The sequence below is a fragment of the Coregonus lavaretus genome (assembly GCF_964263955.1).
Source record: "Coregonus lavaretus genome assembly, chromosome: 31".
Taxonomy (NCBI): domain Eukaryota; kingdom Metazoa; phylum Chordata; class Actinopteri; order Salmoniformes; family Salmonidae; genus Coregonus; species Coregonus lavaretus.
The window spans coordinates 31,615,832-31,687,920 of record NC_140018.1 but is presented as its reverse complement, the minus strand read 5'-3'; positions in this window follow the sequence as shown (position 1 = coordinate 31,687,920).

Here is a 72,089-nt window from a genome sequence, read left to right as displayed (position 1 = left end):
CTGTACATTCAAATTGCCATAGATAAAATGCAGTTCTGTTCGTTGTCTGTAGCTTATGCCTGCCAATACCATAACGCATGTCAAAAATGTTATAAATTGATTTGCATTTTAATGAGGGAAATAAGTATTTGACCCCTCTGCAAAACATGACTTAGTACTTGGTGGCAAAACCCTTTTTGGCAATCACAGAGGTCAGACGTTTCTTGTAGTTGGCCACCAGGTTTGCACACATCTCAGGAGGGATTTTGTCCCACTCCTCTTTGCAGATCTTCTCCAAGTAATTAAGGATTCGAGGCTGACGTTTGGCAACTCAAACCTTCAGCTCCGTCCACAGATGTTCTATGGGATTAAGGTCTGGAGACTGGCTAGGCCACTCCAGACTTAATGTGCTCCACCTTAATGTGCTTCTTCTTGAGCCACTCCTTTGTTGCCTTGGCCGTGTGTTTTGGGTCATTGTCATGCTGGAATACCCATCCACGACCCATTTTCAATGCCCTGGCTGAGGGAAGGAGGTTCTCACCCAAGATTTGACGGTACATGGCACCGTCCATCGTGAAGTTGTCCTGTCCCCTTAGCAGAAAAACACCCCCAAAGCATAATGTTTCCACCTCCATGTTTGACGGTGGGGATGGTGTTCTTGAGGTCATAGGCAGCATTCTTCCGCCTCCAAACACGGCGAGTTGAGTTGATGCCAAAGAGCTCCATTTTGGTCTCATCTGACCACAACACTTTCACCCAGTTCTCCTCTGAATCATTCAGATGTTGATTGGCAAACTTCAGACGGGCATGTATATGTGCTTTCTTGAACAGGGGGACCTTGCGGGCGCTGCAGGATTTCAGTCCTTCACGGCGTAGTGTGTTACCAATTGTTTTCTTGGTGACTATGGTCCCAGCTGGCTTGAGATCATTGACAAGATCCTCCCGTGTAGTTCTGGGCCGATTCCTCACCGTTCTCATGATCATTGCAACTCCACGAGGTATGATCTTGCATGGAGCCCCAGGCAGAGGGAGACTGACAGTTCTTTTGTGTTTCTTCCATTTGCAAATAATAGCACCAACTGTTGTCACCTTCTCACCAAACTGCTTGGCAATGGTCTTGTAGCCCATTCCAGCCTTGTGTAGGTCTACAATCTTGTCCCTGACTTACTTGGAGAGCTCTTTGGTCTTGGCCATGTTGGAGAGTTTGGAATCTGATTGATTGATTGCTTCTGTGGACAGGTGTCTTTTATACAGGTAACAAGCTGAGATTAGAAGCACTCCCTTTAAGAGTGTGCTCCTAATCTCAGCTCGTTACCTGTATAAAAGACACCTGGGAGCCAGAAATCTGAGAGGGGGTCAAATACTTATTTCCCTCATTAAAATGCAAATAAATTCATAACATTTTTGACATGCGTTTTTCTGGATTTTTTTGTTGTTGTTATTCTGTCTCTTACTGTTCAAATAAAACCATTACAATTATAGACTGATCCTTTCTTTGTCAGTGGGCAAACGTACAAAATCAGCAGGGGATCAAATACTTTTTTCCCTCACTGTACATATCCCAAATGAAATAAATGATCTCACTCAAATAAATGTTAATAGGAAGTTAGCAAAAATAGATAAGGTCTTGCTACCATGGAAAGGTAAATACCTGTGGAAAAATCACCCTGATAAACTCTTCAGTATCATCCCAGTTTACCTATTTGCTTATGGTCTTGCTTACGCCTAGCGAACAGTTTTTTAAATTATATGAGAAAAAAATATTCCATTTTATTTGGAACGGCAAGCCAGACAAGATTGAATGGGCCTATTTATATAATGAATATGAATTTGGACGACAGAAATTATTAAATGTTAAAGCATTAGACCTATCACTAAAAGCTTCAGTCATACAAAAGTTATACTTAAATCCGAACTTGTTCTCTAGCAAATTAGTAAGATTGTCTCACCAAAAAGTGGCCTTTTTCCCTTTATTCAGATTACAATCTCTCACTTTCAGTTATTTGAAAAAGGAAATAATCTCCCAAATATCACTATTTCTAAAACAAGCCATAGAAAGTTGGTTGCAATTTCAATTTAATCCTCCAGAAACTACAGAACAAATAATGCGACAGAACAAATAATGCAGCAAATATGATGGGAAAACGATGAAATGTAGAGGCTTCCTGCTACAGGTCTCACTGTATCTGGCGCGTCAGCGTGGGGCATCTCCATCGGACCAAGCCAGGATAGCGCTGGTGATTTCGCTACTGAAGGGAAAGGCGCTGGATTGGGCCACGCAGTCTGGGAAGGAGGTGAGGCCGCGGTGAGGCCGCGGTGTTCGATCATCCCACAGAGGGAAAGGACAGGGGTGAGCGTCTCCTCCGGCTACAACAGGGAGAGAAGGCCACATTCGAGTATGCCCTGAGCTTTCGCACGGTGGCGACGTCTTCCGGCTGGAATGAGCGTGCTCTGCGAACGGCCTTCAGGAGAGACTTACGGGAGGACATCACGACGGAACTCGCATGTCGGGACGACGAGATGGACCTTGATACCCTCATCGCCACGTCCATTCGTCTTGACGACATGTTGAGAGACAGACGGCGTTCCCAACACCACCCAGAGCCTCGACGCTCACCCCATCTGAGCGATGGAAGCCGCCCTGCCTCAGAGTCCTCACTCGGGCAGCACCACCTACACCACCACGGACCACAGATCTCCTGGCAGCTCCCTATCTAGGCAGTATGACTCCCATTGCCGCTCCGTGAGTGTTCTGTCATCACCTGTCACCAAACCGTTGTTTTTAGTTCCCCTAACGGTGAATGGTTCTTCCTTCTCTTCGCTTTCCACGGCAATGATAGATTCCGGATCAGCAAGGAACCTTGTCAATAGTGAGCTGGTCTCTGAATGGGGGTTGCCCACCGTGCCACTGCCTTCTCCGCTCCATGTCACCTTGCTGGACAATAAACCACTTGGATCAGGCACCATTATGCACGTCACTCTCCCCATCACCATCACCATTCCCACACTACCGGAGCACCACGAGGAGCTGTCCTTCCACATCGTCACGTCACCCCTTCACCGGATCATCTTGGGATTGCCCTGGCTCAGACTACACAACCCCACCATCAAATGGATCACCAAGAGGATCACAGCCTGGTTCCCCTCATGCCGGAGGACCTGCCTGCTGGTGGTTTGTTGTTCTACGTCAGTGGAGAGTCCGGAGTCCGCCCTCCAGCCCAACATTCCACGTGAGTATGCAGATATCTCCGATGCCTTCTCTGCCTCCAAAGCTAAGTGTCTCCCTCCTCACAGGCCCTGGGACTGCACCATTGACCTGCTGGAGGGACCATGGAGAAGTATGTGGTGGAGACCCTGAAACAGGGGTTCATCAGACGCTCTACCTCTCCTCCCTCCGCCAGCTTCTTCTTCGTGGCCAAAAAAGACAGAGGACTGAGGCCGTGCATTGACTACCGGGGGCTGAACGCAGTCACCACCAAGTACCGGTACCCTCTCCCTCTGGTTCCGTTGGCCATCGAGCAGCTGCAAGGGGCCCGGTACTTTACTAAGTTGGACCTGAGGAATGCATACAACCTGATCCGAATCCAGGAAGGAGACGAGTGGAAGATGACATTCAGCACCACCTCAGGCCACTATGAATAATATGTCATGCCCTACGGCCTCGCCAACGCACCATCCGTGTTCCAGTCCTTCATCAATGACGTGTTCCGAGACATGCTGATTAGACAGGTGGTGGTGTACATCGACGATATCCTGATCTACTCGGCTACGTTCGAGGAGCACATCAGGGACGTCCGAGCAGTCCTACTCCGCCTCCTGGAACACAGCCTGTTGGTGAAGGGGGAGAAATGTGAATTCCACCAACAGGACATCTCCTTCCTGGGATACAGGATCAGTCCTCAGGGGGTGTTCATGGAAAGAGCGAAGACGGACGCCGTCATGGCCAGTCCCCACCACCATCAATGGCCTACAGAGCTTCCTGGGCTTCGCACATTTCTACTGGTGTTTCATCAGGTCCTTCAACTCCATAGCCACCCCGCTCACCTCTCTCCTTACGGGTGGCCCTCAGAAGCTGGCCTGGAACCCTGAGGCTGACGCTGCCTTCCAGAGGCTGAAGGAGAGGTTTACCACAGCGCCCTTCCTAAAACACCCAGATCCAGCTCGTCCTTTCATCCTGGATGTGGACGCATCTGAGGAGGGCATGGGTGGGGTCCTCTCCCAGCGGCAAGGTAAGCCAGTGAAAATGTATCCCTGTGCCTTTTTCTCTAAAAAGCTTACCCCCGCAAAGAGGAACTATGGAGTTGGAGACAGGGAGCTGTTGGCGGTGATCCTCACTCTGGAGGAATGGAGACACTGGCTGGAGGGCGCAGTCCATCCATTCCAGATTCTCACTGACCACCGGAATTTGGAGCACATACGGGCAGCGAAACGGATTGACTCTTGTCATGCCAGGTGGGCCCAATTTCTTACTCGCTTTCAGTTTATTCTGTCCTACCGCCCAGGATCCCAGAATGTGAAAGCCGACACGTTCTCCAGGATGCACCATACCGGAGAAAGGAAGGATCTGGGGGATTCTATCCTGCCCCCGTCTCTCATCGTGGCACCTGTCTTTTGGGATGTGGATGAAGACATCCGCCTGGCGGCTCAGGAGGACCCAGCGCCTTCCAAAGCCTCTCCGGGGCGCGTGTATGTACCCACCAGGGTCCGTGACCTCCTGCTGATCTGGGCGCACACCACCCTTACGGCAGGGCACTCCGGTATTACGCACATCCTACATTCTCTCTCACAAAAATACTGGTGGCCCACCTTGGCTACTGATGTCTCCCGCTATATCAACTACTGTTCCATATGCGCCCAAACAAAGACACCTCGGAACGCCCCAGCAGGCAGAATAGTTCCTCTCCCAGTGCCTCAGCGACCTTGGTCACACCTGTCCATAGACTTTGTCACTGACCTCCCACGTTCTGACGGCTTTACCACACTCTGGGTGATCGTAGATCGGTTCTCCAAATCATGCCGTTTTTTGCCACTAACTGGTCTTCCTTCTGTTCTCCAGGTCGCTGAGATCCTGTTCCAACAGGTCTTCCGGCATTATGGACTACCGGAGGACATCGTCTAGGACCGTGGCCCACAATTCACCTCCCGAGTGTGGAAGGCTTTCCTGAAAAAGATCGGGGCCACGGCCAGCCTCACTTCCGGGTATAGGCCTCAGTCGAATGGGCAGGTGGAGCGCATGAACCAGGAGCTGGGGAGGTTTCTTCGTTGCCACTGTCAGGACCGGCAGGGTGAGTGGGCGAGGTTTCATCCCTGGGCAGAATATGCCCACAACTCCCTTGTTCACTCCTCCACGGGGCTCACTCCCTTCCAGTGCGTCCTGGGGTACCAGCCGGCCCTGGCCCCTTGGACACCCAGCCAGACCGATGCGCCCGCTGTTGACGAGTGGTTCCGCAGGGCCGGAGAGGTCTGGGATGCCGCCCATGTCCATCTCCAGAGGGACATTCGTCAGCAGAAGGACCAAGCCGACCGCCACCGCAGTGAGGCCCTGTATTCCAGCCTGGGGATCATGTCTGGCTGTCCACTAAAAACCTCCCTCTCCTTCCCCCTCACTACCGTGTGTCACACACTTTTCATGTGTCTCTCCTCAGGCCGGTGGTTCCTGGTCCTCTGGCGGATGCCGTCCCCCGGGGTACGCCCTCCCCCCGGCAACACCGGAATGGAAACCCAACGCACCCTATTCACCTCTAGCGCACCTGCACCTCATCATCTCATCACCACCCCTATATAGCCCTGGACTGTTCAGTGTTGAGTTGTGTGTGATTGTTAGTGTCATGTCGTGTACTCGCTCTTTGTTGTTCTCTTGCCTCAGTGTTAAGTAAACATTTACATTGTTGATTCCTGCATCTGCATCCTGCCTCTTCATATCCTCAGTAATCGTCACATATACTAATTGATAAAAAAACATAGCTTTTTGAATAAAAAATAAATAAAAAGTATAATCTTCGTAAATGATATCATAGGTAGGACTGGTGGAGTTATGTCGCACATGCAGCTAACAGAAACATATGGAAACGTCTGCTCCACCCAAAATTACAACCAAATAATTGTGGCATTACCGCAAAAATGAAAGAGGAAAGTGGAAGGGGGGAAAAGTAAGGAACTTGTCTGTCGGCCCTGCATTAAAGAACATAATTGGTTAAAGAAAATTGTAATAAATAAAAAAGTATACCAGTTTCATTTAAGGACTAAGGGAATGACAGCCGTCCCAAATAGATTGGAAAATAGTTGGGAAGAGATTTTTGACGTACCGATTCCATGGCATAGTATTTATGAACTGATACGCAAAACGACGCCGGATTCAAAATTTTGAATTTTTCAATTTAAATTAATATACAAAATTCTTGCTACCAATAGAATGCTATTTATATGGGGGATACAATCTTCCCAGCTCTGCAGATTTTGCTGTGAAGAGACAGAATCATTAGATAATTTGTTTTGGTACTGTCCATTTGTAGCTTGTTTTTGGTATGGCTGAAGGATTGCAATATTTGCCTGGCGCTAACCCTGCAGATAGCACTACTCAGTTCCTATGATTCCTGGCTGATGTTTTGGTCACTTTTGAATGCTGCCGGTGCTTTCACTCTAGTGGTATAATGAGACGGAGTCTACAACCCACACAAGTGGCTCAGGTAGTGCAGCTCATCCAGGATGGCACATCAATGCGAGCTGTGGCAAGAAGGTTTGCTGTGTCTGTCAGCGTAGTGTCAAGAGCATGGAGGCGCTACCAAGAGACAGGCCAGTACATCAGGAGATGTGGAGGTGGCCGTAGCAGGGCAACAACCCAGCAGCAGGACTGCTACCTCCGCCTTTGTGCAAGGAGGAGCAGGAGGAGCACTGCCAGAGCCCTGCAAAATGACCTCCAGCAGGCCACAAATGTGCATGTGTCTGCTCAAACGGTCAGAAACAGACTCCATGAGGGTGGTATGAGGGCCCAACGTCCACAGGTGGGGGTTGTGCTTACAGCCCAACACCATGCAGGACGTTTGGCATTTGCCAGAGAACACCAAGATTGGCAAATTCGCCACTGGCGCCCTGTGCTCTTCACAGATGAAAGCAGGTTCACACTGAGCACATGTGACGTGACAGAGTCTGGAGACGCCGTGGAGAACGTTCTGCTGCCTGCAACATCCTCCAGCATGACCGGTTTGGCGGTGGGTCAGTTATGGTGTGGGGTGGCATTTCTTTGGGGGGCCGCACAGCCCTCCATGTGCTCGCCAGAGGAAGCCTGACTGCCATTAGGTACCGAGATGAGATCCTCAGACCCCTTGTGAGACCATATGCTGGTGCGGTTGGCCCTGGGTTCCTCCTAATGCAAGACAATGCTAGACCTCATGTGGCTGGAGTGTGTCAGCAGTACCTGCAAGAGGAAGGCATTGATGCTATGGACTGGCCCGCCCGTTACCCAGACCTGAATCCAATTGAGCACATCTGGGACATCATGTCTCGCTCCATCCACCAACGTCACGTTGCACCACAGACTGTGCAGGAGTTGGCGGATGCTTTAGTCCAGGTCTGGGAGGAGATCCCTCAGGAGACCATCTGCCACCTCATCAGGAGCATGCACAGGCGTTGTAGGGAGGTCATACAGGTACGTGGAAGCCACACACACTACTGAGCCTAATTTTGACTTGTTTTAAGGACATTACATCAAAGTTGGATCAGCCTGTAGTGTGGTTTTCCACTTTAATTTTGAGGGTGACTCCAAATCCAGACCTCCATGGGTTGATCAATTTGATTTCCATTGATAGTTTTGTGTGATTTTGTTGTCAGCACATTCAACTATGTAAAGAACAAGTATTTAATAAGATTATTTCATTCATTCAGATCTAGGATGTGTTATTTTAGTGTTCCCTTTATTTTTTTTGAGCAGTGTAGAAATCCAATATAGATGGTGTTAAGAGATAGATGGGAGGTGTTGAATGGAGTTGAAGGATGGGACTAGTAACAACTAACAACAACTAATGACAACAAGATAACTAATGTCAAGCATACTGTGTCCATAATAAGTATATACAGTGGGGAGAACAAGTATTTGATACACTGCCGATTTTGCAGATTTTCCTACTTACAAAGCATGTAGATGTCTGTAATTTTTATCATAGGTACACTTCAACTGTGCGAGACGGAATCTAAAACAAAAATCCAGAAAATCACATTGTATGATTTTTAAGTAATTAATTTGCATAACAATAACATAACAATTACAGACATCTACATGCTTTGTAAGTAGGAAAACCTGCAAAATTGGCAGTGTATCAAATACTTGTTCTCCCCACTGTAGGTTATAGGTTGAGAGCTTTTGTGAAAGAGCACAGTTAGAAAGATATGGCATATAGAAGCAAACCGGATGGACATCATTAAAATGATCGGAGAGGTTGAGGTTAGAGGAAGTTCAGGAGTAAAAACAAACAAAATATAATTATTGTAAAATTGACTGTATCCATAAAATGTATATAGTATGTATAAGCTGGAAGTAGAGGCCTAAGCGTTGTTGTTCACTAGTTTACTCCAATTATGGAAGGTGTCGTGGGGTTGGAAAGTAATAAAGGGAAAAACATTTTTTTTTAAAGGATATGTATATATATGTATTTATTTGTATGTATGTGTATACAGTGGGGAGAACAAGTATTTGATACACTGACGATTTTGCAGATTTTCCTACTTACAAAGCATGTAGAGGTCGGTAATTTTTTATCATAGGTACACCTCAACTGTGAGAGACGGAATCTAAAACAAAAATGCAGAAAATCACATTGTATGATTTTTAAGTAATTAATTTGCATTTTATTGCATGACATAAGTATTTGATCACCTACCAACCAGTAAGAATTCCGGCTCTCACAGACCTGTTAGTTTTCTTTAAGAATCCCTCCTGTTCTCCACTCATTACCTGTATTAACTGCACCTGTTTGAACTCGTTACCTGTATAAAAGACACCTGTCCACACACTCAATCAAACAGACTCCAACCTCTCCACAATGGCCAAGACCAGAGAGCTGTGTAAGGACATCAGGGATAAAATTGTAGACCTGCACAAGGCTGGGATGGGCTACAGGACAATAGGCAAGCAGCTTGGTGAGAAGGCAACAACTTTTGGCACAATTATTAGAAAATGGAAGAAGTTCAAGATGACTGTCAATCACCCTCGGTCTGGGGCTCCATGCAAGATCTCACCTCGTGGGGCATCAATGATCATGAGGAAGGTGAGGGATCAGCCCAGAACTACACGACAGGACTTGGTCAATGACCTGAAGAGAGCTGGGACCACAGTCTCAAAGAAAACCATTAGTAACACACTACGCCGTCATAGATTAAAATCCTGCAGCGCACACAAGGTCCCCCTGCTCAAGCCAGCGCATGTCCAGGCCCGTCTGAAGTTTGCCAATGACCATCTGGATGATCCAGAGGAGGAATGGAAGAAGGTCATGTGGTCTGATGAGACAAAAATAGAGCTTTTTGGTCTAAACTCCACTCGCCGTGTTTGGAGGAAGAAGAAGGATGAGTACAACCACAAGAACACCATCCAACCGTGAAGCATGGAGGTGGAAACATCATTCTTTGGGGATGCTTTTCCGCAACGGGGACAGTACGACTGCACCGTATTGAGGGAGGATGGATGGGGCCATGTATAGCGAGATCTTGGCCAACAACCTCCTTCCCTCAGTAAGAGCATTGAAGATGGGTCGTGGCTGGGTCTTCCAGCATGACAACGACCCGAAACACACAGCCAGGGCAACTAAGGAGTGGCTCCGTAAGAAGCATCTCAAGGTCCTGGAGTGGCCTAGCCAGTCTCCAGACCTGAACCCAATAGAACATCTTTGGAGGGAGCTGAAAGTCCGTATTGCCCAGTGACAGCCCCAAAACCTGAAGGATCTGGAGAAGGTCTGTATGGAGGAGTGGGCCAAAATCCCTGCTGCAGTGTGTGCAAACCTGGTCAAGACCTACAGGAAATGTATGGTCTCTGTAATTGCAAATAAAGGTTTCTGTACCAAATATTAAGTTCTGCTTTTCTGATGTATCAAATACTTATGTCATGCAATAAAATGCAAATTAATTACATAAAAATCATACAATGTGATTTTCTGGATTTTTGTTTTAGATTCCGTCTCTCACAGTTGAAGTGTACCTATGATAAAAATTACACCTCTACATGCTTTGTAAGTAGGATAATCTGCAAAATCGGCAGTGTATCAAATACTTGTTCTCCCCACTGTATGTGTGTGTGTATGTATGTATGTATGTATGTATGTATATATATATATATATATATATATATATATATATATATATATATATATATATATATATATATATATATATATATATATATACACAGCTGCGGAACAAATGAAGAGACCATTGCAAAATTATCAGTTTCTCTGGTTTTACTATTTATATGTATGTGTTTGGGTAAAAATAACATTTCTGTTTTATTCTATCAACTACTGACAACATTTCTCCCAAATTCCAAATAAAAATATTGTCATTTAGAGTATTTATTTGCAGAAAATGACAACTGGTCAAAATAACAAAAAAGATACAGCGTTGTCAGACCTCGAATAATGCAAAGAAAATAAGTGAATGTTCATTTTTAAACAACACAATAGTAATGTTTTAACTTAGTAAGAGTTCAGAAATCAATATTTGGTGGAATAACCCTGACTTTCAATCACAGCTTTCATGCGTCTTGGCATGCTCTCCACCAGTCTTTCACATTGATGTTGGGTGACTTTATGCCACTCCTGGCGCAAAAATACAAGCAGCTTGGCTTTGTTTGATGGCTCGTGACCATCCATCTTCCTCTTGATCACATTCCAGAAGTTTTCAATGGGGTTCAGGTCTGGAGATTGGGCTGGCCATGACAGGGTCTTGATCTGGTGGTCCTCCATCCACACCTTCAATGACCTGGCTGTGTGGCATGGCGCATTGTCCTGCTGGAAAAACCAATCCTCAGAGTTGGGGAACAATGTCAGAGCAAAAGGAAGCAAGTTTTCTTCCAGGACAACCTTGTACGTAGCTTGATTCATTCGTCCTTCACAAAGACAAATCTGCCCGATTCCAGCCTTGCTGAAGCACCCCAGATCATCACCGATCCTCCACCAAATTTCACAGTGGGTGCGAGACACTGTGGCTTGTAGGCCTCTCCAGGTCTCCGTCTAACCATTAGGTGACCAGGTGTTGGGCAAAGCTGAAAATTGGACTCATCAGAGAAGATGACCTTACTCCAGTCCTCTAAGGTCCAATCCTTATGGTATTTTGCAAACCTCAGCCTGGCTTTTCTTTGCTTCTCATTGATGAAGGGCTTTTTTCTAGCTTTGCACGACTTCAGCCCTGCCTCTAGGAACCTGTTTGGAACCGTCCTCGCCGTGCACTTCACCCCAGCTGCTGTTTGCCATTCTTTGTGTAGGTCACTTGATGTCATCCTAAGGTTGTTGAGTGACATTCGAATGAGATGGTGGTCATCCCGGTCAGTAGAGAGTCGTTTTCGCCCTCTGCCAGTCTGTAGCTTTGTTGTCCCCAATGTCTGCTGCTTGATCTTGTTCTTATGAACCGCCGTCTTTGAAATTTTAAAGATGGAAGCAACCTGACGCTCACTGTATCCCTCTGCCAGTAAAGCCTGAATTGAACCTTTCTTTTCCTCACTCAATACTTTCCTTTTCAACTCTTTTGGCATGGTCAATAGTTATTTTTTGATTAATATTACTTTTGAGGTACTATTAGCACTGTTTTTGCCATCCAGCTGGTCCTATTGCAAGAGGATAGTGATGACCACAGCAGTGGTTTTTATACTTTTCCTTGTTAAATAAGATTTGGTTCAGGTGATCACCTAATCAGTACCTAATTCAGTAGAAAGAGGTGTGCCTGTGTTGGAATTCAACAGACACTGGAATGGAATGGCTGTCATACATAATAAATAATAATATACATGTAGAGATGCTGATTTAAAAGAAATTTGCAGTGGTCTCTTAATTTTTTCCAGAGCTGTATATATATATTTGCGAGAAAGAATGGGGGATTGGAAGTGATGCAGACAATTACATTGATGGAAGTTACAATCTATCTGCAATATTAAAGCTGACCCACCCAAAAAAAATATATATAAATAAAAAAAATTAAAAAAAATTAAGACACAGGGAGAACACTTCTCGAGTACCTACATTTACATTTACATTTGAGTCATTTAGCAGACGCTCTTATCCAGAGCGACTTACAGGAGCAATTAGGGTTAAGTGCCTTGCTCAAGGGCACATCAACAGATTTTTCACCTAGTCGGCTTGGGGATCAGAACCAGCGACCTTTTGGTTACTGGCACAACGCTCTTAACCACTAAGCTACCTGTACTACCATCTCGTGATCAGACACTGATACGTACTGCTTGACATCAAGGAACTAGCAGAGAAAACTGAGCAAAGGTACACAGGGAAGTGAGGGCATAAATACACAGGTCAATCAGACAGACACAGGTGACACCAATAGGCAGATAATTAGTCCCGACTGTGAGTGAGGAGGTGCCTATGGTTGTCGGAGGATGACACCTAGTGGGTCACTCCGGAACTGTGACCCACTCCTGTAACAGTTGTGTTACCAGTTGGACGTACTGCCAAATTCTGTAAAACGACGTTGGAGGCGGCTTATGGTAGAGAACTTAACATGTAATTCTCTGGCAACAGCTCTGGTGGACATTCCTGCAGTCAGCATGCCAATTGCTCGCTTCATCAAAACTTGAGACGTCTGTGGCATTGTCTGGCAAAACTACTCATTTTAGAGTGGCCTTTTATTGTCCCCAACACAAGGTGCAAATGTGTAATTATCATTGTGTTTAATCAGCTTCTTGATATGCCACACCTGTCAGGTGGATGGATTATCTTGGCAAAGGAGAAGTTCTTTCTAACAGGGATGTAAACCAATTTGTGCACAACACTTCAGAGAAATAAGCTTTTTGTGCATAATTAAAAATTCTGGGATCTTTTAGTTCAGCTCATGAAACATGGGACCAACACTTTACATGTTGCATTTCTATTTTTGTTCAGTGCATTTAGCCTCACAAATGTCAATTTAAAAAAGAAGGACCGCCAAAGCAAAAATCTGATAAAAAATAATTTGAATGCTGTTATTACAGAAATTGTTTGCTCACTGGGAAATGAATATCCAACTAGTCAGTGGCAACTGTGTGGAGTTTGGAGTTTGTGACAGCAAGTATGTGAGCTTATTACAGTATTATAGACACTGTGTTTTGATTTCATATGACCTTCTATGTAGATAACCCCTTACCTTCTAATGACTCTTGTGTAGCTTGTAAGCGTCATAGAGCAAAACATTGCATGTGCGTGTTCGTTAGAGTCTCAGCTTTTCATAAATAGCGTTTAATAATTTGTAGCTCAAACCATTCGGACTCTACACACTGTACGTTTTTGTAAAAAGACCCGGCCCGGACCCCTTCAAGATCTGCCGTTGTCTCACAAACACCGCTCAGCCCCAATTAATCACACAGACTAATGATTCTACGGATGCAGAATCAAACACAAAGTGTTTAAAAGGGTTTAGAAGTCCAAAACGTGCGAACGTTACAGTGGGACTCATTTGGTTAACAGAAATCCCATGCAGCCTTGTTTACAAGTTCTAACACTGGAATGTGAGATGTAATCTACACCTCGATTAGGATGATAGAAATACTAATTATTTTATTTAATGATTTTTCAATTTCAGCTTAATTATTTATTTATAGCCTACACTTTCTCGTTCTGAACTTCTAATGCAAGTAGGGCGGGTGTGGCTTCGTGACAATGATGCAAGAGAAGCTCACTGATTTGAAGGCCCCAATGCATTTCCACCTCTGACACCGCCAAAAGAACCGCTATGCGGGTGTCTGCTAATGCTTGATCTGATTGAATCCAAGCCTTAATCTGTTTTTCATTATTTCCCTCAATAAACATGTAGCAGAACTGTGGATGACTGTTAGCTAGCGAAATAACATGATTATAGTGTTTGGAGAAAGTAAAAGTGAGAGAGGCAGTGATAACAAACAGCTGTTGCAACTGCCAATTTATAGATGTACTTTTAATTAATATATCCTGCTACATTTGTAACTTTTTGTTATTTTAATAAGTGAGAGAGACAGTGGAACATTCTTTGGGTATAGGTCCAACAGGAAACCCACACAGCTGCCTGACTCGGCCCTGACTACTATATCAGAGTAAATGAGTGAATGCTGAAGTGAACATGTATTTGTTTTGTTTGTTTCTCTCATGTTCTTTTTGTCTCGCCATTTGCCCTACACACACACGCATGCACGCAAGCACACCCTCACACACACATCAGCCCACATAAAACATTTATTCGAGATACATCCAGGACATAATTGGCATCTTTGAAAGGGGTTCTTTTGAGCCATTCATTCCACTCAAGACACGTTTTGAGATTTGATGCCTTCAGGGGGTGTAGCAGGCCACGGTGTCCTGAGTGAGGAGTTCCATGGGGTTGTGGTTGCTAGGCAACAGGCGTTGTGATTAAGAAATGGGTCTAGATGGCTATGTGGAGGGATACCTTCGCTAATTGACAGCACTCTGCCCTCAGGGTCTTGTTATACCCCTGAGACCCCTAGAATGGGAGGAGGAGGCCAGCACACTGCTGCTCTGCTCTGTCTTGGAGTGTGTGTGTGTGCGTGTGAGTGTGCGTGTGTTTCTATTCTCGTGAGTACAGGAAATCCCCACAAATCCCCACAAGAACAGTAAAACAAGGCAAATTCTCCCACGTGGGGACATTTCCCAGGTCCCCATGAGGACAACGGCTATTTGAGGCTCAGGGGTTAGGTTTAGATTTAGGGTTACAATTAGGGTTAGGGGTTAGCATTAGGTTTAGGGGTTAAGGTTAGGGTTAGGGTTAAGGAAAATAGGATTTTGAATGGAAATCTATTTTAGGTCCCCACAAGGATAGTGTGTCGTGTGTGCCTTGTGTGCCGTGTGCGAGCGTACAAATAAAATAAAATCTAATCAATTTTTATTGGCCACATGCGCCGAATACAACAGGTGCAGACATTACAGTGAAATGCTTACTTACAGCCCTTAACCAACAGTGCATTTATTTTTAATAAAAAAAGTTACACAAAACAACAACAAAAAAGTGTTGAGAAAAAAAGAGCAGAAGTAAAATATAATAACAGTAGGGAGGCTATATATACAGGGGGGTACCGGTGCTAGTGTGTGTGTGTGTGTGCTCAGGGTAGTGTGAGAGAACAATGGTAAAGGGTGGGGGTCTGGATGGCTGTGAGATACGGTGGCTGCCAGGCAGGTCAGCAAAGATAGAAGGGCTCTGGGGGTCCCGCTGTGTTCTCTGATGGGGTTGGAGGGTCTTGTTTCACTGCCTCGGCTCTCACTGCCTCGAATCTCACTGGCAGCTTCATTAAATAGTACCCGCAAAACACCAGTCTCAATGTCAACAGTGAAGAGGCGACTCCGGGATGCTGACCTTCTATGCAGAGTTGCAAAGAAAAACCCATATCTCAGACTGGCCAATAAAAAGAAAAGATGGGGCAGTCTGAGATATGTATTTTTCTTTGCAACTCTGTCTAGAAGGTCAGCATCCCGGAGTCACCTCTTCACTGTTGACGTTGAGACTGGTGCTTTGCGGGTAATATTTAATGAAGCTGCCAGTTGAGGACCTGTGAGGCGTCTGTTTCTCAAACTAGACACTCTAATGTATTTGTCCTCTTGCTCAGTTGTGCACCGGGGCCTCCCACTCCTCTTTCTATTCTGGTTAGAGCCAGTTTGCGCTGTTCTGTGAAGGGAGTAATACACAGCGTTGTACAAGATCTTCAGTTTCTTGGCAATTTCTCGCATGGAATAGCCTTCATTTCTCAGAATAAGAATAGACTGACGAGTTTCAGAAGAAAGTTATTTGTTTCTGGCCATTTTGAGCCTATAATCGAACCCACAATTGCTGATGCTCCAGATACTCAACTAGTCTCAAGAAAGCCAGTTTCATTGCTTCTTTAATCAGCACAACAGTTTTCAGCTGTGCTAACAAAATTGCAAAAGGGTTTTCTAATGATCAATTAGCCTTTTAAAATGATAAACTTGGATTAGCAAACACAACGTGCCATTGGAACACAGGACTGATTGTTGCTGATAATGGGCCTCTGTACGCCTATGTAGAATAGCCATTTACAATGTTAACAATGTCTACACCAGGGTTCTTCAATTCCGGTCCTGGAGGGCCGAAACACTTCTGTTTTTTATTTCTACCTGGTAGTTAATTGCACTCACCAGGTGTCCCAGGTCTGAATTAGCCCCTGATTAGAAGGAGAGGATGAAACACAGAGGTGTTTCAGCCCTCCAGGACCGGAATTGAAAAATGTCACTTACCACAAAAGATGGATTGTAATGATGTCATGTCATAGTATTGTGTGGACCAGGGAAGAGTTAGGGGATAATTGACTTGGTTCCACTGAGTCTGCATTCCTTATGTCAAAGGAGATTACTGATGTTTAGGATAGCATGATGGATGGACAGGATATATGACTTGGGGTAAAGAGTAATAACATCAAATAATTGAAGATTGCCAGACTGGGTTGAAGAAATGTGTAACCAAGAGTATAAAAGCTGTGAGATTTGTGTGTATGGGCAGTTCAACTGACAATGGGGCAAGGCTATGTCCGTTTGTTAGATGAACCCACGAGCTTGTGATCAAATAAATACTTGGTATAAAATCTCCACAGAATGTCTAAGTAAATTCTTGCATCTTGAACTTCTCAATACCAGTAACCTATCATAACAGATTGGCGTCTAAACGAACAGGATGCAGTTTACAGCCAAGCTAACCGGTAAGCAGACTTTCATTTTATTGATTATGTCAAATTCTGCTTATCTGTGGTAAGGCTTAGCTGTAACGGACTATTAAAATTCAATATTTTTAAGGGGAACGATGAGTGGTATTGAGTTATTTAGTGAGATGTAAGGAGAATTATCAAATTAGACAATAACATGGTGCTATGATTCAAAAACAGGGCGTGTTAACAGTAATTTAGTATAAAGACAAAAGAGAATATAGGAGTGGGTGTAGAACTTAGAGAGATGTGTTGTATCATCATGGAATAATTCATGAAATAAGTATTCTGATGTGATGTACCATCATGGAATAATTCATGAAATAAGTATTCTGATGTGTTGTATCATCATGGAATAATTCATGAAATAAGTATTCTGATGTGTTGTATCATCATGGAATAATTCATGAAATAGAGAGATGTGTTGTATCATTATGAAAAGGATAAAAGTATTTGGTAGACGAACGTAGAAAGATGCGAGGTTCAAGTCCTCAGCGATAACGTCTTAGTAGGCGAACGTAGAAAGGTGCGACGTTCAAGTCCTCAGCGAGGTTAGGGATAAAGGTTAAAATCCCTGGTAGAAGGTTACAATTAAAATAAACCGTAATTCTTTACGGGAGTAAGAGCCGTATAGAGGAGAAGTACAAATTAAGGAGGGTCAACCTTCTGAGAGGTAGAGTGCTGTAGTAACAAGAGAATAAGACGTGTGAAGTTGCTCCAAACAGGAAGGAGAGAGAGAAAGAACCAGAGCAGAGATACAGTGGGGAAAAAAAGTATTTAGTCAGCCACCAATTGTGCAAGTTCTCCCACTTAAAAAGATGAGAGAGGCCTGTAATTTTCATCATAGGTAAACGTTAAGTAGGGCCTGGCTACATTAAGTAGGGCCTGGCAATTTTTGTTTGTTGTTTTTCAATTGGGTTTTTCTAATACAACACAACACACCTAGTATGATGTTTATAAAGGGTTGTTATTTTGATTTTAGGGAGTTTTCAACAGGTCAAAGGTGATAAGTCTTAAAGGAGAACACACAGTGAAAGTTTTTTTTTTTTTGACTGAGTTTTGGGTATACATGATTTCTTACGAGAATAAATGTCATAAGGATTTAATGTACACTTGGGATAAGTAACATTTATGAAATATTTTGAATGTTGGTAATGTTTAGTATATTATAGGATGGAACATTTTGTTGAATGATTTAAATGACCTCTGAACTCTGTTTTGACTTTCTAGTGTGACTTGATCATCCACACTGGTAATTCTAAAGGCATGAGAGGAGGACTTTAAGATAGTTTATTTTACTGAGTTAAGGGTAATTTATAATACTGAAAATTGTGAAGAAGTTTATAATTTGGTAATAACATATATGATTCAAACCATAAAATAACAAAAAAGAGAGAGAGCTTTCCCTGAATGAGGGAGACCTGTTGCTAGTCAATTGTACTAATCTTGGATTACTTTACGGGATAGAAGTAAGTTAAGGTATTATCAAAGGTTGTGATTTTAATATAATTTTTATTATGGTTTAATAAACTGTGTTGTTGTTTTGTCATTGAACGCATGAATCACGTTGTGACTCATGTGTCCAATGGGGGAAAGTACTATTCGAATTAGAATTATTGATAAATATGCAAATTATATTAAGAATATGAGCAGTAGTAAGTAATGTGTTATGGGTTAGATTAAATGTTTTAGGGGAAAATGTATTTGTGATATAAGGCAGAATTTAGAGGAGGCCTTTCTATGACATGAGTGGAATGCAACAAGATGCAAGAATGTGCACTTCCTAATCTAAAAGGCTTATCAGGACTGATAAGAAGACAGGATGAAGTAGCATGCTGTGTCTCAACTAACAATGTAATGCAGACTTTCTTTCAAAAAGGTGAAGGCTTCTGTGCCAGGAGAATCTGGACATTTTCTGCGACTTGGAGACTATGTGGTGGTAATGGATTAAAGAGGTCAGAGATGGACAAAACCCAAGTGGGAAGGTTAGTAATAGGTGTTGATGGCTACCTTGATGGAGGGGCAAGTAGAAGAGAGAGATTCCTAGATCTATATGTACCATTGTAGGACTTTTCTGACGCAGAGGAGGTAGATGGTACCGCTTTGGCGGAGCATTGTTTTGTTTTGTATGTGTGTTTTTGCAGCAGGGACTATTGGTACGTTGATAGAAGGATACACTCCACAGATAGATGGTGATAAATGGAGAAGGACTCTGCATGATCATAGAACTAGTGAAGGAAGAAGGTTCATGCATCGTCACACAGTCTACACGTGGTCCTCTGTAGCTCAGCTGGTAGAGCACGGCGCTTGTAACGCCAAGGTAGTGGGTTCGATCCCCGGGACCACCCATACACAAAAATGTATGCACGCATGACTGTAAGTCGCTTTGGATAAAAGCGTCTGCTAAATGGCATATTATTATTATTATTACACCAACAGAGGTATGGATAGAGGGGAGATTGACCAGGTATCATGTCAACCACTGCAACAGATTGCTACGAGGAAACTGACGATCTAGAGATGAGGGAGATGAGGATGCTGTTGATGACAATTATCAGGTGATGGAAGACGATGTCAGAGGAATGATACTGATGAGCTGTGGGTTATGGCTGATTACCTCAGTGGAGGCACAGAGCCATAGACCTCAAATAATTTCAAGATCTTCCAGATTTTTCAGGAATCAACTGACTATCATTCCATTCGGCAATATGTATTTAAAGGGTATATCTAATAGACATTTGGAAGTATATTAGAAATTGGTATTAAGAATAATTGTAAAACATAATCATTTGTCATATGGTCAATGATTGTATGGATTTATTGGATTAGAAATGTAATCAATTAAACTGTCACTCACCACCTTCTGGAGACATTTGAAACCCCACCTCTTTAAGGAATACCTGGGATAGGATAAAGTAATCCCCCCCCCCAAAAAAAAAATGCTGTAAATGTAAATGTCTTCTAGTGAGATAAATACAGATGGTGTCTTGATGCATAGTAGGGATAATTTGGCCTAGCATGGTGTGAACCTAAATAAATCAAAGTAACAGACTATGAACCGGCTGAAGATGAATATCAGAGGCGTTGAAGGCGTTTTTGTAAAATACCACTTCTACATGCAACTGGTCTACAACAACCAATCGAAGATATCAAAGGATTTTCTCATGTTTTTATATCGAAGGAGTGGGAAAGGAGTCCACCATTGAGTGAGAATGGAGAAAAATATGTTCAAATGCAAAAAAATTGAATGATGTGGGCATAATGGTTGGCAAATTGAAAAGACAATGAGGTTGTGGAGTTGGTGGTGACTCGAATGAGTCATTGAAGTTGTTACATTGTCATGGGCAAGTCATTTTGAAATGAGATTATGTCTGAAGAACATAATGAAGAGACGCAAGAAGATTTAAGTGCCGGGGGAGAAATAAAGGGGTTGCTTAGCTGTGTTGATAATATCATTGGATTTATCTACATTTGATAATTTGGGTAGTAGGTATATACACTGCTAAATTAATAGTATTAAGAATGCATTGAGATAATGATCTGTATTTATTTTCAGGATGAGGAAAGTCATAATTGAATTATGGATGTTTATAATGTATGTTAATATAAGTGTACATTCTGAGAGTTGTAATGGGTGATAAAGTTGAGGGTTTACATTTTTATTGATAAGGATAAAGTGAATCAATAACAATTATCATTTTAAATTTGGTTGAGTTAAGTAATTTGGTTGGTTATAATTTATAACATGAATGTACAGTGGGGAAAAAAAGTATTTAGTCAGCCACCAATTGTGCAAGTTCTCCCACTTAAAAAGATGAGAGGCCTGTAGTTTTCATCATAGGTACACGTCAACTATGACAGACAAAATGAGATTTTTTTTTCTCCAGAAAATCACATTGTAGGATTTTTAATGAATTTATTTGCAAATTATGGTGGAAAATAAGTATTTGGTCAATAACAAAAGTTTCTCAATACTTTGTTATATACCCTTTGTTGGCAATGACACAGGACACATGTTTTCTGTAAGTCTTCACAAGGTTTTCACACACTGTTGCTGGTATTTTGGCCCATTCCTCCATGCAGATCTCCTCTAGAGCAGTGATGTTTTGGGGCTGTCGCTGGGCAACACGGACTTTCAACTCCCTCCAAAGATTTTCTATGGGGTTGAGATCTGGAGACTGGCTAGGCCACTCCAGGACCTTGAAATGCTTCTTACGAAGTCACTCCTTCGTTGCCCGGGCGGTGAGTTTGGGATCATTGTCATGCTGACAGACCCAGCCACGTTTCATCTTCAATGCCCTTGCTGATGGAAGGAGGTTTTCACTCAAAATCTCAAGATACATGGCCCCATTCATTCTTTCCTTTACACGGATCAGTCGTCCTGGTCCCTTTGCAGAAAAACAGCCCCAAAGCATGATGTTTCCACCCCCATGCTTCACAGTAGGTATGGTGTTCTTTGGATGCAACTCAGCATTCTTTGTCCTCCAAACACGACGAGTTGAGTTTTTACCAAAAATTTATATTTTGGTTTCATCTGACCATATGACATTCTCCCAATCCTCTTCTGGATCATCCAAATGCACTCTAGCAAACTTCAGACGGGCCTGGACATGTACTGGCTTAAGCAGGGGGACACGTCTGGCACTGCAGGATTTGAGTCCCTGGCGGCGTAGTGTGTTACTGATGGTAGGCTTTGTTACTTTGGTCCCAGCTCTCTGCAGGTCATTCACTAGGTCCCCCCGTGTGGTTCTGGGATTTTTGCTCACCGTTCTTGTGATCATTTTGACCCCTCGGGGTGAGATCTTGCGTGGAGCCCCAGATCGAGGGAGATTATCAGTGGTCTTGTATGTCTTCCATTTCCTAATAATTGCTCCCACAGTTGATTTCTTCAAACCAAGCTGCTAACCTATTGCAGATTCAGTCTTCCCAGCCTGGTGCAGGTCTACCATTTTGTTTCTGGTGTCCTTTGACAGCTCTTGCTTGTTTTATAGGTGACCAAATACTTATTTTCCACCATAATTTGCAAATAAATTCATAAAAAATCATAGTTGACGTGTACCTATGATGAAAATTACAGGCCTCTCTCATCTTTTTAAATGGGAGAACTTGCACAATTGGTGGCTGACTAAATACTTTTTTCCCCCACTGTAAGTGATAATCACATAGCATTGGATGCTATTATAGTAGATAAAGAGGGAATGTATGTGATTATATGGGGGATACATATTGGACATTAAGATTAGGAATGTATTGGGAATTTAAATAAAGCTATGGGAAATATTAGAGACACATAGGAGGTATTAGGAGTATGAATAGAGATGTATCAGTCAATATAAATGCAAGGAGAGAAAGGATAAATTATTAATCTATGTGTTATTACAGTTTAGAGGACATTTATATTGTTGATTGAGGAATAACGAATGTTAAGTTGGAAATTTATAAAGTGGATTGAGGTTTACAGGATTGTAGATGTGGAAAGATTAATATCTCGGTAGATCAGATAGCGCTCCAAGTGCCCAGTCACAAGCTTGGGGTTCATCTGTATGAAGATGGATGAAGAAGATTGAAGTTATTTTATGTTGATATATTCATTTAAATATATTGTAATATCTGTGTAACTTAGTAATGGTTATGGATCTTTGTATTTGTGGGGATGATGTCATGATGGTCACAATTTATTTTGATGGATGTTTTTATTGGTAGCATGTATAAGATGATGGGTCAGTTATCTAGCATAGTTTAGGCTCTAGTCAGAAATATATATGTCCTACTGACTGGAGAATATTGTATTTTATACGAAGTTATATGTGAAATGTTGGGGGTTAAGTCATGTCACTTACCACAAAAGATGGATTGTAATGATGTCATGTCATAGTATTGTGTGGACCAGGGAAGAGTTAGGGGATAATTGACTTGGTTCCACTGAGTCTGCATTCCTTATGTCAAAGGAGATTACTGATGTTTAGGATAGCATGATGGATGGACAGGATATATAATAATAATAATAATATGCCATTTAGCAGACGCTTTTATCCAAAGCGACTTACAGTCATGCGTGCATACATTTTTTGTGTATGGGTGGTCCCGGGGATCGAACCCACTACCTTGGCATTACAAGCGCCGTGCTCTACCAGCTGAGCTACAGAGGACCACTATATGACTTGGGGTAAAGAGTAATAACATCAAATAATGGGAGTGCTCATTGAAGATTGCCAGACTGGGTTGAAGAAATGTGTAACCAAGAGTATAAAAGCTGTGAGATTTGTGTGTATGGGCAGTTCAACTGACAATGGGGCAAGGCTATGTCCGTTTGTTAGATGAACCCACAAGCTCGTGATCAAATAAATACTTGGTATAAAATCTCCACAGAATGTCTAAGTAAATTCTTGCATCTTGAACTTCTCAATACCAGAAACTCATCATAACACTTTAGAAAACAAGGACATTTCTAAGTGACCCCAAACTTTTGAATGCTAGTGTATGTAAATGTGATATTTCAGTTTTTAATTTTGTATAAATTAGCAAACATTTCTAAAAACCTGTTTTTGCTTTGACATTATGGGGTATTGTGTGTAGACTGATACTTATTTCCCTCATTAAAATGCAAATCAATTTATAACATTTTTGACATGCGTTTTTCTGGATTATTTTGTTGTTATTCTGTCTCTCACTGTTCAAATAAACCTACCATTAAAATTATAGACTGATCATGTCTTTGTCAGTGGGCAAACGTACAAAATCAGCAGGGGATCAAATACTTTTTTCCCTCACTGTTTTTTTGTTCAGTGTAGCTGCTATTTAAAAACTTTTCATAAAAATTACACATCAAATAGCCTAACAATTCTCCCAAAGTATTCCTTGCTGCGTCTCTCTCTATGTCTGTGTCTGTGTCACTTTTTCTCTTTTGTTGTCCGCTAAAGATAATATCTGTTTGAGTCTGCCAATTTATTGGCTGTCCAGTATTCAAACCACCTGTCCCTAGAGCTTCCTATACAGCTAATCTCTTTCCGTAATGTGTTGAGGCCGGCAATTAAAGATGTTGCAGAACTGCTTATTTGAAGCTCCACTCCCTTCTGCCCAGTCTCCCTGATGTTGCTATGGCAATCAAGCTGTTTTTAACTATCTCTGTAACTGTCGCTTCTGCGGAGAGATTGTTTTCTAAACTAAAACTAATAAAGAACTACCTAAGAAGCATTAGGCTCTCGGGACTGATATGCGCTTTTGAACACATGAGTAAGCTCCACTCGTTGCACTGGCGGCGTCGTAGCCCTGACCATGCCATTTGTTCACCGGTATCCCCTTACTTTCAGTTAAATAATTTCTGGGCCCCGAGAGCTCGTGAGGGTGTAAAGTACGCCAATGAGGCCAACCCAAGCTGTATTGTGCAAGTAGGCTAATAGTAGGCCTACTAATGAAATAGATAAATGAGGCTGTCAACTGAGTCAGAAATTCACAGGTTTCTGATTGTTCCTTTAATTTTTTTCAGGTTTTCGTCCTCAAAGTCAGAAATTGTAATAGCAAAACAACAAAATTGGATGTTTAAAGTACACAATAATGCTTAAACCACATCAGGAGACCGCTTTTGAGGTCTGGGAAAAATCAAATACATTTTTGTTACCCTTTAATTCAACTGCGCAGGCACCTAGCACTGATGTTTGGTTAGCTGTGTTTCTGTAGAGCACATGAGGTTGAGTTTGCAAAACAAATGGCCACTGGATTGATGCAAATAATCATGACGTCATTCTGCCAAGTAGGCATAGGCTACTTTGTAGCTAGTTAACATTTAATTGAGAAGGCTTTTGGGAAAACCTTTCCATCTACCATAAGACAGTTAGGCCTATCATTAGCATAGTTATATTTTTCCTGCTCCTTAATTGTTTGAAACCTGGACGTTTTACTTCATATTATGTGGCATGTTTTTCTTTGCTTCAAAGTAGCCAAGGCAAAATCCAACCATAGAAATGTTGAGGGAACTATATTTTAGAAACACTTCCTCATATGCGCTCTGTTGTTATATTGGTTTTCAAATCAACTTTCTTTCATTGTCTAGCAGCCAAAGGCGTTATCCTAGTCATATTATCAACCAATGATAGTTGTTGCATTTTTTTAAAAATATCGTAAAAACCGCTTGCATGTGCATGTGCAGCATTTTAAAACAAAGTTTTCCTCAAATTGCATTTTGGAACATTTACGCGTAGGACAACCTCTGTGTGCACATTGTTTCGCTTAAAATGTGAAGAAATAATAGTTTATCAATATTTTAAGCTAAACATTGTGATCTGTTCCATCAGCCCTAGTAATTAATATGGTGTATACCTACACTACACTACTTTGATACACATCAGTGGGGATTAAGAAGTGAGTATATGAAATGCCCACTAGGAAAAAAAGTGGGTATACGGCGTATACCTCCACTACACCACTGCATGTTACCCATAGATAGACAGGCTAGACATTTTTAAACAATGTATTTATTTTTGTGAAGCTTGCATTCAATAGCCATCTTAAATCAGCCATTGCACACGACAAGCTTTCATTCCCCCTTCCATTCTTGGCTGATTTAGGATGAAATCGTCAACCCTGTTATGTTTAACCCTGTTACGGTCAACCATGTTACTTTATTTGGCACTTAATAGGCAGTTACATATTTTTATTTAACCTCTTGATATGGGAAAACATGTTTTCTATTAAGTTGACCATGTGCTCTTTATGACAAAATGTTAAAATTAGGTTAAATCAAACGTTTATACTACCCAAAAGGGACTCATTTTGTGGAATAACCCAGTAACGTTGAAGTATTGTTTTCCATTGATTTACCACTAATATAAACCTATTAAATCAACTTTGTATTTAGCAACAATTTATGGCATCTCGTTTTGGTTTTTAATCAATGTGTTTTGCATTAGTAAATGGTGTTTAGGGATATACTAAACCAATTATTGTTTAATCAGTATGAGCCATTTACGAAAGCAATATATTTTGATTGTCTATGTGTGTGTGTGTGTGTGTGTGTGTGTGTGTGTCTGTGTGTGTGTGTGTGTGTGTGTGTGATTGTATGTGAGGAGACATTTAGGCTCTCAGAATGAAGATGCCCTACTACAACACATTTCCCAAAATGCATTTGAAATGACTTGTGTAAATGACCCCATTTAAAACTGTTGTCACATATATAATCGGAGGGGGAAATTGCATTTCTCACAGTATGGCTGTTTCGTGATAAAACCATGACATTTCCACAGTAATTATCTCCATATTACTGTTGAATGTATGCTAAATGGATTATGTCTTCGTCTCTAAGCTGCTCCGAGCTACAGCCCATCTCTCTCTCTCTCTCCCCCTGCTCCATCCTCCCAGCTTATCATTTCATTGTGTTGACGTTGACATTGTCATGTACACAACACTTTCCCTGCATACCAATGCATCCTGTCCTCCTCTCAGACCCCACCTTCTTTCCCAATCTCACAGAGGAGAACTCACAACCTCATCCTGGGTCATTTAAAATGTTAATGACCGGTGCTTGTTCTACATTAAAGTGCAGATGAGAGGAGTGGAGTGGAGAGGAGAGGAAAGGAGAGGACTTTGTGGACAAGTCCATTCAGATGACTGACTTCTACCCTCACCTTCCTCCAGACCTCCACCTAGTTATAATTAGAATAGGAAGAACAGGCCTCGACTCCCCTTGAATACCTTATCAGTTTAATGATTTAAATCAAGGACATTGGGGAGTACAGACTGTATAAAGGACTCATTTCCTAACATTATTAATTGGCCAGGAGGACAATATTACAGATCTTCAACTCCTGCAAAATATTGTTGAGCTAGCTAACTTCTCAGCAGGTAAAAACTAGGGCCGGGAATTGCCAGGGACCTCACGATACGATATTATCACGACACTTAGGTGTTGATACGATATGTATTGTAATTCTCACGATTCTCACGATTCTATATGTATTGTGATTCGATACTGTGATTTTAATGCGAGTCGATGTTCAAAACGTATTGCTCACCATATATCTGCTGCAGAGGGACAAGAGAGAGCCATGATAAAACGAGATTTGATCAGTCATGGAAATAAAAGTGCTGAAAACAAATTGGCTCCCTATTTAATCCACTAATGTCGATGTCCGCGCCCCCCGCGGAAATGTAATTAGCATGAAAGAAACAACAACATAAAAATCCATCAGTTTAAGGTAGAGATATCTGTTTTTGCATTGGATGCGTCTCAATCCACCGCATCCACCCATATCGCACTTCCGCATCTGCGGTGAAAGTTGAGAGAGCTAGAGCGGTGTTTGTCAGACCATGAAACATCCCGAAAATCGGTCTACACACCAATATGACCCCTCTATGCAAAGGTGAGAATCTCACGAACACGTACATATTGGTTGTTTTGATCTAGGATGCCCACAGGCCTCACAAGACTCCTCTGAAAGTCCCACGGTACCGGTAGAAAAAATGAATGGAAGTATACTGTATATGGACACTGTTTAGTGCCCAAAAAAAGGGGTTAAATACATGTACAAAAAAAAAACATTTCTTATATTTCTCAGATATAGGACAGACACTTCAGAACAAACTTCCTTTAGATTTTTTTTGGGGGGGACTATCTGTTGTTACATGTAGATAATCTGTTATTTAATGCATTTGTATGGGCTAATAGCACTAAGGCCAAATAAAAATGTTCAGCAAATAAAACAATTATTTTTTTGGGGAATACTTCAAGGGGTCTTCAAATTCAAAATCAAATAGCAAAATGATTTGGTATGACCTTCTTAAAACAATTCCATATAGCAATTCCACATTTGTTTCATTGCAAAAACGGAGAGAAACATCTGTCCGGTGAAGTCCACAAAACATATTGCATGTAACAAACAATTACATGACCTACAGCATGGTCAAGCAAGGTAATGTTTCCGACATTTTCGGACTACTAAACAACTATTGATTTGGCGAGTTACTGCAAGTCGCAAAGAAAACAGGAGCTGCCTCAACTATTCCAGCACCATTTCAACATCATCTAATCACCTACGCTTAGTCTAATACAGTTACAACTAAAACATACCTAAACGATTTAGTCAAATCAACGTGAGCTAATATGATGTGGTTGTCCATGGTACTGATTTCTGTGTGTGTGTGTGTGTGTGTGTGTGTGTGTGTGTGTGTGTGTGTGTGTGTGTGTGTGCGTGCGTGCAAGTAGAAAAAACATGTTTACTCACCTAGGGATGTTACGGTGACCGCATTACCGCCACACCGGTCACGGGTAATGACGTTTAGTCACAGTAATTAGGCTTCTCCACGCTCTGATGCTGCTGATGGTCATTAGTAGCCTACCAAACTTGCTAGCTGCCTGAAACTCAGCAATCTATTGTCCCTCTAATCACTCTGACATCAATGCAAATGTAATTGAAAATCGAATCAAACACTTAATGAGCTCATGTTGCACAACATTTCTATAGGCTATGCAACTACTTGAGAAAACAGAAACATTTACATAGATGACATGTATTTTCTTCCCCTGCCCCTGTTTCGACACAGGTGCATGATAATGGTCCATTCTAAATCAAAACAAATTTCACACATATATTATTTAGTACACTGCTCAAAAAAATAAAGGGAACACTTAAACAACACAATGTAACTCCAAGTCAATCACACTTCTGTGAAATCAAACTGTCCACTTAGGAAGCAACACTGATTGACAATACATTTCACATGATGTTGTGCAAATGGAATAGACAACAGGTGGAAATTATAGGCAATTAGCAAGACACCCCCAATAAAGAAGTGGTTCTGCAGGTGGTGACCACAGACCACTTCTCAGTTCCTATGCTTCCTGGCTGATGTTTTGGTCACTTTTGAATGCTGGCGGTGCTTTCACTCTAGTGGTAGCATGAGACGGAGTCTACAACCCACACAAGTGGCTCAGGTAGTGCAGCTCATCCAGGATGGCACATCAATGCGAGCTGTGGCAAGAAGGTTTGCTGTGTCTGTCAGCGTAGTGTCCAGAGCATGGAGGCGCTACCAGGAGACAGGCCAGTACATCAGGAGACGTGGAGGAGGCCATAGGAGGGCAACAACCCAGCAGCAGGACCGCTACCTCCGCCTTTGTGCAAGGAGGAGCAGGAGGAGCACTGCCAGAGCCCTGCAAAATGACCTCCAGCAGGCCACAAATGTGCATGTGTCTGCTCAAACGGTCAGAAACAGACTCAATGAGGGTGGTATGAGGGCCCAACGTCCACAGGTGGGGGTTGTGCTTACAGCCCAACACCATGCAGGACGTTTGGCATTTGCCAGAGAACACCAAGATTGGCAAATTCGCCACTGGCGCCCTGTGCTCTTCACAGATGAAAGCAGGTTCACACTGAGCACATGTGACAAACGTGACAGAGTCTGGAGACGCCGTGGAGAACATTCTGCTGCCTGCAACATCTTCCAGCATGACCGGTTTGGCAGTGGGTCAGTCATGGTGTGGGGTGGCATTTCTTTGGGGGGCCGCACAGCCCTCCATGTGCTCGCCAGAGGTAGCCTGACTGCCATTAGGTACCGAGATGAGATCCTCAGACCCCTTGTGAGACCATATGCTGGTGCGGTTGGCCCTGGGTTCCTCCTAATGCAAGACAATGCTAGACCTCATGTGGCTGGCGTGTGTCAGCAGTTCCTGCAAGAGGAAGGCATTGATGCTATGGACTGGCCCGCCCGTTCCCCAGACCTGAATCCAATTGAGCACATCTGGGACATCATGTCTCGCTCCATCCACCAACGCCACGTTGCACCACAGACTGTCCAGGAGTTGGCGGATGCTTTAGTCCAGGTCTGGGAGGAGATCCCTCAGGAGACCATCCGCCACCTCATCAGGAGCATGCCCAGGCATTGTAGGGAGGTCATACAGGCACGTGGAGGCCACACACACTACTGAGCCTCATTTTGACTTGTTTTAAGGACATTACATCAAAGTTGGATCAGCCTGTAGTGTGGTTTTCCATTGGACATTGGCTAATAAGAATTGAGATATCTGAGGGAGGACCATGTGAGTGAGAGGTGCTTCGGAGCATGCAGCCGGGAGAAGGGAATTCATCATGAAGGGAATTCATCATGAATCAAGTCGACAATCTACTAAATCCTTTTTAATCCTTGTCATATGAAGAGAAATAATGAAGAGAAATTATAGATAAAACGTAACGGTGCTCATGGGCTATTGGACACAAACATTACACAACAAGTTGGAAATCGCAAATTCAACAATGAGTGGTTTGGAAGGAATCAGTGGGTAACTGCAAGCATTGTAAAGCAATCAATAGACTGCTATTCAGTGGAGTGGGTGTGGTCCCAAGTCTGTGTTTAAGGGTATTTTCCAAGCTTAAAAGGATAAACATTCACCATTGGCCTTGCTGTCAATCCAGCATGATTTATGCCGCGCTCAAAACAACTGGAAACTCGTAACAGGGAAATCTGACTTCAGTGAGTTCAAGACAACTGGGAACTCGGGAAAAAACGAGCTCCGACTGGGAAAATACTTTTTGAATGGTCATCCAACTCGGGAATTGTAAATCGGGAACACGGGCCTCTTTGTCAGTATGGTACCGATGTGGATGTGATGAGGAGTCAGGCGCAGGACACAGAGGTTTAGTCCAACAAACTTTACTATTAGTAAAGTGTACAATAATTCATACACAACCTCGAAAATACAGAGGCGAGAAACAGTACGCAACATGCGTAAAACAAATACCATGAAGAGCGCAAAACACGCAGCTCAAAAGACACGCGGACAACAACACACAATATAACTAACACAAAACAGGGAACTTATAGGACACGTAATTAGGACACAAACAGACACAGGTGTACCAGACAGACCAAAGCAATCAACACACGAAACATACAACGGTGGCAACTAGTATTCCGGGGACGGCGAACGCCGAAGCCTGCCCGAACCAGGAGGAGGAGCAGCCTCGGCCGAAACCGTGACAGTACCCCCCCCTTGACGCGCGGCTCCAGCCGTGCGCCGACCCCGGTCTCGGGGACGGCCAGGAGGACGCAGACCCGGGCGCGTGGGATGCCCACGGTGGAACTCTGTCAGGAGGGATGGGTCGAGGATGTCCCTCCTAGGCACCCAGCACCGTTCCTCCGGACCGTACCCCTCCCACTCCACGAGATACTGGAGACCACTCCTCCAGCGCCTCGAGTCCAATATAGTCCGGACCCTGTACGCCGGTGCCCCCTCGATGTCCAAAGGGGGTGGAGGGGTCTCTCCTATCTCCTCCTCTTGGAGTGGACCAGCTACCACCGGCCTGAGAAGAGACACATGGAACGAGGGGTTAATATTTTTGTACTCAATAGGCAGTTGTAATCTGTAACACACCTCGTTCAATCTTCTCAGGACTTTGAAGGGCCCCACAAACCGCCGACCCAGCTTCCGGCAGGGCAGGCGGAGGGGCAGGTTTCGAGTCGAGAGCCAGACTCGATCTCCCGGTGTGTACACCGGCCCCTCACTGCGGTGGCGATCGGCGCTCGCCTTCTGTTGACGGATGGCACGCTGCAGATGGACATGGGCAGCGTCCCACGTCTCTTCCGAGCGCCGAATCCACTCGTCCACCGCAGGGGCCTCGGTCTGGCTCTCGTGCCACGGTGCCAGGACCGGCTGATACCCTAAAATACACTGGAAAGGTGTTAATCCGGTGGAGGAGTGGCGGAGAGAGTTCTGGGCCATCTCTGCCCAGGGGATATACCTCGACCACTCCTCCGGCCGGTCCCGGCAATAGGACCTCAAAAACCTACCCACATCCTGGTTCACACGTTCAACCTGCCCATTGCTCTCTGGGTGGTACCCCGAGGTAAGGCTAACCGAGACCCCCAGGCGTTCCATGAAAGCCCCCCAGACTCTGGAGGTGAACTGGGGACCTCGGTCGGACACAATATCCACGGGGACCCCATAGTGCCGGAACACGTGGGTAAAGAGGGCCTCGGCGGTCTGTAGGGCAGTAGGGAGACCCGGCAGTGGGAGGAGACGACAGGCCTTAGAAAACCGATCCACAACGACCAAAATGGTGGTATTACCCTGGGAAGGGGGTAGATCGGTCACAAAATCTACCGAGAGGTGGGACCATGGTCGTTGTGGAACGGGCAGAGGATGTAACTTACCCCTGGGCAAATGTCTAGGTGCCTTACACTGGGCACACACCGAGCAGGAGGAGACATAAACCCTCACATCCCTGGCTAACGTTGGCCACCAGTATTTCACGCTAAGGCAGTGCACCGTCCGACCAATACCAGGATGTCCAGAGGAGGGTGATGTATGAGCCCAAGACATAAGCCGATCACGAACCTCGAGTGGAACGTACGTCCGCCCCACAGGACACTCGGGGGGAGTAGGGTCGGTACGCAGCGCCCGCTCGATTTCCGCATCGACCTCCCATACTACCGGAGCCACCAGACAAGACTCCGGCAGTATGGAAGTAGGCTCAATGGACCTCTCCTCCGTGTCATACTGCCGGGACAGTGCGTCTGCCTTACCGTTCTGGGACCCAGGGATGTATGTGATCTTAAAAACAAACCGGGTCAGGAACATGTTCCACCTAGCCTGACGAGGGTTCAATCTCCTAGCTGCCCGGATGTACTCCAGGTTACGGTGATCAGTCAGAATGAGAAAAGGGTGTTGAGCCCCCTCAAGCCAATGCCTCCACACCTTTAGGGCCTGGACTACAGCTAACAGCTCCCTGTCCCCAACGTCATAATTGCGCTCCGGCGAGCTGAGCTTCTTGGAGTAGAACGCACAGGGGCGGAGCTTAGGTGGCGTGCCGGACCGTTGTGACAGGACTGCCCCAATACCGGTCTCGGACGCGTCCACCTCTACTTGGAAAGGCAAAGAGGGATCCGGATGCGCCAGCACCGGGGCCGAGGCGAACAGGTTCTTCAGCTTGACAAATGCCCTGTCCGCCTCAGCTGACCACTGCAAGCGCACCGGACCCCCCTTTAGCAGGGACGTAATGGGAGCTGCAACCTGTCCAAAGCCCCGGATAAACCTCCGGTAGTAATTAGCAAAACCCAAGAACCGCTGCACCTCTTTTACGGTGGTTGGAGTTTGCCAATTACGCACAGCCGATACCCGATCTACCTCTATCTCCACGCCAGACGCGGACAACCGATAACCCAAAAAAGAGACGGACTCCTGGAAGAACAGGCATTTCTCTGCCTTGACATACAAGTCATGCTCCAACAGTCGTCTCAATACTCGGCGCACCTGGGCTACATGCTCGGCTCGTGTAGAAGAATACACTAGAATGTCGTCAATGTACACCACTACACCCTGCCCATGCATGTCCCGGAAAATCTCATCAACAAAGGATTGGAAGACTGAAGGAGCATTCATTAACCCGTACGGCATGACGAGATACTCGTAATGACCCGAGGTGGTGCTAAATGCTGTTTTCCATTCATCCCCCTCCCTAATGCGCACCAAATTGTACGCGCTCCTGAGATCCAACTTTGTGAAGAACCGCGCTCCGCGTAATGACTCCGTCATCGTCGCAATCAGTGGAAGTGGGTAACTGTATTTTACTGTGATCTGATTGAGACTACGGTAATCAATACACGGGCGCAATCCCCCGTCCTTCTTCTTCACAAAGAAGAAACTCGAGGAGACCGGAGAAGTAGAGGGCCGTATGTATCCCTGTGCCAAGGACTCGGCTATGTAAGTCTCCATAGCCGCAGTTTCCTCTTGAGACAGGGGATACACATGACTCCTGGGAAAAGCTGCTCCGGTCTGGAGATTTATCGCACAGTCCCCCTGTCTATGAGGAGGTAGCCGTGCTGCCCTCGATTTGCTAAACGCTAGTGCTAAATCCTCATACTCGGGGGGAATGCGCAGTGCGGGCACTTGGTTCGGACTCTCTACCGAGGTCGCCCCTAGGGAAACACCTAGACATCTCCCTACACACTGGGCAGACCACTCCATAAGAGCCCTCTGTTGCCACGCTATGGTAGGATCGTGGGTGCTTAACCAGGGAAGCCCCAACACCACTGGGTACGCAGGAGAGTCAATCAGATAGAACTGAATGATTTCCTCATGACCCCCCTGCGTAGTCATCGTCAGCGGTGCTGTGACATCCCTGATCAGACCCGACCCCAACGGCCGGCTGTCTAATGCATGGACAGGGAATGGAACTTCTACCGGCCGAAGGGGAATTCCTAACCTAGCACAAAATGCCCGATCAATAAAGTTCCCAGCTGCGCCTGAATCTACTAGCGCCTTATGCTGGGAATGAGGTGCCACCTGTGGAAAACGCACAGGAATACTCATGTGACCAACAGAGAGCTCTGGGTAAGTGGGGCGCCTACTCACCTGAAATGACTCCCCAGTGCGTGACCTGTTGTCCCCTCTCTCAGAAGACCCTCCCCAGCACCTGGCCACGGTGTGTCCTCCACGGCCACAGTTGGTGCAGGGGGTGGCCCTCCTCGGGTTCTCCCTCCTCCTCTCTCTAGCGCCAGCACCCCCGAGCTCCATAGGAATTGGCTCGGAGGTGCTGGAGGATGGAATGGATGACCCCCACTCGGGACGTCCGCGGGTGGCCAGCAGGGTGTCAAGCCGGATGGAGATGTCCACCAGCTGGTCGAAGCATAGGTTGGTGTCCCTGCAGGCCAGCTCACGACGAACGTCCTCTCGCAGGCTACACCGGTACTGGTCGATGAGGGCCCTCTCATTCCATCCCGCATCCGCAGCTAACGTCCGGAACTCCAGTGCGAACTCCTGTGCGCTCCTCTTCTCCTGTCGGAGGTAGAACAGACGCTCCCCCGCCGCCTTCCCTTCAGGTGGGTGATCGAAGACTGCCCGGAAGCGGCGGGAGAACTCAGCGTAGGTGATGGTAGCTGCGTCTATTCTCCTCCATTCGGCGTTGGCCCATTCCAACGCCTTACCGGATAGACAGGAGATGAGGGCGGAGACGCTCTCGTATCCCGAGGGCGCTGGGTGTATAGTAGCCAGGTATAGTTCTATCTGCAGGAGGAACCCCTGACACCCGGCTGCAGAACCGTCATATGCCCTCGGGAGCGAGAGCCGAATACCACTGGGTTCCGGCGCTGAGAGAGGAGGATTGACCGGTGGCGATGGGATGGTGTATGTGGACGTGGGCACCTCTCCACTAGCCAACCGGTGCAGAGTGTTGGACACCTCGCCTAGAACGGCCTCCAGTTGCCGGATCATGGAGTCCTGCTGACTGAGCCGTTCTTCTAGTGACCAGGCTGTCGTCGCTGATCCTGCTGACTCCATAAGTGGTGTGTTGTTCTGTCAGTATGGTACCGATGTGGATGTGATGAGGAGTCAGGCGCAGGACACAGAGGTTTAGTCCAACAAACTTTACTATTAGTAAAGTGTACAATAATTCATACACGACCTCGAAAATACAGAGGCGAGAAACAGTACGCAACATGCGTAAAACAAATACCATGAAGAGCGCAAAACACGCAGCTCAAAAGACACGCGGACAACAACACACAATATAACTAACACAAAACAAGGAACTTATAGGACACGTAATTAGGACACAAACAGACACAGGTGTACCAGACAGACCAAAGCAATCAACACACGAAACATACAACGGTGGCAGCTAGTATTCCGGGGACGGCGAACGCCGAAGCCTGCCCGAACCAGGAGGAGGAGCAGCCTCGGCCGAAACCGTGACACTCTTTCTAGAGCTCCGACCTGTTCCCAGTCCCAGTTGCCTTGAAAGCACCATAAATCAACAGAATGCCAGACTTTGATGACAAAGTTTGACCTTCCTGTTCAAGTGAGCACAGCACAACAAGGTGAGTCCAAAAATGTCTTGTACGCGGCTGCATAAAAATGTAATATGCCAGGGAGATATGTATACTGTAGCTAAGAATGTAATACTAAGTGTATGTTGTGTAGTAAACTGTTAGTAGCCCATGTGCCTCACCCTAATAATTTGGTCCCTTTTCCCCTCTTATTTTCGCCTACTGTTCTGACTTGGTGGTGCACATGTAGCCTATAGCCTGTTTTAGAAAAATGTAATCATCGAATATTGTAAGAGCTTTCATTGTCTGCTTATATGCCCCCTTTATTATCCTACGGTTCTGACTTGGTGTACAGGGAGAATACTGTAAGATTGGCCCATGTTCTGAACTCTGTCGCTGTACATTTCAAAAGTGCTGAACAAATAGTTATATTGACTACGTCCATCCTAGTTTGCTCAGTAATGTCTTAATCGAAATTACGGATTGCCTCTTATCCGCTCGTCGTCCCCTTATGCCATAGTTTGCACAAGTCAATTGTCAGTAGAAACCACATTTGTTTAAGCAAGTCAGCCATATCAGCTATGTTTTTTTAAATGGCAGTAAATTAGGCCGCCAGACAAGGCTCCGCTGATAGCCAGGTATAGCAGTGGTAAGGTGTTGGGACTGCTGTTGGGACTCTGCTGTAGGGACAGCTTTATGTAAGCCCTAACAGTTTGTGGGCACTGTTTGTCACTGTTATAGTGTAATTAATGTAGTGTTTAGTGTTTTGTTGTGTAGTGGCTTTGCTGGTATGCATCAACATTTGTTTTTGTTTTGTTTGCCCCACCAAGATTTACATTTTAAAATCGCCACTGTATTCAGCCCAAGGGCACAAGGGCCACTGGCCTCAAAAGGCATTGATGTTTTTCAGGGGGCATTACGGTCACACAAAGGGGATGCCGCCGGGAAATTCGAGGCATTATCAAGTTCTTGTGAAATTGTGAATGAGAGATTGATGAAGTGTGTACAGCCTGAACAAAAAACAAAGCAGAGCTCATGCCTTTCATGCGACATTTTTCAAATCATGATTAGAGTCGCATCATGCAGCCTTAGAATGTGTTAAAACATATAGCCCAACGTTTGTATCACAACTAAAGTTGCATAAATAACTCTAAATTAAGCATATAGGAGGACCTGTTTCTTTGTTAACTGCTCAACACAGAACAGCCTCATGCTCACATTCCCTCAAATCGTTTGGAAAAAATATCCTTTCTATTTTATTCAGCTTTGTTCAATTGTATTCTTCACACTATAAAATAATATTAAATAATGCCATTGAATTCCAAGCAAATCATGTCTGCTGAATAAAATATGGAGCCCACAGCCATATGGCATAGCCAGATCAGGGCCTAACATAAGGACAACTCAGAGTATGCTATTCTGTTCTTCTGAAATAGACTACATTTCCTTCATATCATGTTTCTTTAGACCTGTCTAAAATAAATCATGGATTTATTGTGATGGTGAAGGCTATATTATATGGATTTATTAGAATTGTTAAAGTGTAGATGTTCCACAGGTCTTCATCAGTGGCTTGTAGGCTTTGCGTGGAAGCCAGGAGATACTAAATGTGTTTATGTTAATTAACGGTCAATTACCGTGAGACCGGCAGTTATTTGTTTGACAAACACCGGCTGACAAAATACAGTACACGTTTTGTTGTCCTATGCAACCTGGCTAAAATACTTGCTCGCTAGCCTAACTTCCTTTCATGGGCAACGATACGCCAGGCCAGCTAGTTAACATTAGCCAAACATTACTACATGTAGCTACATGTTGAAGTTCCATCCTCTCAGGCCAGGGGCACAAAGTATGAATTTATGGTTGGATCAGGGAAGGCAAATGCTCACTGGCTTCACTTGCATTCAATGCTACGGGCGGCAACAATGTTATACTCTTTCTGATCAGACAGCATCAGATAGATACCCTACACATACTGAGACAGAGGGCGCTGTTTCATTCACTCGGATGCTCTCTCCGGTGAGATACATTCAGCCTCTTGCGAATTTAAGGACATTTATGAAACACAGAGAGACGAAAGTTAAATGATTATGTATGTTTTTTTTTCAAGGTCAATCTTTTGGGCATCCATGAATACACTCCACTGCAACATAGAGGACTCGTCATGTACATCTAACCCATTTTTCCTACAGTGAGATCACTCTAGACTAGAGTACACAAATCTGCTCAGTACTTTCCATAGACGTACTGTATAATTATCTCAAATCAGTTGAATGTGTGCCTCTTCACAGAGTGATTGAGTGCAGATATCCAGGCATTCTACAGTCTTTCCCTGCCATGCCAATATCAACAAAGGGTCTGTAGGGTTGGGTCAAAAGCTATATAGAGAAGGTTGTATTCATCCTCATGATCCCAAATTCAGTTGAACAGGTATTTGATTAGACGCTTTCCTTCCATCCAACTGACTTGATTACATCCATGGATCGAGCTGAATTTGAACTACACTATTTTGTGCTGAGTTTGAGCTACACTTGTATAACTGGCTTGTATAAGGGTGCGAGGGAGTAACCCTACACACACACACACACACACACACAGGTCCAATCACAGGGAATGCACATCAATATGATTTTAATGGTGAGTGAACCAAATCTGAAGTGATGATGAGAGAGGTGGAGGAGACTTGTAGCCGGGCAGATCAGAGACAGAGAGGTAAAGCACAGGAAACGGCGTAATGTTATGTAGATCCTGTACAGCCAGAGCTACATATTTCATTTCCTTTGGATGCTCTTTGTAATGGCAGCCTGAGAAGGAGGGGATTTCTGTATCTCTGGGATTTAGCTGTAAGACTGAGACGCTGTTGTAGGATACATCTGGCACATTAAGGGAGAGGGACGCGTAGCAACACATAGAGACACAGCAGGGCGTGTCCCAAATGGCACCCGATTCCTTATATAGTGCTCTGGTCAAAAGTAGTGCACCATGTAGGGACTTGGGTGCCATTTGGGATGCAACCACAGACCACAGCCACTCTCTGGGCTGTCAAGCCTTTCAGAGACAGGGGAGCGAGGATATTGAGGAAGAAGCATAAAATCCATTGTAGAAGTCACATCTGTGCATAATTCCTCGTCCTTCACTCTTTTTTCATTGTCTCTTGTAATGAAGCAGTATAGCCGGCCAGGGTTTCAAAGGTTTAGTGGGCAAGCTTTACGGTCACACTGTTTAGAAGTGTCTCTGTGATTTGACTATACATCTCTTTTCTACTCCTCCTCTTCTTTTCTCCTCTCCTTGTGTCAAAGAAGCTCATGTTGCAGAAAGGCTATAACAATAAAGCAGTGGTGAAAGCCAGAACTTCGCCTTGCACGACTAATGTTACACATAAGGTGATCCGGCAGTCTTGTCGACTCGTGTTAGATTTGGCAACATTTTAGCGGGGTAGGCAGGTGGGCGGCTGGGAGGTTGCGAGCAGTGCTACGGCCGCTGCATAGCAGGCCCACTCTCTTGTTCTTAGGTGTCTGAGACTTTTCAGCTTGAGATCAGAAAAACATGATTCATCTGAGTGTTCCTGCTAAGAGGGCTTTTAAAACCATACTGTTGTACATTTAGAGTTGGAGGCCAGTATGTGGTTTTCAGGTTATATAGCAATACTCAAAGTAAAACAACTCAAAGTACATTTGGTAAAAGGTGGTTATTGCTCAGAGAAGGATACCTCTTGTGTGTTATTACACAGGTAAACTGATGAGACAAGCCAGCCTAGTCATGTTTAAGCTGTGTCCAGAAAAACGTTTTATTTGTATTTATTAAGGATTCCCATTAACTGCTGCCAAGGCAGCAGCTACTCTTCCTGGGGTCCAGCAACATTAAGGCAGTTATATACAATTTAAAATATTACATGACATTACATTTCATAACACTTGTGTAGTGTGTGTCTTATCATGTGTCTGTGACTGTGTGTGTGTGTGTCTCTTCGCAGTCCCCGCTGTTCCATAAGGTGTATTTTTATCTGTTTGTAAATCTGATTCTACTGCTTGCATCAGTACCACCCATTATGTAACTAACTGCAGCTCTTCGTTAAGTGTTGCAGTGATTTAAATCACTGTAGTAGCTGACATATATAGTGTTGAGTTATCCGCATACATAGACACACTGGCTTTACTCAAGGCCAGTGTCATGTCATTAGTAAAGATTGAAAAAAGTAAGGGGCCTAGACAGCTGCCGTGAGGAATTCCTGATTCTACCTGGATTATGTTGGAGAGGCTTCCATTAAAGAACACCCACTGTGTTTTGTTAGACAGGTAACTCTTTATCCACAATATAGCAGGGGTGTAAAGCCATAACACATAAGTTTTTCCAGCAGCAGATTATGATCAATAATGTCAAAAGCCACACTGAAGTCTAACAAAACACCTCCCACAATCTTTTTATCATCAATTTCTCTCAGCCAATCATTGGTCATTTCTGTAAGTGCCGTGCTTGTTGAATGTCCTTCCCTATAAGCATGCTTAAAGTCTGTTGTCAATTTGTTTACAGTAAAATAGCTTTGTATCTGGTCAAACACAAGGGTTGGTAACAAGCTGATTGGTCGGCTATTTGAGCCAGTAAAGGGGGCTTTACTATTCTTGGATAGCTGAATTACTTTTGCTTCCCTCCAGGCCTGAGGGCACACACATGCTAGTAGGCTTAGATTGAAGATATGGCAAATAGGAGTGGCAATATCGCCAGCTATTATCCTCAGTAACTTTCCATCCAAGTTTTCAGAACCCGGTGGCTTGTCATTGTTGATAGACAACAATACTTTTTTCTCCTCTTCCACACTCACTTTACGGAATTCAAAATTACAATGCTGGATGTCGACCTCTGATTCAGAGGGGTTGGGTTAAATGCGGAAGACATTTCAGTTGAATATATTCAGTTGTACAACTGACTAGGTATTCCCCTTTCCCTTTCCTTTCCCTTTGTCTTTAATAATTGTATTAGTTATACTTGGATGTGTAGTGTCAGCGTCATGCCTAAGTTTGCTAATCTTGCAAATGAAAAAATCATTAAAGTAATTGGCAATATCTGTCACGGTTTCGGCCGAGGCTGCTCCTCCTCCTTGTTCGGGCAGATTTCGGCGGTCGTCGTCCCCGAAGTACTAGCTATCACCGTTTGATGTTTTTGATGTCTGTTTGGTTTTGTCTGATTGTGTACACCTGTTTCCTGTTTGGTTGATTATGTATCCTATAAGTTTCTCGTTTGGTTAGTCTTGTGTTGTGTGTTATTGTCCGCCTGTCAGTAGGAGCTGCGTGTTTCTGCTCTGTATATTTGTTTGGTGTTTTTACGCACTGTTTGCGTAATCGCTCGCCTCTGTTTGTTTCGAGGCCCGTGTTTTGTATTTTGTCACTTTATGACTAGTAAAGTCTGTTGGACTAAGCCTCCGTGTCCTGCGCCTGACTCCTACACCACATCCACATCAGTTCCTGACAGAATAACACACCACCATGGAGTCAGCAGGAGCAGCGGCGGCACCCAAGTCGCTGGAGGAACGGATCAGCGATCAGGACACCATGATCCGGCAAATTGGGGCCGCCATGAACGAGGTGTCTGACACTCTGCGCCGTTTGGTCACCGGTGAGGTGCCCACACCTCCGCACACTATACCATCACCATCGGCCAGTCCTTCTCTTCCAGCACCGGAACCCAGTGGTATTCGGCTCTCGCTCCCGAGGGCATATGATGGTACCGCAGCCGGGTGTCAGGGGTTCCTCCTGCAGGTGGAACTCTACCTGGCTACCATACACCCGGCGCCCTCGGGATACGAGAGCGTCTCCGCCCTCATCTCCTGTCTCACCGGCAAGGCGTTGGAGTGGGCCAACGCCGAATGGAGGGGATTAGACGCCGCCACCATCACCTACGCGGAGTTCTCCCGCCGCTTCAGGGCAGTGTTCGACCATCCACCTGAGGGGAAGGCGGCGGGGGAGCGTCTGTTCCACCTTCGACAGGGGAGGAGGAGTGCACAGGAGTTCGCCCTGGAGTTCCGGACTCTAGCGGCGGATGCAGGGTGGAGTGAGCGGGCCCTCATCGACCACTACCGTTGTAGTCTACGGGAGGACGTCCGTCGAGAGTTGTACAACTGACTAGTTGGCCTGCAGGGATGCCCACCTCACCTTCGACCAGCTGGTGGACATGTCCATCCGGCTTGACACCCTGCTGGTAACCCGCGGACGTTCCGAGTGGGGGTCGTCCATTCCACCCTCCAGCACCTCCGAGCCGAGCCCTATGGAGCTCGGAGGTGCTGGCGCTAGAGAGAGGAGGAGGAGGAGCCCGAGGGGGGCTGTCCCCTGCACCAACTGTGGCCATGGAGGGCACACTGCGGCCAGGTGCTGGGGAGGGTCTCCTAGGGGAGAGGACGACAGGTTACGCACTGGGGAGTCATTCCAGGTGAGTAGGCGTCCCACTTACCCAGAGCTCTCTGTTGTGCACATCTGTTTACCTGTACATTTTCCACAGGTTGCACCTCATTTCCAGCATAAGGCGCTAGTAGATTCAGGCGCAGCTGGGAATTTTGTTGATCGACATTTTTGTTTGAAACTAGGAATTCCCCTTCTTCCAGTCGATGCCCCATTTCCTGTCCATGCGTTAGACAGCCGTCCCCTGGGATCGGGGTTGATTTGGGAGGTCACAGCGCCACTTAGGATGAGGACGCAGGGGGGTCATGAGGAAACTATTCAGCTATATCTGATTGACTCTCCTGCGTATCCGGTGGTGTTGGGGCTTCCCTGGTTGATTACCCATAATCCTTCTATTTCATGGCAACAGAGGGCTCTTAAGGAGTGGTCTGCTCAGTGTGTGGGGCGATGTCTAGGTGTTTCCGTGGGGGCGACCTCGGTGGAGAGTCCAAACCAGGTGCCCGCGCTGCACATTCCCCCTGAGTATGAGGATTTGGCAATCGTGTTCAGTAAATCGAGGGCGACGCGGTTGCCTCCTCATAGGCAGGGAGATTGTGCGATAGACCTCCAGGCAGGAGCAGCGCTTCCACGGAGCCATGTGTATCCTCTGTCTCAAGAGGAGAAGAGAGCTATGGAGACTTACATAGCCGAATCTCTGAGACAAGGATACATACGGCCATCCACTTCCCCTGCGTCCTCGAGCTTCTTTTTTGTGAAGAAGAAGGATGGAGGTTTGCGCCCGTGCATTGATTACCGTAGTCTCAACCAGATCACGGTGAAATACAGTTATCCACTCCCGCTGATTGCGACTATGACGGAGTCATTGCACGGGGCGCGTTTCTTCACAAAATTAGATCTCAGGAGCGCATACAACTTGGTGCCCATTAGAGGGGGCGATGAATGGAAGACAGCATTTAGTACCACCACAGGTCATTACGAGTATCTCGTCATGCCATACGGGTTGATGAACGCTCCTTCAGTCTTCCAATCCTTCGTAGATGAGATCTTCAGGGACATGCAGGGGCAGGGTGTGGTCGTGTACATTGATGACATTCTTGTGTACTCTTCTACCCGAGCCGAGCATGTAGCCCTGGTGCGCCGAGTGTTGAGGAGGCTGTTGGAGCACGACCTGTATGTCAAGGCAGAGAAATTTCTGTTTTTCCAGGAGTCGATCTCCTTTTTGGGTTATCAGTTGTCTGCGTCAGGGGTGAAGATGGAGGTTGACCGAGTGTCAGCCGTGCGTAATTGGCAAACTCCAACCACTGTTAAAGAGGTGCAGCGGTTTTTGGGGTTTGCAAATTACTACCGGAGGTTTTCCGGGGTTTTGGACAGGTGGCAGCTCCCATAACGTCTCTGTTGAAGGGGGGTCCGGTGCGTTTGCAGTGGTCAGTCGAGGCGGACAGGGCTTTTGGGAGACTGAAGGACCTTTTACTTCGGCTCCGGTGCTGGCGCATCCGGATCCCGCTTTACCATTTCAGGTAGAGGTTGACGCGTCAGAGGCCGGTATTGGGGCTGTACTTTCGCAACGGTCCGGCACGCCACCTAAACTCCGCCCCTGTGCTTTTTACTCCAAAAAGCTCAGCCCGGCGGAGCGAAATTATGACGTAGGGGACAGGGAGCTGTTAGCCGTGGTACAGGCCCTAAAGGTGTGGAGGCATTGGCTTGAGGGGGCTCAACACCCTTTTCTCATTTTGACTGACCACCGTAACCTGGAGTACATCCGGGCAGCTAGGAGATTGAACCCTCGCCAGGCGCGGTGGAACCTGTTTTTAGCCCGGTTCGTATTTAAGATCACGTACATCCCTGGGTCCCAGAACGGTAAGGCAGACGCACTGTCTCGGCGGTATGACACGGAGGAGAGGTCCGTTGAGCCCACTCCCATACTGCCGGAGTCTTGTCTGGTGGCACCGGTAGTGTGGGAGGTCGATGCTGAAATCGAGCGGGCGTTGCGTACCGACCCTAGTCCTCCACAGTGCCCGGTGGGTCGGACGTACGTTCCGCTCGAGGTTCGGGATCGACTGATATATTGGGCTCACACGTCACCCTCCTCTGGACATCCTGGTATTGGCCGGACTGTGCACTGCCTTAGCGCTAAGTACTGGTAGCCAACGTTAGCCAGGGATGTGAGGGTTTATGTCTCCTCCTGTTCGGTGTGCGCCCAGTGTAAGGCGCCTAGACACCTGGCCAGGGGTAAGTTACAACCCCTGCCCGTTCCACAACGACCATGGTCTCACCTCTCGGTGGATTTCGTCACAGACCTTCCCCCCTCACAGGGGAATACTACTATACTGGTCGTTGTGGATCGGTTCTCTAAGGCCTGTCGTCTGCTCCCAATGCCGGGTCTTCCTACTGCCCTACAGACCGCCGAAGCACTATTCACCCACGTGTTCTGGCACTACGGGGTACCCAAGGATATAGTGTCTGATCGAGGTCCCCAGTTTACCTCCAGAGTCTGGAGGGCGTTTATGGAGCGTTTGGGGTTCTCGGTGAGCCTGACCTCGGGTTACCACCCGGAGAGTAATGGGCAGGTGGAACGTGTGAACCAGGATGTGGGTAGGTTTCTTAGATCGTATTGCCAGGGCCGGCCGGAGGAGTTGGCGAGGTATGTCCCCTGGGCAGAGATGGCCCAGAACTCTCTCTGCCACTCCTCAACCAATCTAACCCCTTTCCAATGTGTGTTAGGTTACCAGCCGGTTCTGGCACTGTGGCAGCAGAGCCAGATCGAGGCTCCTGCGGTGGATGAGTGGGTGCGGCGCTCGGAGGAGACGTGGAACGCTGCACACGTCCACTTGCAGCGGGCCATCCTTCGTCAGAAAGCGAGCGCCGATCTCCACCGCAGTGAGGGGCCGGTGTACGCACCTGGTGATCAAGTCTGGCTCTCTACCAGAAACTTACCCCTCCGCCTGCCCTGCCGGAAACTGGGTCGGCGGTTTGTGGGGCCTTTTAAAGTCCTGAGAAGATTGAACGAGGTGTGTTACAGGTTACAACTGCCTATTGATTATAAGAATATTAACCCCTCGTTCCATGTGTCTCTTCTCAGGCCGGTGGTAGCTGGTCCACTCCAGGACGATGAGATCAGAGAGACCCCTCCGCCCCCACTGGACATCGAGGGGGCTCCGGCGTACACAGTTCGGTCCATCTTGGATTCGAGACGTCGGATGGGTGGTCTCCAATATCTCGTGGAGTGGGAGGGGTACGGTCCGGAGGACCGGTGCTGGGTGCCGAGGAGAGACATCCTAGACCCGTCTCTCCTGACGGAGTTCCACCGTGGACACCCTACGCGCCCTGCTCCGCGTCCTCCTGGTCGTCCCCGAGGCCGGGCTCGGCGCACGGCTGGAGCCGCGCGTCAAGGGGGGGGTACTGTCACGGTTTCGGCCGAGGCTGCTCCTCCTCCTTGTTCGGGCAGGTTTCGGCGGTTGTCGTCCCCGGAGTACTAGCTATCACCGTTTGATGTTTTCGATGTCTGTTTGGTTTTGTCTGATTGTGTACACCTGTTTCCTGTTTGGTTGATTATGTCTCCTATAAGTTTCTCGTTTGGTTAGTCTTGTGTTGTGTGTTATTGTCCGCCTGTCGGTAGGAGCTGCGTGTTTCTGCTCTGTTTATTTGTTTGGTGTTTTTACGCACTGTTTGCGTAATCGCTCGCCTCTGTTTGTTTCGAGGCCCGTGTTTTGTATTTTGTCACTTTATGACTAGTAAAGTCTGTTGGACTAAGCCTCCGTGTCCTGCGCCTGACTCCTACACCACATCCACATCAGTTCCTGACAATATCAGAGGGCTTTGTGATGAATGAACCATCTGATTCAATGAATGATGGAGCTGAGTTTGCCTTTTTTTCCCAAAATTCCATTTAAGGTGCTCCAAAGCTTTTTACTATCTGTCTTTATATCATTTATCTTTGTTTCATAGTATAGTTTCTTCTTCTTTTTATTCAGTTTAGTCACATGATTTCTCAATTTGCAGTATGTTTGCCAATCGGTTGTGCAGTCAGATTTATTTGCCATTCCTTTTGCCTCATCCCTCTCAACCATAAACTTGTTCAATTCCTCATCAATCCATGGGGATTTAACCGTTTTTACAGTCATTTTCTTAATGGGCGCATGCGTATTAGTAAGATATGGCTACTATATTGTGATCACTACATCTAATGGATTTGGATACTGCTTTAAAGCAAATTTCTGCAGCATTAGTAAAGATGTGATCAATACATGTTGATGATTTCATTCATGTGCTGTTTGTAACTACCCTGGTAGATTGACTGATAACCTGAACCAGGTTTCAGGCAGTAGTTACAGTTTGAAGCTTTTTCTTGAGTGGGCAGCTTGATGAAAGCCAGTCAATATTTTAATCATCCAGAAAATATACCTCTCTGTTGATATCACATACATTATCAAGCATTTCACACATGTTATCCAGATACTGACTGTTAGCACTTGGTGGTCTATAGCAGCTTCCCACAAGAATGGGCTTTAGGTGAGGCAGATAAACCTGTAGCCATATTACTTCAACAGTATTTGACATGAGATCGTCTCTAAGCTTTACAGAAATGTGGTTCTGAATATAAATTGCAACATCTCCACACTTGCCATTTCTGTCTTTTCTGTAGATGTTATAACCATGTATCATCAAAAGTATTATCTAAGTGAGTTTCAGAGATTGCCAGAATATGAATGTAATCTGTTAATAGCAAATTATTGATTTGAACCTTGTTTCTTACACTACATATGTTAACGTGGGCTATTTCTATCACTTTCCTGGGATGCTTGATTGTTTTCATTGTTTTACTGGGAAGCTTAGCAGAAGTAGACATGCTCATGTTATTTATGTTAGTGCAGGGTGAGCTGCACACAGTGGACTTCCTACTAGGGCACACCACCTCAGTGCTAACAGTATTACTCTGGTTCACAGGCATGTGATTACTGCATACAATAGCTGTAGAATCAGCAGAGGAATTCAGGGCAGTTAGAGGGACATCAATTAGGTTACTTACATTTTGTCTTCTAACGCCCCTGGGATAATGTACATTTGCTGAAGCAGTATGACAACTCAGCGACACAATGGTAGGGATTAACTGAGCTGGGCTTGGATCATTGATAAGTCATTGTCTCAACGCAGCCTTATAATGTTGTGAAAGGATCCAGGAACCCAAATGATTTGGGTGGATCCCATCCTCCTTATAAAACGAGTTTAGTTTCCAGAAGGTATCAAAATTGTCAATACATGTTACACCCACAGAGCTGCAATAGTCACGTAGCCGGTTATGGAGGGCTAAAAGTCTGCTGAAACATTCAATGCCACGATTTAGGGAGAGCCCAGGGCCAGATATTATGGGGCGTTTGTTGGTGATAAGCAGAGACCCAATCAGTTCTTTAAAATCCATCTTCAGCTGTTCTGAGCTGCCTTTCATAATGTAATTGAATCCTACATTAACTATGATAGACACAATTTTCTGATGCAGGTTTAAAATGTTTGGGAGCAGCTTATTGATGTCCTGTACTCGTGCCCCTGGATAGTACAACAGTTTTGCTCCAGAGACTGAGACCTTTCTCACCATTGAACTGCCCGATACAACGGCCAGAGAAGGGGATGGAGAAATCTGCCCATTCCTACCCCTCACACAATTCGTGGAAACTTTCACGGGCCCATGAGAAGCAGGATAGCATACGCCTGTAGCTCCCGGCGATATGCCCAGACCTCCCACAGCAGGCAGTGCCCCGTCAGATCCAGAGGGAGGGAAAGGAGCCGAACTCGACGACGACGGCACTGCTGGAGTCAGCGTAAATGGAGTCAGCACAGTCGTTGCAGACACAGGCAGTCCCAGCGATGAAGGTGCAGGTAGATCAGGCACCAGGGTGCCAAAGCTATTCCTCATGTCAATCTGCTCCGGACCTCTCGCAGACACTCCAGTCCACTTAGCAGCATGCCGCTGCCTTCAGTTTCCACGACTTGTGACATGGGACCAGCGCTGATTGGAACAATCCTCTTGCTGTTCTCCGTCTACTCCACTACAATATGGCTACAAGAGACGACTTCCTTGGCAGGCAAGTTCCAGGTAACACAGGCCATTCGGATAGGGACATATGACAAGGCGGGGATACATCCATCAAGCCCGAGTGTCATCCAGCCACAGGAGTTGAGAACGAGAAAGTTCCCATTTGCGTTTTCCCCATAAGTTCACGCAGAATTGAAATTTACTTGCTAAGGATAGCCACCTCATTCCTGTAATCCTCAGCAAGCAAATTGCCGCATTGGAACTCCGGATTGTCAATATTGTCCCGGATAAGAGCGTAATAAACACAGCTTCTATAGAGCTGGAAACGTTCATTAGCTATTCCAGGCGAAGTGGGCTCCATTGCAACCCAGCCAGCTAGCTAGGTGTTGACACAAACTCTTATGAACAAAATAAATACAAAACAAAATAAAACTTTGGAAACAACAGGCCGAAACAACACGTCGAGGCGCAGGAGTTATCCAAGTTCGTGACAGGAGTTTGTGACAGGAAATGACATAATGGATCAGTGGTACAATCACTTTTTCTGAATTTGACTTTTATTGAAGGCAACTGATAGAATCTCTATCATCAGTGGCCTGATTGAATCAGTCCACACACACCAGCGATAAACTCATACACAGCAGATCATGTGGAGAGAAAGAGAGAGGGATCAATGATTTAACTGAGAAGGGGCGAATGTGTCAGCATCATCTCTACCTCCATCACATGCTTGAATTAACACACCATCCTGTTGATGTGTCAGCGGGCTAAAAATCAACAGCTGCTGTGGCCCTATAGGCCCTTGTCAAAGTAGTGGGGAATAGGGTGCCACTTGGCACACAATCAATGGTTCAGATCATAGCCCCCTTGTGGGTACCCTGTGTGTGTGTGTGTGTGTGTGTGTGTGTGGTTACCTCACACATGCACATCCCCATCCTACCAGAATCCCCATGCTTACGAAAGACGTACTGGTACTAATAAAGGCCTCTGTTAAACTGTTAAAGCTGCAGTTGTCATGAACAAATAATGAGACACTCACAGGCAAATAATGGGAGAATGAAACATCTGTGTGTGTGTGAACGACAAGTCCTATTATGAGTGATGACACACCTCTAGTTTAGAGAACATGCTGAACTCATACCTATCTTTAACATGTCTCTCTCCCACTCTTAATTAGGATGTTTTTGAACAGAGAGGGAGGACGCACGAACCAACCAACCAACAAACCAACCTACCAACTGCCGGTCTGCGATGAACCATGAATCGTGAAAATCGAGGGAGGGTGACGGAGAGAGAATTGTGTTCAGTTTGCACAAAGCACGATCGCTCCCTCCTAAGTTCCACCTCCCCTCCCCTGCATCACTTACAGTGTCAAAGTGCAGCCTGAATATGTGTCTCCTTCCTCTCAGAGACCACTCAGTAGAGGTAGTGTTAGAAATGGTATCCCACAGTCCCTAGCAACCCTGGGAATGACGCCCTGGGAATGACGCCACACATTCCTAATTGGCATAACCACTTCATACAACATCAATTTAACAAAGACAGTTGGCTACAGATAAACTAATCTATACATGACAGTATAGTAAGTTGCCTTGTCTGGGCAGGAGTCTTTCTCCCGTTTCTGTAGCGTGAGGCAGCTTGATGTACAAGTACACCCCCTGGACAGGATGCTAGTGTATCGCAGGGCCAAGATGACAGTAAAACAGTATAGGCTCCTATAATCTCATATTCCTGATAGCAGACAGGAAATAGACATGGAGTTAGACAATTGCTCTTTTCAGTATAGGAAGTGATTCATGGCACTGTGTTGAAAGTAACAGATGTGATTTTCTGCGCAGGTGCACCAGATCTGTCTCCCCAAACCCCCTCTTTTCCCCTTCTCACACACACTCATACACTACCTCAACCCTGATTAATTATTCCAGTGGGCAGGCCACTCTGTATATGTCTTTTTCTGGATGACTGTGTCCCAAATGGCACCATATTTCCTATATAGTGTACTACTTTTGACTAGGGCCCATACCTCTCTGGTCAAAAGTAGTGCACTATTTGGAATAGGGTGCCATTTGGGACGCAGACTCCCTGAAGTCACTGCATGGCTCGGCAATAGCCCATCTCTCACATTAGCTGTGGAGGCCCTTTTCTTGTACAGTATGTATAAACCTGTATGAAAAGAGTGTGATGCGTAACTATGTGTGTACGGGTGTTTTTGGAGATCCCTCTGGCAAGAATACAGTATTTCTTCTTGTTTGGAACACAATATCCCAGAAATCCCAATTCAATTCAATTCAAAGGGCTTTATTGGCATGGGAATCCTATGTTTACATTGCCAAAGCAAGTGAAATAGATCATAAACAAAAGTGAAATAAACAGCTCGCTTAGGAGACTCTTCTCTAGGTTAATATCTCTGTAGGTGATGGCTTTGTTATTGAAGGTTTGGGAATCGCTTCCTTTTAGGTGGTTGTAGAATTTAACGGCTCTTTTCTGGATTTTGATAATTATCGGGTATCGGCCTAATTCTGCTCTGCATGCATTATTTGGTGTTTTACGTTGTATACGGAGGATGTTTTTGCAGAATTCTGCATGCAGAGTCTCAATTTGATGTTTGTCCCATTTTGTGAATTCTTGGTTGGTGAGCAGACCCCAGATCTCACAACCATGAAGGGCAATGGGTTCTATGGGCTCTATAACTCATTGGTTGTCGCCGCTGGGAGGACATAGCATCAACATCCACTTTGTGGCTGTGGCTCGGGTGGTTGTTGTCCTTGATTATATGTTTGGCCTTCCTGTGACATCGGGTGCTGTTGGTGTCCTGGAAAGCTGGTAGTTTGCCCCCGGTGATGCGTTGGGCAGACCACACCACCCTCAGGAGAGCCCTGCGGTTGCGGGCGGTGCAGTTGCTGTACCAGGCGGTGATACAGCCCGACAGGATGCTCTCAATTGTGCATCTGTAAAAGTTTGTGAGGGTTTTAGGTGCCAAGCATTATTTATTCAGCCTCCTTTGGTTGCGCCTTCTTCACCACACTGTCTGTGTGGGTGGACCATTTCAGTTTGCCAGTGATGTGCACGCCTGGGAACTTGAAGCTTTTCACCTTCTCCACTGCGGTCGATGTGGATAGGGGGGTGCTCGCTCTGCTGTTTCCTGAAATCACCGATCATCTCCCAGAGCTCTCACATCCTCCCTGTAGGCTGTCTCGTCATTGTTGATAATCAAGCCTACTACTGTTGTGTCGTCTGCAAACTTGATGATTGAGTTGGAGGCGTGCTTGGCCACGCAGTCATGGGTGAACAGGGAGTACAGGAGGGGGCTGAGCACACACCCTTGTGGGGCCCCAGTGTTGAGGATCAGCGAAGTGGAAGTGTTGTTTCCTACCTTCACCACCTGGGGGCGGCCCGTCAGGAAGTCCAGGACCCAGTTGCACAGGGCGGGGTTCAGACCCAGGGCCTCGAGCTTAATGATGAGCTAGGAGGTACTATGGTGTTGAATGCTGAGCCATAGTCAATGAACAGCATTCTTACATAGGTATTCCTCTTGTCCAGATGGGATAGGGCAGTGTGCAGTGTGATGGTGATTGCATCGTCTGTAGATCTATTGGGATGGTAAGCAAATTGAAGTGTGTCTAGGGTGGCAGGTAAGGTAGAGGTGATATGATCCTTGACTAGTCTCTCAAAGCAATTCATGATGACAGAAGTGAGTGCTACGGGGCGATAGTAATTTAGTTCAGTTACCTTTGCGTTTGTCACGCCCTGGCTCTGGGACTCTTATATGTTGAGCCAGGGTGTGTAGATTCTATGTGTTTGTGTTTCTATGTTAGGATCTAGTTCATGTGTATCTATGTTGGCCGGGGTGGTTCTCAATCAGAGGCAACGAGAATCTGTTGCTTGTTGTCTCTGATTGGGAACCATACTTAGGCAGCCTATTTGGCACAGTGTATTGTGGGATCTTGTTCCGTGTATGGTTTGTGTTTTGTTACCAAGGACTTCACGTATCGTTTTGTTCGTGTGGTGAATATTTAATAAAGTATGTTCGCATTCCACGCTGCGCATTGGTCCAATCCTTTCGACGATCGTGACAGAAGATCCCACCATAACTGGACCAAGCAGCGTGTTTCGGAGCAAACGCCGGGTAGGGAGCTGGAGAAGTTGGCGATGGCCCAGGTGGGCCAATGGTGGTCCTGGGAGGACATGTTCGAGGGCAGAGGACCATGGGCAAGGGTTAAAGCCCTGGCGAGAGAGGAGGTACGGCGCCAACAGTGTCGTCGTCGGACTGGCGAGAGGCACCCCCAGGACATTTTTAGGGGGGGGCACATGGCATGGGCGACGGGGCTGCTGGAGGCAGATAAAGGGCGAGTTTGTGGACGAGGAGAGAAGGCCACCGGGTTACGGGAGCCATTGGTGATTAGAGGGAGGGAAAGTGTAGAGGCACGGCGAGAGGTACTGAAGTGTGTTGCCAGTCCGGTCCGGCCCGTTCCTGATCCCCGTATAAGGCCAGTGGTGTGTGTTCCCAGTGCGGTCCGGCCTGTTCCTGTCCCTCGCACCAAGCCTGTGATGCGCATCGCCAGCCCGGTCCGGCCTGTTCCTGCCCCTCGCACCAAGCCTATGGTGCGCGTCGCCAGCCCGGCCCGGCCTGTTCCTGCCCCTCGCACCAAGCCAATGGTGCGCGTCGCCAGCCCGGCCCGGCCTGTTCCTGCCCCTCGCACCAAGCCAATGGTGCGCGTCGCCAGCCTGGCCCGGCCTGTTCCTGCCCCTCGCACCAAGCCAATGGTGCGCGTCGCCAGCCCGGCCCAGCTTGTTCCTGCTCCCCGCACCAAGCCTATGCTGCGCGTCGCCAGCCCGGCCCGGCCCGTTCCTGCTCCCCGCACCAAGCCAATGGTGCGCGTCGCCAGCCCGGCCCAGCTTGTTCCTGCTCCCCGCACCAAGCCTATGTTGCGCGTCGCCAGCCCGGCCCGGCCCGTTCCTGCTCCCCGCACCAAGCCAGGGATGCGCGTCGTCAGCCCGGTCCGGCCCAGTCCTGCTCCCCGCACCAAGCCTGTGGTGCGCATCATCAGCCCGGTCCGGCCCGTTCCTGCTCCCCGCACCAAGCCAGGGGTGCGCGTTGTCAGCCCGGTCCGGCCCATTCCTGCTCCCCGCACCAAGCCTGTGGTGCGCATCGTCAGCCCGGTCCGGCCCGTTCCTGCTCCCCGCACCAAGCCAGGGGTGCGCGTCGTCAGCCCGGTCCGGCCCATTCCTGCTTCCCGCACCAAGCCTGGGGTGCGTGTCGTCAGTCCGGCACAGCCCGTGCCCGGTTCACCAGTGCCTGGTCAGGTACCGGTCAGCTGCTCCACACCGGAGCCTAAGCAATCCGCTCCACCGATGTCCAGTCCAGCTCCAGCCAGCGGGGCCAGACCAGACCAGGGGCACTACGGGGGGGTTATTAGAGGGTGGTGGTCACGCCCGGAGCCGGATCCGCCTCCGAGGAGGAATGCCCACCCGGCCCTCCCCTGTTCGGTTTATGTTTGGCGCGGTCGCAGTCCGCGCCTTTGGGGGGGGGGTACTGTCACGCCCTGGCTCTGGGACTCTTATATGTTGAGCCAGGGTGTGTAGATTCTATGTGTTTGTGTTTCTATGTTAGGATCTAGTTCATGTGTATCTATGTTGGCCGGGGTGGTTCTCAATCAGAGGCAACGAGAATCAGCTGTTGCTTGTTGTCTCTGATTGGGTACCATACTTAGGCAGCCTATTTGGCACAGTGTATTGTGGGATCTTGTTCCGTGTATGGTTTGTGTTTTGTTGTTTTGTTCGTGTGGTGAATATTTAATAAAGTATGTTCGCATTCCACGCTGCGCATTGGTCCAATCCTTTCGACGATCGTGACAGCGTTGGTGGCACTGTATTATCCTCAAAGCGGGCGAAGAAGATGTTTAGCTTGTCCGTAAGCAAGATGTCGGTGTCCGCGACGTGGCTGGTTTTCCTTTTGTAGTCCGTGATTGTCTGTAGACCCTGCCACATACGTCTCGTGTCTGAGCTGTTGAATTGCGCCTCCACTTTGTCCCTATACTGACATTTTGCCTGTTTGATTGCCTTGCGGAGGGAATAACTACACTGTTTGTATTCTGCCATTTTCCCAGTCATTGAAAATAACCCAATTCCATTTGAGCAACAATGTCTTCAGAGCATGTACTACAATTTTTATATATGTTATAATATTCACGTTGTCAGCCAGAAAGGTAGCTAACGTTAGCAATTTCAAGGTATCTAGTTAGCTACATGGTTGATAATAGCTACTGTGAATTTCCCTGCCTGTTACAAGATAGCAATATGACGATAGCTTTAGTACATTAGTTATTACATTTGCATAAAAAAAGAAATGTAAAATATTGAATTTTGACTATCATAGCTCTGTATTCATGGCAAATAACCTTGGCATGAATTCAAACCTTTGGCCTTCTCTGATTCCAGTTTTGAAGAGCCGCAGACTTTCCATGGGCATAGGCAAGGCTGCAGAAAGAATTGGACAGGAAGACCTTGAAAGGGCTGCCCGACTGCAAGAAGAGAGGCTGGCCGAGATGAAGGTTCGTAAAAATCTTTCACCTGCGGTACTGTTTACCAGTTTCATAACATTCTAATTATATAACACAACTTTTGGTTGCTTTCTGTACTTTCATGTTGCTTTTTTTCTTATCATTACAGGCTAAATTGCAAGAGCTGTACTTTAAAGAAAAGAGAGAGGTGCTGGAGCTGGCCGCTTCCCGTCTACTTGGAATGATTTTTTACATCATGGAGTACCGGAGAGCAATCCCAGCGTCTCCGGACAATCCCGCTGGTGCACCTGCATGAATTGCAGGGAGAATCCTGCACTTTACAACACACAACTGCAGCCATTTCACCACTGCAATATTCCATTTATTTATTACCAAGTATGTTTACATAGCACGTTAACACTTTCCACGACTACACTGTACTTTATTTTTCATTTGGATCCCAATTAGGAAAAATACTCTATTTGGTGACATCTTTACATGTCGTTTTTTGTGAATTTTTCCTTGGTCTGGGTGATATCAATTCAGTACTTTATCATAATGTTTCCCTTACAATGTGCTTTTGTTATTTTGAGGAAGGTTAGAGACTACCTTGTATTCTCTGTGTAATCGGACCAACTTGTTGGGTTATTTACGCCAGGGTACTTCATACGTCTTTCTGGATATCTACCCACCTGTAGGTCTGCTAATTTGAAGCGTAACCTGTCAAGAGCATAGACATCCAAGAAAATGAACAGTTTAGTAAATCATTCTAAAACCATCCCAAAAGTACACTAATGATGACTATATGCTAGATTTAAAATACAAAAAAGCACAAGTATTGTTGCCCACACAAACTTCCCTTAATTATGTGATTTACAGTACAGTGGGGAAAAAAAGTATTTAGTCAGCCACCAATTGTGCAAGTTCTCCCACTTAAAAAGATGAGAGAGGCCTGTAATTTTCATCATAGGTACACTTCAACTATGACAGACAAAATGAGGAAAAAAAATCCAGAAAATCACATTGTAGGATTCTTTATGAATTTATTTGCAAATTATGGTGGAAAATAAGTATTTGGTCAATAACAAAAGTTTCTCAATACTTTGTTATATACCCTTTGTTGGCAATGACACAGGTCAAACGTTTTCTGTAAGTCTTCACAAGGTTTTCACACACTGTTGCTGGTATTTTGGCCCATTCCTCCATGCAGATCTCCTCTAGAGCAGTGATGTTTTGGGGCTGTCGCTGGGCAACACGGACTTTCAACTCCCTCCAAAGTTTTTCTATGGGGTTGAGATCTGGAGACTGGCTAGGCCACTCCAGGACCTTGAAATGGTTCTTACAAAGCCACTCCTTCGTTGCCCGGGCGGTGTGTGTGGGATCATTGTCATGCTGAAAGACCCAGCCACGTTTCATCTTCAATGCCCTTGCTGATGGAAGGAGGTTTTCACTCAAAATCTCACGATACATGGCCCCATTCATTCTTTCCTTTACACGGATCAGTCGTCCTGGTCCCTTTGCAGAAAAACAGCCCCAAAGCATGATGTTTCCACCCCCATGCTTCACAGTAGGTATGGTGTTCTTTGGATGCAACTCAGCATTCTTTGTCCTCCAAACACGACGAGTTGAGTTTTTACCAAAAAGTTCTATTTTGGTTTCATCTGACCATATGACATTCTCCCAATCCTCTTCTGGATCATCCAAATGCATTCTAGCAAACCTCAGACGGGCCTGGACATGTACTGGCTTAAGCAGGGGACACATCTGAGTCCCTGGCAGCGTAGTGTGTTACTGATGGTAGGCTTTGTTACTTTGGTCCCAGCTCTCTGCAGGTCATTCACTAGGTCCCCCCGTGTGGTTCTGGGATGTTTGCTCACCGTTCTTGTGATCATTTTGACCCCACGGGGTGAGATCTTGCGTGGAGCCCCAGATCGAGGGAGATTATCAGTGGTCTTGTATGTCTTCCATTTCCTAATAATTGCTCCCACAGTTAATTTCTTCAAACCAAGCTGCTTACCTATTGCAGATTCAGTCTTCCCAGCCTGGTGCAGGTCTACAATTTTGTTTCTGGTGTCCTTTGACAGCTCTTTGGTCTTGGCCATAGTGGAGTTTGGAGTGTGACTGTTTGAGGTTGTGGACAGGTGTCTTTTATACTGATAACAAGTTCAAACAGGTGTCATTAATACAGGTGACAAGTGGAGGACAGAGGAGCCTCTTAAAGAAGAAGATACAGGTCTGTGAGAGCCAGAAATCGTGCTTGTTTGTAGGTGACCAAATACTTATTTTCCACCATAATTTGCAAATAAATTCATTAAAAATCCTACAATGTGATTTTCTGGATTTTTTTTCCTCAATTTGTCTGTCATAGTTGACGTGTACCTATGATGAAAATTACAGGCCTCTCTCATCTTTTTAAGTGGGAGAACTTGCACAATTGGTGGCTGACACTGTATATGTTTGGTTGTAGGCCCACCTCTTTCAACAACATTTCTGAGTACTATGAAGGTTTTCACACTTCCCGGGAACTACCAAATCTGATAACAGGGAAAGCTCCGGTCCTTCCTCTCTCAAAGGTTACTGCACCCTGTGTTGAGTGGCGACGTCGCCTTGAAGTTGTAGCAGCTCAGCCGTCGTTGGTGGTGGCACTTCAGGGTCATCTGATCTCAGAATCATTCTCCTTGGTAGTCCCAATTGAGAGCCCAGTCTTCCCAACACTGCTATCTGAAGTTCTGGGATGTCGGTGTAGTCCTTCAATGCGTAGACACTTCACCTTCGAGATTTGTTATTGTAAAGTCAGTCTCCTTTAGCTGAAATATAGAATAATATTTGATGAGTATTTTGTCTATAGAATTAACTATCACACCTTATTAAACTAATTGCATTCTATACTGAAGGCCATGATCAGTTGATTATTGGAGTCGTGTTAGCTGTGTTAGGCCTACTGCTGCTAGGTAGCTCTCTCTCTCTGCTCTCCCCCTCCCCTCTGTCTGTTCTTAATTGCAGGAGTGAAGTCTGGTGTGCGGGAGTCAGGGTTCCAGCTGCAGCTCATTCACCATAATCACCTCAGCCTTAAAGACCCGGTCAAACTTGCCACTCATCGTCAGATCATAGTCAAGACGACCATGTTAGTCTCGCTGCTGACTCAACCTGCTTGTTTTCGCTCTTTGTGTTTTTGGCCTGTTCTATTTATATTTATCCTGTGCCACAGATTATTGGAACCTGACTCCTGCCTCCGCTTCACTCCTGCCACCACCATCCTGCTATCCACTACTGGACCTCACATTTGGACTCACCACGGACACTAGGACGTTACGGTACCACTCCTGCTCAGAAACCTGGATCTGTTACCCTCCCTGTAGACCTGGACTTGCTCTTCCCCTATTTTTGGAAACCTGGACAATTTAACTTTGAAATAAACCTGTTAAACCTTCTCTGGCTCGGTGTAGTTGTCTGCATTTGGGTTCATATTCAGTTTAAATCGTGACAGTATGATCTGACCAAACATGAACCCAGCAGACAGTAGCTCAGATACCACCCCAGAGTTCACTCAAATTCGGACTGCCATAGCCAATCAGGGCATTTTACTTGGCCAACATGATACTTTGTTTAAGACTATTTCTGAGAACAGTCAGATGCTGCTTAATCAGGTTCAATTACTCACCAATCAAGTGTCTGCCCTTACTACCCAAGTTAATACTGCACCCCTCGTTCATGGCATACAAACTGCTCCTTCTCCCGCTCCGCCTGTTTTTTCCTGCTCCTCCAGCCCAGATCAGAGAGCCTTTTGTTCCTGCTCCAGAGCGCTATGACGGGAACATGGGAACCTGTGGTGATTTTTTTGACTCAATGCTCATTAGTGTTTGAACAACAGCCACTCACCTACGCCTCAGAAAGATCCCGTATTGCCTACCTTATCAACTCTACTAGCGGTTCAGCTCGTTCTTGGGGATCAGCGGTCTGGGAGAGTCAGTCGGACGTTTGCAACTCTTACGTTGCCTTCACCACTGAGATGAGGAAGGTTTTCGACCACCCCATACGGGGCAAGGAGGCTGCTAAACGGTTGTTTTCTCTTCGGCAGGGGTCTCGCAGTGTGGCGGAGATGGCAGTGGAGTTTCGGACTTTAGCGGCAGTGAGTGGTTGGAATGACGAGGCATTACAAGGAGTGTTCATTAATGCTTTGTCTGAGACTTTGAAAGATGAATTGGTGTCATATGATGAATCGCCTACGCTGGATAATCTTATTTCACTCACCATCAGGTTGGAAAATCGGATTCGGGAGCGCCGCCGTGAGAGGAGTGTTAGTTCCAAGCAACCTGTCTGTCGTCAACCAACTCCTCCCCGCCTCTTCCCTACGGAGAAGGCAGAGTCTTCCCGAGTCAATACTAGGAGCACTGAACCCGAAGCCATGGAGGTGGGTCGTGCACGGTTGTCCTCAGAGGAGCGTGCACGTCAAATTCAGGCTCGTGTCTGCCTGTATTGTGGAGAAGCTGGTCATTTCGTTCCTTCCTGCCCAGTTCGTCCGGGAAAAGGGCCGGCTCATCATTAATGGAAGAAGTTTTGGTGAGCCGAGCAGCGGATTCTTCCTCTTCTCCCCGCATTCTGCTCCAGGCATCCCTCCAGTGGCAGTCCCAGAATTTCCCTGTTAGTGCGCTGGTTGACTCTGGTGCCGATGAAAGCTTTTTAGATCGAGAGTTGGCTCAACAAATGGCTTTAGAAACTGTTCCTATGGACCGTCCGCTGCAGGCTAAGGGTCTAAATGGACAATTGTTGACCCGTATTACTCATCAGACTGTCCCTGTTTGTCTCAGAGTGTCGGGTAATCATCAGGAGAACATTCAATTTCACATAATTGACTGCCCACAGACCCCCCTGGTCCTTGGTATCCCCTGGCTCATAAGACACAATCCACACATTGATTGGGTGACAGGTAGAATTGTTTCATGGAGCACATTTTGTCATGTTAACTGTTTGTGTTCTGCTCAGACCCCTGCCAGCACTGTTCCTCAACCTCCACTGGAGTCCATGGATCTCTCTGCTGTCCCTGACGTGTATCATGACCTGGCATCCGTTTTCTGCAAACACAGAGCTACTTCTCTTCCTCCTCACCGGCCATACGACTGCGCCATTGACCTCCAGCCAGGAGCCCCTCTCCCAAACAGTCGCCTGTACAATCTCTCCCGCCCGGAGACGGAGGCGATGGAGAACTACATTCGGGACTCCTTGGCGGCAGGTATTATTCGTCCTTCCTCGTCACCTGTAGGAGCGGGATTCTTTTTTGTTGGGAAAAAGGATAAGACCCTCAGACCCTGTATTGATTTCCGTGGACTTAACAACATCACCATTAAGAACAAATATTCTCTGCCTTTAATTAATTCTGCTTTTCCCCTCCTTCATGGTGCAACTATCTTTACGAAACTGGATCTACGAAATGCGTATCACCTGGTGCGCATTCGTAAAGGCGATGAATGGAAAACTGCCTTCAACACACCCTTGGGACATTTTGAGTATCTGGTTATGCCTTTTGGTTTGTCTAATGCCCCTGCTGTTTTTCAGGCACTAGTGAATGATGTCCTTCGGGACATGTTGAATCGTTTTGTTTTTGTCTATCTGGATGATATCCTGATTTACTCAAAGTCCTCCCAGGAACATGAACTGCATGTGCGCCAGGTGTTGCAAAGGTTGTTGGAAAACAAACTATTTGTGAAGATGGAGAAATGTGAATTTCATGTGTCTGAAACCTCTTTTTTTGGGTTACATAATAGCTCAGGGGGAGTTGCGGATGGACCCAGCTAAGATCTCTGCTGTCACGGAATGGCCAGCCCCCTCCACCCGCAAACAACTTAAACGATTCCTGGGGTTTGCGAACTTCTACAGGAGGTTCATCAAAGACTACAGCCGCATTGCTGCGCCACTCACCGCTCTCACTACCGTTCGCTTGGAATGAAGGGGCCGAATCAGCGTTCAAAGAGCTGAAACATCGCTTTGCCTCGGCTCCCATTCTGATGCAGCCTGACCCCGACCGCCAGTTTGTCGTGGAGGTGGACGCATCCGACACTGGGGTAGGTGCGGTGTTGTCACAACGTTCACCTGAAGATAACAAACTGCATCCCTGTGCTTTTCTTTCACGAAAACTTTCTCAGGCAGAGAGGGATTATGATGTTGGCAATCGTGAACTGCTCGCCGTTAAGCTGGCTCTCGAGGAGTGGCGGCATTGGTTGGAGGGGGCGGAACAACCCTTCATCGTTTGGACGGATCATAAAAATCTTGCATACATCCAGTCAGCGAAGCAGCTCAATCCCCGTCAAGCCAGGTGGGCACTATTTTTTGGTAGATTCAATTTTTCCCTGTCTTACCGTCCTGGGTCATGCAACGTCAAGCCTGACGCCCTGTCTCGTGTTCATTCTGCTGTTGATACTGGTAGTAACCCTGAAACCATCTTGCCTCCTACCTGCAGTATTGCTGCCATTACATGTGACATCGACGGGATTGTTAGACAGGCTCAACATCTACAAGCTGACCCTGGGAGCGGTCCTCCTAACCGGTTGTTTGTCCCTGAGTCTGTTCGCTCCCAGGTACTTCAGTGGGCTCACTCGTCTCCCCTTACCTGTCACCCTGGAGTTACTCGGACCCTTGACTTTTTGCGACGGAAGTTCTGGTGGCCCAGGATGGAGGTGGACACTCGAGCCTTCATTGCTGCTTGTACGGTATGTGCACGAAGTAAGAACTCCACCCAGGCCAGCGCTGGTCATCTACGACCTCTGCCAATACCCAGCCGTCCCTGGTCCCACATTGCATTGGATTTTGTCACTGGACTTCCCCCCTCGTCTGGAAAGACTGTCATTCTTACTGTAATTTATCATTTTTCTAAGTTTGCTCATTTTTTGGCCCTACCTAAACTGCCCACTGCCAGAGAAACTGCTGATATTTTGGTTGAATATGTGTTCCGCTCTCATGGTCTACCCACTGATATTGTCTCTGACAGGGGTCCCCAGTTTGTCTCCCAGGTATGGAAAGCTTTCTGTAAAGCTTTGGGCATCACATCCAGCCTGTCCTCTGGATATCACCCCCAGACCAACGGGCAAGCTGAGAGAGCGAACCAGGAGATGGAGACCGCTCTCCGCTGTGTCACAGGGTCTAACCCTGGGTCATGGAGCTCCATGCTCCCCTGGGTGGAATATGCTCATAACACCTTGACTAACGCTTCCTCTGGTTTGTCTCTCTTTCTGTGTGCTCTTGGTTATCAACCTCCCCTGTTCCCTTCTCAAGAGAGGGAACTGGCGGTACCCTCGGTGCAGTCCCACATGCGCCGCTGCTTCAAGGTCTGGAGGAAGGCCAGGGTAGCTCTGTCCCGAGCTTCGTCGTACATGCAGAGGCAAGCCAACCGTCACCGGTCCCAGGCTCCCGGTTACTCTCCTGGTCAAGAGGTATGGCTTAAGTCACGTGATCTTCCATTAAAAGTGGAGTCTAAGAAGATGGCGCCGCGTTTTATAGGACCGTTTAAAATACTGTCTATTGTTAACCCCTGCGCGGTTAAACTACAGCTTCCTGCCTCCCTACGGGTTCATTCCACTTTTCATGTGTCCCAGATTAAGCCTGTGTCTGTTAGCCCTCTGTGCCCGCCCTCTCGTCCCCCTCCTCCGCCCAGGGTCGTGGGTGGGGGTCCTGTCTACACTGTCCGGCGACTTCTGGATGTTCGCCGCCGGGGTCGTGGTTTCCAGTACCTGGTGGATTGGGAGGGTTATGGTCCTGAGGAACGTTCCTGGGTTCCCAGGAGCTTCATTGTGGATCCTGCTCTGGTCCGTGATTTTCATCGGTTACATCCTGATAAACCCTGTCGGCCGCCGGGTGGCGTCCGTAGAGGGGGGGGGGGGTACTGTTAGGCCTACTGCTGCTAGGTAGCTCTCTCTCTCTGCTCTCCCCCTCCCCTCTGTCTGTTCTTAATTGCAGGAGTGAAGTCTGGTGTGCAGGAGTCAGGGTTCCAGCTGCAGCTCATTCACCATAATCACCCCAGCCTTAAAGACCCGGTCAAACTTGCCACTCATCGTCAGATCATAGTCAAGACGACCATGTTAGTCTCGCTGCTGACTCAACCTGCTTGTTTTCGCTCTTTGTTTTTGGCCTGTTCTATTTATACTTCTCCTGTGCCACAGATTATTGGAACCTGACTCCTGCCTCCGCTTCACTCCTGCCACCACCATCCTGCTATCCACTACTGGACCTCACATTTGGACTCACCACGGACACTAGGACGTTACGGTACCACTCCTGCTCAGAACCCTGGATCTGTTACCCTCCCTGTAGACCTGGACTTGCTCTTCCCCTATTTTTGGAAACCTGGACAATTTAACTTTGAAATAAACCTGTTAAACCTTCTCTGGCTCGGTGTAGTTGTCTGCATTTGGGTTCATATTCAGTTTAAATCGTGACAAGCTGGGACTGGGGTAAAAGTGTGTCACCAATCAAGCCCCCAAAGACTGGAGTTGACCATCCCTAACCTAGATCAGAGATAAAACTAGCTAGTTTTAAAATGTGTTGTACAACAGCTGACTAAAGATGGGGCATTCAGATCAAGAACACGATAACAGTTGAGAATGTTTCCACAGTAACGTTTTACAATTAGTGGTGCATGACTCCAGGATTTTTGGAGTCGACTCTGACTCCGACTCCTGTGATTGGAGTCGAAAGGATTCGACACTTGCCAAATGAGCATGATGCTGCCCATTTGCCTATAAAAGGCCTATTTTGTTTTAATATAGAAGGTGTTGCATAGTGCCAACTGTAAAGTTTTGTGGAGGAGGAATAATGGTCTGGGGCTGTTTTTCATGGTTCAGGCTAGACACCTTAGTTCCAGTGACGGTAAATCGTAACGCTGCAGCATACAATGACATTCTAGATTATTCTGTGCTTCCAACTTTGTGGCAACAGTTTGGGGAAGGCCCTTTCCTGTTTCAGCATGACAATGCCCCCATGCACAAAGCGAGGTCCATACAGAAATGTTTTGTCGAGATCGGTGTGGAAGAACTTGACTGGCCTGCACAGAGCCCTGACCTCAAACCCATCGAACACCTTTGGGATGAATTGGAACGCCAACTGCGAGCCAGGCCTAATCGCCCAACATCAGTGCCCGACCTCACTAATGCACATGTGGCTGAATGGAAGCAAGTCCCCGCAGCAATGTTCCAACATCTAGTGGAAAGCCTTCCCAGAAGAGTGGAGGCTGTTATTGCAGCAAAGGGGGGAGAAACTCCATATTCATGCCCATGATATTGGAATGAGATGTTCGACGAGCAGGTGTCCACATACTTTTGGTCATGTAGTGTACTTACATGCACCAGCTCATGAGTAATGCTTTTAGAATGTGACGGTACAGCTCGGGAATAGTTGATTATATATTATTACTTTAACTACCTCACTATTCAAAATAGCATAATCATTCAATTTCAACTGCTTATGATTTGGATGATTATGGCCATGTCTTTCCTATAGTACGCACACATGACTAAGTCGCTTTGGATAAAAGTGCCTGCTAAATGGCATATTAATGTGAATCAATAATAATAAATACTATAGGTTCAGTCATACTATTTTTGGAGTAATACTGTAGAAAGCATCACATTTTCACTGCTTCTGTCTCATACAATTATGGCCCTGTCTGAAACAGAGTTGATGATCATAGTCCCTGTTCAATCTGGCAGTCCCCCTCTTTGATATTTGACATGGAGGGAAGAGAAGGGAGGAAGAAGATCAGAACAACCCATCTCCCATCTGTGTGGGAGAGAGGAGCAGGATCATGACATCAGCGCCGGGCACAGCACGGACCTACAGTTAGTGTTCCTTCTCCCTGCCTGTTGGCATGGCAGAAGCGACTCATCACTTTGGCTTAGAAAATAGTACCTTTACAGCACTCATGACATCCGCTAAAATACATTTATATAATCATAGAACTGAGAAATTTACTCAGTGAGGCTTCAGTCTATTAAATGTGCCTCCAATTGTGCATTTTGAGAAGTAAAAACAGCATTGTTACAACACAGTACTGGGTGAAAATACAATACTGCACTAACTGCTGCAGCGGCGCTACACTGTGACTGACCCTGGCTCTGACCCCAACCTCTCTCTGTATACAGTATATGTATGTGTCGGTCTTCCTGTGAGAATGGGATATGCAAAATACACATTATCATTGTTCATGTTGTAAATGGGCAATAAAGTAATCTTCTTCTTCTCATGGAAGGAAGATTTGTGCTGCTTAGTATCAGGGTATAGCTGTGGTAGCTCTATTTCAGGGGGGTTCCCCCCGAGACTGTCAGGGAACAGATTGTGGAATTACCATTAGGCTCCAGGAGTACTGGACCTCCAGGCTCCTGGCACAGGAAGAGTCGCTTGAGCATATGTCACCAGCATGACAGCATTCATTTAAATGGACCCGTGGAAATGGTCCAGGTAGCAGCAGTTGCAGTGGTAGCAGCTCCGCGGTGGCTGTCAACAGAACCTCCATCCTCACACACACGTCTCCCTCCCCCAACACCTTCCGGCCATATGCTCTGACTGCCAAACACACATAATGTGTGTGAACACATGCATACACGCATGGACATGCACACACGCATACACACACACTGTCTGATGGGCTCAGACAGATGCAGAGTGTTAGTTGTTTGGAACACACACTTGACGACATAAACTGGAACACTGACACCTATGCACACACACTTACACTTGAGTTTAGTAAACATCTGCCTTTTAAATAATAATAATGGTTAAACAACATTCTATTCGGCGGTCCACTATTCATTATAAAAGGCTACATGATTACTAATTTAATCACCCGAAAGGTTCTTGGCTTACAGTATATGTTCTTTATTCTGCAGATTTCCACATTCAACACACAGCCAACTCTAGTTGTATTTTTCTAAAAGCACAACAGTGTGTGTTAAAATGTTACTTTGTGTAGTCTAGACCAAACAGAGAGCCCATATCAAATAGCGTGGTCTGGTCTCACATGGCTTGTGTTTGGAAACACGCCCAGGCAACACCCAGCAGACCAAGACATACAGTACCTGAGTGACAACTTGATGAAATAAAACCGAGCAGCGTTTCTCTTTGAGCCGAGGGGATCAGATAATACACTGCATTGTTGTGATAGCAGGCAACGCTACTTTTGGCTTAATGGTTAATAGGGAGGAGAAACAGACAGCTCTGTCTGAAATCCTATTCCTTATTTTCTGGTCCCTTATTTCCTCCTATAGCTGAAAGTAATGACTAATCAGACTGGGTTATCCCCACTTTGAACAGAACAAAAGCACTCACTGGAACACCATGTGCACTGGACTAGAGTTAAAGCCCAGGGTGTGTCCCAAATTGCACTCTATTCCCTATATAGTGCACTACCTTTCACCAGTGCCCAACTTTCTTCAGTACAGTTAGGATTGCAAAGGGGGGATATTTTACTGGAAACTTTCTAAGTCTACCAGTAAACTACCAGAATTTTGGTGTCTTTCAAGGATTTTATGTAATCTATCACAAGACATCTAGTGGCCCCTTTGGGTACTTCAGATTTTTGCAGGTGTCTGTAATTATCTCTGGCCTTATCGCATGTAAAATATATGAAATAATTAAATAAGATGATAAACAAAATATCATAGAATGACAAAGCTGTAAAACATTATCCGAAATACAAACCATCAACTTAGTGATACCATTGGTGTTTAATTAATATGAGGGTTTCAGCATGAAATATCCTTTATACATTGAGGGAAAAAAAGTATTTGATCCCCTGCTGATTTTGTACGTTTACCCACTGACAAAGACATGATCAGTCTATAATTTGAATGGTAGGTTTATTTGAACAGTGAGAGACAGAATAACAACAAAAAAATCCAGAAAAATGCATGTCAAAAATGTTATAAATTGATTTGCATTTTAATGAGGAAAAAAGTATTTGACCCATCTGTAAAACATGACTTAGTACTTGGTGGCAAAACCCTTGTTGGCAATCACAGAGGTCAGATGTTTCCTGTAGTTGGCCACCAGGTTTGCACACATCTCAGGAGGGATTTTGTCCCACTCCTCTTTGCAGATCTTCTCCAAGTCATTAAGGTTTCGAGGCTGACGTTTGGCAACTCGAGCCTTCAGCTCCCTCCACAGATTTTCTATGGGATTAAGGTCTGGAGAATGGCTAGGCCACTCCAGGACCTTAATGTGCTTCTTCTTGAGCCACTCCTTTGTTGCCTTGGCTGTGTGTTTTGGGTCATTGTCATGCTGGAATACCCATCCACGACCCATTTTCAATGCCCTGGCTGAGGGAAGGAGGTTCTCACCCAAGATTTGACGGTACATGGCCCCGTCCATTGTCCCTTTGATGCAGTGAAGTTGTCCTGTCCCCTTAGCAGAAAAACACCCCCAAAGCATAATGTTTCCACCTCCATGTTTGACGGTGGGGATGGTGTTCTTGGGGTCATAGGCAGCATTCCTCCTCCTCCAAACACGGCGTGTTGAGTTGATTTCAAAGAGCTCGATTTTGGTCTCATCTGACCACAACACTTTCACCCAGTTCTCCTCTGAATCATTCAGATGTTCATTGGCAAACTTCAGACGGCCCTGTATATGTGTTTTCTTGAGCAGGGGGACCTTGCGGGCTCTGCAGGATTTCAGTCCTTCACGGCGTAGTGTGTTACCAATTGTTTTCTTGGTGACTATGGTCCCAGCTGCCTTGAGATCATTGACAAGATCCTCCCGTGTAGTTCTGGGCTGATTCCTCACCGTTCTAATGATCATTGCAACTCCAAGAGGTGAGATCTAGCATGGAGCCCCAGGCCGAGGGACATTGACAGTTATTTTGTGTTTCTTCCATTTGCGAATAATCGCACCAACTGTTGTCACCTTCTCACCAAGCTGCTTGGCGATGGTCTTTGTCAGTGGGCAAACGTACAAAATCAGCAGGGGATCAAATACTTTTTCCCTCACTGTATATACAGTGGGGGAAAAGTATTTAGTCAGCCACCAATTGTGCAAGTTCTCCCACTTAAAAAGATGAGAGAGGCCTGTAATTTTCATCATAGGTACACGTCAACTATGACAGACAAAACGAGCCTTTTTTTTCCAGAAAATTACATTGTAGGATTTTTTATGAATTTATTTGCAAATTTTGGTGGAAAATAAGTATTTGGTCAATAACAAAAGTTTCTCAATACTTTGTTATATACCCTTTGTTGGCAATGACACAGGTCAAACGTTTTCTGTAAGTCTTCACAAGGTTTACACACATTATTGCTGTTTTTTTGGCCCATTCCTCCATGCAGATTTCCTCTAGAGCAGTGATGTTTTGGGGCTGTCGCTGGGCAACACAGACTTTCAACTTCCTCCAAAGATTTTCTATGGGGTTGAGCTCTGGAGACTGGCTAGGCCACTCCAGGACCTTGAAATGCTTCTTACGAAGCCACTCCTTCGTTGCCCGGGCGGTGTGTTTGGGATCATTGTCATACTGAAAGACCCAGCCACGTTTCATCTTCAATGCCCTTGCTGATGGAAGGAGGTTTTCACTCAAAATCTCACGATACATGGCCCCATTCATTCTTTCCTTTACACGGATCAGTCGTCCTGGTCCCTTTGCAGAAAAACAGCCCCAAAGCATGATGTTTCCACCCCCATGCTTCACAGTAGGTATGGTGTTCTTTGGATGCAACTCAGCATTCTTTGTCCTCCAAACACGACGAGTTGAGTTTTTACCAAATAGTTATATTTTGGTTTCATCTGACCATATGACATTCTCCCAATTCTCTTCTGGATCATCCAAATGCACTCTAGCAAACTTCAGACGGGCCTGGACATGTACTGGCTTAAGCAGGGGGACACGTCTGGCACTGCAAGATTTGAGTCCCTGGCGATGTAGTGTGTTACTGATGGTAGGCTTTGTTACTTTGGTCCCAGCTCTCTGCAGGTCATTCACTAGGTCCCCCCGTGTGGTTCTGGGATTTTTGGTCACCGTTCTTGTGATCATTTTGACCCCACGGGGTGAGATCTTGCGTGGAGCCCCAGATCGAGGGAGATTATCAGTGGTCTTGTATGTCTTCCATTTCCTAATAATTGCTCCCACAGTTGATTTCTTCAAACCAAGCTGCTTACCTATTGCAGATTCAGTCTTCCCAGCCTGGTGCAGGTCTACAATTTTGTTTCTGGTGTCCTTTGACAGCTCTTTGGTCTTGGCCATAGTGGAGTTTGGAGTGTGACTGTTTGAGGTGGTGGACAGGTGTCTTTTATACTGATAACAAGTTCAAACAGGTGCCATTAATACAGGTAACGAGTGGAGGACAGAGGAGCCTCTTAAAGAAGAAGTTACAGGTCTGTGAGAGCCAGAAATCTTGCTTGTTTGTAGGTGACCAAATACTTATTTTCCACCATAATTTGCAAATAAATTCATTAAAAATCCTACAATGTGATTTCCTGGATTTTTTTTCTCAATTTGTCTGTCATCGTTGACGTGTACCTATGATGAAAATTACAGGCCTCTCTCATCTTTTTAAGTGGGAGAACTTGCACAATTGGTGGCTGACTAAATACTTTTTTTCCCAAAGTAACAAAGCCTACCATCAGTAACACACTACGCCGCCAGGGACTCAAATCCTGCAGTGCCAGACGTGTCCCCCTGCTTAAGCCAGTACATGTCCAGGCCCGTCTGAAGTTTGCTAGAGTGCATTTGGATGATCCAGAAGAGGATTGGGAGAATGTCATATGGTCAGATGAAACCAAAATAGAACCTTTTGGTAAAAACTCAACTCGTCGTGTTTGGAGGACAAAGAATGCTGAGTTGCATCCAAAGAACACCATACCTACTGTGAAGCATGGTGGTGGAAACATCATGCTTTGGGGCTGTTTTTCTGCAAAGGGACCAGGACGACTGATCCATGTAAAGGAAAGAATGAATGGGGCCATGTATCGTGAGATTTTGAGTGAAAACCTCCTTCCATCAGCAAGGGCATTGAAGATGAAACGTGGCTGGGTCTTTCAGCATGACAATGATCCCAAACACACCGCCCGGGCAACGAAGGAGTGACTTCGTAAGAAGCATTTCAAGGTCCTGGAGTGGCCTAGCCAGTCTCCAGATCTCAACCCCATAGAAAATCTTTGGAGGGAGTTGAAAGTCCGTGTTGCCCAGCGACAGCCCCAAAACATCACTGCTCTAGAGGAGATCTGCATGGAGGAATGGGCCAAAATACCAGCAACAGTGTGTGAAAACCTTGTGAAGACTTACAGAAAACGTTTGACCTGTGTCATTGCCAACAAAGGGTATATAACAAAGTATTGAGAAACTTCTGTTATTGACCAAATACTTATTTTCCATCATAATTTGCAAATAAATTCATTAAAAATCCTACAATGTGATTTTCTGGAAAAAAAATTCTCATTTTGTCTGTCATAGTTGACGTGTACCTATGATGAAAATTACAGGCCTCTCTCATCTTTTTAAGTGGGAGAACTTGCACAATTGGTGGCTGACTAAATACTTTTTTCCCCACTGTAATTAGTTAAATAAAATACACCTGTGTGCAATCTAAGTGTCACATGATCTGTCACATGATCTCAGTATATATACACCTGTTCTGAAAGGCCCCAGAGTCTGCAACACCCCTAAGCAAGGGGCACCACCAAGCAAGCGGCACCATGAAGACCAAGGAGGGCATTAATCAGAGAGGCAACAAAGAGACCAAAGATAACCCTGAAGGAGCTGCAAAGCTCCACAGCGGAGATTGGAGTATCTGTCCATGTGACCACTTTAAGCCGTACACTCCACAGAGCTGGGCTTTACGGAAGAGTGGCCAGAAAAAAGCTATTGCTTAAAGAAATAAATAAGCAAACACATTTGGTGTTCGCCAAAAGCCATGTGGGAGACTCCCCAAACATATGGAAGAAGGTACTCTGGTCAGAAGAGACTAAAATTGAGCTTTTTGGCCATCAAGGAAAACTCTATGTCTGGCGCAAATCCAACACCTCTCATCAACCCGAGAACACCATCCCCACATCCCCGTATGGTGGTGGCAGCATCATGCTGTGGGGATGTTTTTCATCGGCAGGGACTGGGAAACAGGTAAGAATTGAAGGAATGATGGATGGCGCTAAATACAGGGTATTTCTTGAGGGAAACCTGTTTCAGTCTTCCAGAGATTTGAGAGTGGGACGGAGGTTCACCTTCCAGCAGGACAATGACCCTAAGCATACTTCTAAAGCAACACTTGAGTGGTTTAAGGGGAAACATTTAAATGTCTTGGAATGGCCTAGTCAAAGCCCAGACCTCAATCCAATTGAGAATCTGTGGTATGACTTAAAGATTGCTGCACACCAGCAGAACCCATCCAACTTGAAGGAGCTGGAGCAGTTTTGCATTGAAGAATGGGCAAAAATCCCAGTAGCTAGATGTGCCAAGCTTTTAGAGACATACCCCAAAGAGACTTGCAGCTGTTTTTGCTGCAAAAGGTGGCTCTACAAAGTATTGACTACACCACTAATCTTGAGAGAATTAATATGCGGTTATGGACCATCTGTAAAGGTGCTATCTTTATCAGCATCAAAAGCTGATAGTATTTCAACCACGTAAAATATGCATCCAAGCCGAACTGAAAGAAACATGTTGGGTCATTTTCACAGCTTTGTAGTTCCTTAACCCTTTACAGTTGTGGGAATTGGCATATATGACTCTGGCTAAATTGAAATGTTTCTTACAGAAGAAATATGAAAAGCATATGCTTAACAATTGAAAGGGAATAGTTTGTAGATTATGGGAAAATTATTTGACCAAAGGTGAGAACACAACAGTCCACCTGACACAAGACTGAATCCAAACATTAAACTGTTGATTTTATGTGCATTTTACATTTACTGTACTTATCGCCGCATTTGTTGATATTAGGAAATCTGAAAATACTCTGGATACATTCAGTATCATGACAAGAATATTCCTGGAAAATGTGGGGTAGGTGCAACATAAAACAACAAAATTACAAGGGTTGGAGTAAGAGGACTAACTGGTGTCTCCAAATGGCCACACACCTCTCCAAAGGGTGCACAGTTCCCAAGTCATTTCAGTGCACTTTTATGACTCAAAGAAGAGTCTTCAACAATAAGGTGCCGTTGAGGAACTAGAGCAAGTACACTGAAGAAAAAATATGAACGCAACATGTAAAGTGTTGGTCTCATGTTTCATGAGCTGAAATAAAAGATCCCAGAAATGTTCCATATGCACAAATACAAAAAAAAAAAGCTTATTTCTCTCAAATTTTGTGCACACATTTGTTTACATCCCTGTTAGTGAGCATTTCTCCTTTGCCAAGATAATCCATCCACCTAACAGGTGTGGCATATCAAGAAGCTGATTTAGACAGCATGATCATTACACAGGTGCACCTTGTGCTAGGGACAATAAAAGGCCACTCTAAAATGTGCAGTTTTGTCACACAACACAATGCCACAGTTGTCTCAGGGAGCGTGCAACTGGCATGCTGACTGAAGGTGTCAAGGTGCTGATGTGGATGCAGTGGTGAAGTCAAGCGCAGGACACAGAGGAATAAGTC